Genomic DNA, 71335 nt, shown 5'->3' with positions numbered 1-71335 from the left:
ATGAGGTTGTCGTCCTTGCCCTCTATTAGATGGTCCCATTGATTGAAGTCTTTATCCATACCTGCAAAACAAAGGCAAACACAATTGACACAAGGAAATTACTTTGCTTCCTCTGTTTTATCAAATGAAAAAACATTCAGAAGGAAATAATCTCCCGCACACAGAATGACATTTGAACATGTCTGATGCACCTGTTGAAGTTGCCTGGAAACCCGAAATAGAATTGTCGGGCAGAAATGAGCGTTTGAATCAGGAAAGGACCAACCGGTAAAGTACGTTAAAATACAATTTGATTAAACATTCTAGCTTGTAGAGGTTGTGAGAGGAAACTTTCCTGATTCAAATGCTCATTTCTGCCCAACGTAGAATGCAATTCAACATTGGGTTTCCAGGCAACTGTTGAAGCAACCCTTGTTTACAAATCAAATGTACACCATACAGATCCTTACCTAGATGTCGCTGTAGGAACGCTAGCGATGCTTTAGTACAGAGATCGATGGCGACCTGAGGGTCAATCTCTCCTTTCAGCTTCAGGATCTTCCCGATCCAGTTGCCTGTCAGGAAGGTGAAGTCTGGGAAGCTCTGGTGAACGGTTCCCCTGTGGGGGGAGAAGAGAACAGAAGAAGAATACTTGAGTGTCCATTATAATTTTCACATCACAGAAATATATTTATTTTCGATTAACCCAACTTCCTGAGAAACACATGCACGCACACACACACACACAGACCCTGCGGAGTCCAAAGCCAGGGTCAGCCACAGAAGCAAAAAGGACAACACAAATGTCATGATGTGCTTCTCACATACAGTGCATTCGGAAAGTATTCTGACGCATTGACTTTTTCCACATTTTTTGTTACGTTAGTTTTCTTCTAAAATTGATTAAAGAAAAAAATATCCTCATCAATCTACACACAATTCCCCATAATGACAAAGTGAAAACAGATTTTTAGAAATTTTTTGTAATCTATTAAAAATAAAAAACATACCTTATTTACATAAGTATTCAGACCCTTTGCTATGAGACACAAAATTGAGCTCAGGTGCATCCTGTTTCCATTGATAATCCTTGAGATGTTTCTACAACTTGATTTGAGTGCACATGTGGCAAATTCAAATGATTGGACATGATTTGGAAAGGCACACACCTGTCTATATAAGGTCCCACTGTTGACAGTGCATGTCAGAGCAGAAACCAAGCCATGACGTCAAAGGAATTGTCCATAGAGCTCGGAGACAGGATTGTGTCGAGGCAGAGATCTGGGGAAGGGTACCAAAACATTTCTGCAGCATTGAAGGTACCCAAGAACACAGTGGCCTCCATCATTCTTAAATTGAAGAAGTTTGGAACCACCAAGACGCATCCTAGAGCTGGCCGCCCAGCCAAACTGAGCAATCGGGGGAGAAGGGCCATGGTCAGGGAGGTGACCAAGAACCCGATGGTCACTCTGACAGAGCTCCAGAGTTCCTCTGTGGAGATGGAAGAAACTTCCAGAAGGACAACCATCTCTGCAGCACTCCACCAATCAGGCCTTTATGGTAGAGGGGCCAGACGAAAGCCACTCCTTAGTAAAAGGCACATGACAGCCCGCTTGGAGTTTGCCAAAAGGCACCTAAAGACTCTCAGACCATGCGAAACAAGATTCTCTGGTCTGATGAAACCAAGATTGAACTCTTTGGCCAAGTGTCACGTCTGGAGGAAACCTGGCACCATCCCTACGGTGAAGCATGGTGGTGGCAGCATCATGCTATGGTTATCTCAGTAATGGCACCGGAGGGGATGGCTGCCGTTTTATGGACTCTTAACCAACCGTGCTCTTTTGTGTGTTTTTTCGCATTGTTTTTAACTTATTTTGTACACAATGTTGCTTCTACCGTCTCTTATGACCGAAAATAGCTTCTGGACATCAGAACAGCGATTACTCACCTTGAACTGGACGAATCATTTTTATTTTGAGTCGGACAATTTGCTCCAGACACCCGACAGGGCCCTCATCCCCGTCATTCGGAGTAGAAAGAAAAGGAGATATCGCGGAAGGAGATCGGGGTGCTTGGTAAGGAGCCGGCGACAAATTGCTAATCTGCCTTTGCCATTGATACTACTGGCCAACTTACAATCGCTTGATAATAAAATGGACGAACATCCTACCAACGGGACATTAAAAACTGTAATATCCTATGTTTCACAGAGTTGTGGCTGAACGATGACATGAATAACATATAGATGGCGGGTTATACACTGTATCGGCAGAATAGAACGGCAGCCTCTGGTAAGACAAGGGGTGGCGGTTAGGGGTGTAACGATTCGTTTTAACAACGATTCGATTTGTATCACGATTCGTGGTTGTCGATACGATTCAAGGACGATATTGGTTCATTTAGAACGATACGATCCGAAACGATTCAGTGACTTGAAATCGATTCAGTAACCTTTTAGCCAAAAATTCAACCAGTGTGACTGAAATAAATACCTGGTAACCAGTTGCATTTTAATGGCTGGCAATAGTCTTGATATTTTTAACAGTGTTTCATGCCTCCATGCAGACCATCTGGTATTATGAAACTTACCCAGTTCCACAAAGGAGATCCCATTTTCTTCACATAGCTTTATTCAGTGCAGCAGTTTTTTTTGCTCCACCTTTTTGTAAATAAAACTGCAGCAGCTTGACCACAGAGCGATGAAATGTCTCACAGTAAGGAACGTTGCGATCAGCTGATTTCGCGCAATTCTCCAGTGTGTGTGCGGTGCACAGAATGTGCACAAGGGAGTCTCCAACCGCAGCATGTTGCCGGAGTATGGAAAGAGAAAAATATTAAACAGAGCTTGCCGCTGTTCTTCATTCAGCTTGTCTCGCCATCTGGCAAGTGGGCGACTGGACATTTATTCTCGGCTAGCTTTTAGCAATGGCTTGCGCCACATTCGTGTGCTCCTTGCTCTTTTCATGTTTGTCAAATAAAGGATGGTTGAAATTCTTTGAGCCTTTATAAAATGCACCTGTTTTGTCTGCTAGATGTGGATTTGAGCGGCAAATCTTGCACCACATTTCAGTGCGCTCATCGTTAGCTTCAAGCCACTGCACATCTTGGAGCCACTTTTCCGAAAAAAGTATTTTCTTCGGCTCTGGCTCCAGTTGGCGTTTCTTTGTAGGTGGCGAAACGCCAAAGAAGCTGCTTAATGTCTGTTGCTTTTTGGACATCCCTGACAGTAGTTGACAAGCAACATGTCATGTGTAAGGTTAGATGAGAAGATCGGTCAAGTACGCAAAGGCGCGTAGTAACACAAGTGGCATTACGCATTCCTGATTTTTGTCGCGCTTGCGTATCTGCGTACCAGTTATGTGCACCCCTGCATATAAAGTCTGACGTGCTTAAATCCAATGGGTTATTTCCTAGTATCGATACAATCGATTTATTACATTTTAAAACGATGTTAGATCGATATATGTTGTCCAAAAGGCCAACTCGCCGAGCACAGATCGATGTAGTTGGATCATATGAATATAAATCGATACATCGATGTAGTAGATGGATCGTTACACCCCTAGTGGCGGTCTATGTATATTTGTAAACAACAGCTGGTGCACGATATCTAAGGAAGTCTCAAGGTTTTGCTCGCCTGAGGTAGTATCTTATGATAAGCTGTAGACCACACTACCTACCAAGAGAGTTTATCTATATTTTCTTAACTGTCTATTTACCACCACAAACCGATGCTGGCACTAAGACCGCACTCAATGAACTGTAAACGGCCATAAGCAAACAGGAAAACGCTAATCCAGAGGCAGCGCTCCTAGTGGCCGGGGACTTTAATGCAGGGAAACTTAAATCCGTTTTAACTCATTTCTACCAGCATGTTAAATGTGCAAGCAGAGGGAAAAAAACTCTAGACCACCTTTACTCCACACACAGAGACACGTACAAATCTCCCTCGCCCTAAATTTGGAAGATCTGACCATAATTCTATCCTCATGATTCCTGCTTACAAGCAAAAACTAAAGCAGGAAGCACCAGTGTCTCGGTCAATAAAAAAGTGGTCAGATGAAGCAGATGCTAAGCTACAGAACTTTTTTGCTAGCAAAGACTGGAATATGTTCCGGGATTCTTCCGATGGCATTGAGGAGTACACCACATCAGTGCATCGATGATGTCGTCCCCACAGTGACTGTACGTACATACCCCAACCAGAAGCCATGGATAACAGGCAACATCCGCACTGAGCTAAAGGGTAGAGCTGCCGCTTTCAAGGAGCGGGACTCTAACCCGGAAGCTTATAAGAAATCCCTCTATGCCCTCCGACGAACCATCAAACAGGCAAAGCGTCAATACAGGACTAAGATCGAATCGTACAACACCGGCTCCGAAGCTCGCTGGATGTGGCAGGGCTTGCAAACTACTACAGACTACAAAGGGAAGCACAGCCGAGAGCTGCCCAGTGACACGAGCCTACCAGACGAGCTAAACCACTTCTATTCTCGCTTCGAGGCAAGTAACACTGAAACATGCATGAGAGCATCAGCTGTTCCGGACGACTGTGTGATCACGCTCTTCGTAGCCGATGTGAGTAAGACCTTTAAACAGGTCAACATTCACAAGGCCGCAGGGCCAGACGGATTACCAGGACGTGTACTCCGAGCATGTGCTGACCAACTGGCAAGAGTCTTCACTGACATTTTCAACCTCTCCCTGTCTGAGTCTGTAATACCAACATGTTTCAAGCAGACCACCATAGTCCATGTGCCCAAGAACACTAGGGTAACCTGCCTAAATGACTACCGACCCGTAGCACTCTCGTCTGTAGCCATGAAGTGCTTTGAAAGGCTGGTCATGGCTCACATCAACACCATTATCACAGAAACCCTAGACCCACTCCAATTTGCATATCGCCCAACAGATCCACAGATGATGCAATCTCTATTGCGCTCCACACTGCCCTTTCACACCTGGACAAAAGGAACACCTATGTGAGAATGCTATTCATTGTCGACAGCTCAGCGTTCAACACCATAGTGCCCTCAAAGCTCATCACTAAGCTAAGGACCCTGGGACTAAACACCTCCCTCTGCAACTGGATCCTGGACTTCCTGATGGGCCGCCCCCAAGTGGTAAGGGTAGGTAACAACACATCCGCCACGCTGATCCTCAACACGGGTGCCCCTCAGGGGTGCATGCTCAGTCCCCTCCTGTACTCCCTGTTCACTCATGACTGCATGGCCAGGCACAACTCCAACACCATCATTAAGTTTGCCGATGACACAACAGTGGTAGGCATGATCACCGACAACGATGAGACAGCCTATAGGGAGGAGGTCAGAGACCTGGCTGTGTGGTGCCAGAACAACAACCTCTCCCTCAACGTGATCAAGACAAAGGAGATGATTGTGGACTACAGGAAAAATAAGAGGACCGAGCAGGAACAGGTTGAGAGCTTCAAGTCCACATCACCAACAAACTAACATGGTCCAAGCACACCAAGACAGTCGTGAAGAGGGCACAACAAAACCTATTCCCCCTAAGGAGACTGAAAATATTTGGCATGGGTCCTCAGATCCTCAAAAGGTTCTACAGCTGCACCATCGAGAGCATCCTGACTGGTTGCATCACTGCCTGGTATGGCAACTGCTCGGCCTCCGACCGCAAGGTACTACAGAGGGTAGTGCGTACGGCCCAGTACATCACTGGGGCCAAGCTTCCTGCCATCCAGGACCTCTACCAGGTGGTGTCAGAGGAAGGCCCTAAAAATTGTCAAAGACTCCAGATACCCTAGTCATAGACTGTTCTCTCTGCTACCGCACGGCAAGCGGTCCCGGAGCGCCAAGTCTAGGTCCAAGAGGCTTTTAAACAGCTTCTACCCCCAAGCCATAAGACTCCTGAACATCTAATCAAATGGCTACCCAGACTATTTGCATTGCCCCCACCCCTCTTTTACGCTGCTGCTACTCTGTTTATTATCTATGCATAGTCACTTTAATAACTCTACCTACATGTACATATTACCCCAAATACCTCGACTAACCGGTGCACCCGCACACTGACTCTGTACCGGTACCCCCTGTATATAGCCTCGCTATTGTTGTTTTTACTGCTGCTCTTTAATTATTTGTTACTTTTATTTCATATTATTTTATATTGTATTATTTTATTTTGTTATTCTTTCCGCATTGTTGGTTAAGGGCTTTTAAGCATTTCCCTGTAAGGTCTAGACCTGTTGTATTCGGAGCATGTGACAAATAAAATTTGATTTGATGTTTTTCAGCGGCAGGGACTGGGAGACCAGTCAGGATCGAGGGAAAGATTAACGGAGCAAAGTACAGAGAGATATTTGATGAAAACCTGCTCTAGCACTCTCAGGACCTCAGACTGGGGCGAAGGTTCACCTTCCAACAGGACAACAATCCTAAGCACACAGCCAAGACAATGCAGTAGTGGCTTCGGGACAAGTGACTGACTGAATGTCCTTGAGTGGCCCAGCCAGAGCCCGGAATTGAACCCGATTGAACATCTCTAGAGAGACCTGAAAATAGCTGTGCAGCAACGCTCCCCATCCAACCTGACAGAGCTTGAGAGGATCTGCAGAGAAGAATGAGAGAAACTCCCCAAATACAGGTGTGCCAAGCATGTAGCATAATACCCAAGAAGACTCAAGGCTGTAATTGCTGCCAAAGGTGCTTCGACAAAGTACTGAGTAAAGGCTCTGAATACTTATGTAAAATGTCATATTTCAGTTTAAATTTTTTAATAAATGAGCACAAATTTCTAAAAACCTGTTTTTGCATTGTCATTGTCATGATGAGGAAAAACAACAATTTAATCAATTTTAGCATAAGGCTGTAAATTAACAAAATGTTGAAGTCAAGGGGTCAGAATATTTTCCGAATGCACTGTAAAAATTGAGGTAAATGTGTGTTCTTTGGATTGTGAATTGTAACATTGGACTGTGAAAATAAGTTCCTCCTTTGAGAACAACACACAACTCTGAGGTTTTTCTTGCACTGATAGACTGGTTTCAAATCAGGAAGTGGTTTTGTAAGTGCCAGACACGAGATAAACGACAGCAGACCAGAGTGGATTCAGAGAAAGTGTTTGTTTTGTTTGGTCTTTTGTGCACAGATCAACTAAACCAAATAGGTGTGGAAAACTAATCGAATCTATCGTCTTTCACATGTCATCTCAGTCACAATGAATGTATACTCTTTCCGTACTTAATGGTGACCATTTTCCTCTGCGTGGAGGTGGAGTCAGGTGGTACCAGTTTCCTCATGGGCATGATGTTCCCGGCCCACTGGAACTTCTCAGAGTTGATGAAGAAGATGGGCTGCTTTACCCTGACGTTGATCTCCTCATCCAGGGGGAGCATCCACGAGTCCAGGGCAATGCCACACCTGAGGAGATCAACAGCATATACACTGAACAAAAATATAAACGCAACATGTAAAGTGTTGGATTCATGAGCAGAAATAAAAAGATCCCAGAAATATTCCACACGAACAAAAAGCTTATTTCTCTCAGATTGCGCACAAATTTGTTTACATCCCTGTTAGTATTTCTCCTTTGCCAAGATAATCCATCCACCAGACAGGCGTGGTAGATCAAGAAGCTGATTAAACAGCATGATCATTACACAGGTGCACCTTGTGCTGGAGACAAAAGGCCACTCTAAAACGTGCTGTTGTGTCACACAACACAATGCCACAAGTTGAGGGAGCGTGCAATTGGTATGCTGACTATAGGAATGTCCACCAAAGCTGTTGCCAGAGAATTGAATGTTAATTTCTCTACCACAAGCCGTCTCCAACCTAATGTTAGAGAACCGCAGAGGACGTGTAACCACACCAGCCCAGGACCTCCACATCTGGCTTCTTTACCTGCGGGATCGTCTGAGACCAGCCATCCGGACAGCTGATGAAACTGTGGATTTGCACAACGAAGAATTTCTGCACAAACTGTCATAAACCTTCTTAGGGAAGCTCATCTGCATGCTTGTCGTCCTCACTAGGGTCTTCACCTGATTGCAGTTTGGCGTCGTAACCAACTTTTGTGGGAAAATGCTCACCTTCGATGGCCACTGACATCCTGGAGAAGTGTGCTCTTCACTGATCAATCCCGGTTTCATCTGTACCGGGCAGATGGCAGACGGCGTGTATGGTGTCGTGTGGGCGAGAGGTTTGCCGATGTCAACGTTGTGAACAGAGTGCCCCATGGTGGCGGTGGGGTTATGTATGGGCCGGCATAAGCTACGGACAATGAACACAATTGCATTTTATCGATGGCAATTTTGAATGCACAGAGATACCATGACGAGATTGAGGCCGACTGTTGTGCCATTTATCCGTCGCCATCACCTCATGTTTCAGCATGATAATGCACGGCCCCATGTCGCAAGGATCTATACAATTCCTGGAAGCTGAAAATGTCCCAGTTCTTCAGACGTGTACGACAGCATGTTCCAGTTCCCGCCAATATCCAGCAAATTCGCACAGCCATTGAAAAGGAGTGGGACAACATTCCACAGGCCACAATCAACAGCCTGATCAACTCTATGCGAAGGAGATGTGTCGCACTGCATGAGGCAAATGGTGGTCACACCAGATACTGACTGAATTTATGATCCACACCCTACTTTTTTTTTTTAAGGTATCTGTGACCAACAGATGCATTTCTGTATTCCCAGTCATGTGAAATCCATATATTAGAGCCTAATTAAATTTTTTCAATTGACTGATTTCCTTATATGAACTGTAACTCAGTAAAATCTTTGAAATTGTTGCATGTTGTGTTTATATTTTTGTTCATTGTACAACTAATATTATTGTGAGTTTGAGGGGTAGCCAAGAGATCCAAACCTCTTGACAAGTTATGTTAAAGGTCCAATGCAGCTGTTTTTATCTCAACATCAAATCATTTCTGGGTAACAATTAAGTACCTTACTGTGATTGTTTTCAATTAAATGGTAAAAAAAGAAACTAAAATTGCTTCTTAGCAAAGACTAATTTCTCAAGCAAGAATTTAACAACGACTGTGAGTGGGGAGGGGGAAACTGAAAACTAGCTGTTATTGGCAGAAAGGGTTGGAACTCTTTCTTTCTTATTGGTCATTAGTCAGCAGGCCAAAACTCCATCCCACCAAACAGCTCTGACACTAAAAGGGCATTATCATCATTTCACAATTTCACAGTATTATTCCAACCTCATAGTGTGGAATTTTTAATAAAACACAGGGAAATCTTTGTTTTGTACTGCACTGGGCCTTAAAAACTGCACCATTTTCTCTCAGCCTCATGACAAAATGTGTAGAATAGCATTATTATTGATATAATATGGTAACTTAGCAAGAGAGCTAGGGACTTGTGGGTCCTCTCTAGCACTTGAAAAACGGACTTATTGGTGTAAGCCAAACATCTAAAGGACTGGTCTGCGACATCACATTGAGGGTTGAGAAACACTGATTTAGTATACATTTTTATCCAAAGTGACACTGTACAATATATTTTCAGTATACAATATGGGACCATGGGGAATCAAACTCACAACTCTGGTGTTCAAGCACCACGTTCCAACCAACCATCGAAACCACATCTTAATGTGCCATTTAATTACTTTTGATTAAACTTTTGTCGAGAGAGAAATGTAATCTACATTTGAAAACTGAAACGACTGTTTAAATGTGACTAAATTGAGAGGGATAGCTCTTACTTGAAGTTGACCTCTTTGCAGAGGGCTTCGATCACTGTTGCTCCACCGAAAGAATGGCCCATCACTGCTATCCGGCACAAGTCCATAGAGTTCTGGGAAAGAGGAGATACAGGGTGATGTCATTCATTACCAGCATCATAGGATATGATTTGAAATGCCAGGGTATGATTCAAACAGAAGACAAGTAATCGTACTACAGGTTCATACACAAGTTAACTGAATACTAATCAATTGTTCACGCACAACTCTTAGGGCCTGTTTTATTATCCAATGTGGAGGAATATGTAAAAACAGTTATCAAAAACTGTCAGGTGGAAGAATATCCCTTTAAAATCTGTCATTTAACTGATGAAAAACAGGTGGCCTTGGTTATTTTGTTTCCTCTACAAAAAAGGGGTTAAAGTGAGGGAAAAAAGTATTTGATCCCCTGCTGATTTTGTACGTTTGCCCACTGACAAAGACATGATCAGTCTATAATTGTAATGGTAGGTTTATTTGAACAGTGAGAGACAGAATAACAACAAAAAAATCCAGAAAAACACATGTCAAAAATGTTATAAATTGATTTGCATTTTAATGAGGGAAATAAGTATTTGACCCCTCTGCAAAACATGACTTAGTACTTGGTGGCAAAACCCTTGTTGGCAATCACAGAGGTCAGACGTTTCTTGTAGTTGGCCACCAGGTTTGCACAGATCTCAGGAGGGATTTTGTCCTACTCCTCTTTGCAGATCTTCTCCAAGTCATTAAGGTTTCGAGGCTGACGTTTGGCAACTCGAACCTTCAGCTCCCTCCACAGATTTTCTATGGGATTAAGGTCTGGAGACTGGCTAGGCCACTCCAGGACCTTAATGTGCTTCTTCTTGAGCCACTCCTTTGTTGCCTTGACTGTGTGTTTTGGGTCATTGTCATGCTGGAATACCCATCCACGACCCATTTTCCATGCCCTGGCTGAGGGAAGGAGGTTCTCACCCAAGATTTGACGGTACATGGCCCCGTCCATCGTCCCTTTGATGCGGTGAAGTTGTCCTGTCCCCTTAGCAGAAAAACACCCTCCAAAGCATCATATTTCCACCTCCATGTTTGACGGTGGGGATGGTGTTCATAGGCAGCATTCCTCCTCCTCCAAACACGGCGAGTTGAGTTGATGGCAAAGAGCTCGATTTTGGTCTCATCTGACCACAACACTTTCACCCAGTTCTCCTCTGAATCATTCAGATGTTCATTGGCAAACTTCAGACGGGCCTGTATATGTGCTTTCTTGAGCAGGGGGACCTTCTGGGCGCTGCAGGATTTCAGTCCTTCACAGCGTAGTGTGTTAACAATTGTTTTCTTGGTGACTATGGTCCCAGCTCCCTTGAGATCATTGACAAGATCCTCCCGCGTAGTTCTGGGCTGATTCCTCACCGTTCTCATGATCATTGCAACTCCACAAGCTGAGATTTGGAGCACTCCCTTTAAGAGTGTGCTCCTAATCTCAGCTCGTTACCTGTATAAAAGACACCTGGGAGCCAGAAATCTTTCTGATTGAGGGGGTTAAATACTTATTTCCCTCATTAAAATGCAAATCAATTTATAACATTTTTGACATGCGTTTTTATGGATTTTTTTGTTGTTATTCTGTCTCTCACTGTTCAAATAAACCTACCATTAAAATTATAGACTGATCATTTCTTTGTCAGTGGGCAAACGTACAAAATCAGCAGGGGATCAAATACTTTTTTCCCTCACTGTATAAAGGGTTTAAATTGGTGTGTTGTGAATAGGTTGAGCATTGTCTAAATGCAGTGTATTCAGCCATTTGCAACAGCAGAGAACACAAAAGTGTTAAAGAGCTGCTGATTGTTCCATTTCAGACATAAAAAGTCACCGCCAAAGTCATCCAGTCAAACTCTGTCCCAAGCACGTTCTCCATCTTCTTTCCTGAGTTGATTTGGATCAGTGTATCCAAAGCCTTTATGCATTCATCGGCTCTCTGTTTCACCTAGAAAGACAGTTAAATTACATGTAGAAAATTGAAATTGTCTTCCTAACAGAAGGCAATGCAAATGTGGAGAAATACAATATTCCACAATGTTATGGCAGTAGTGGTATTACATTCATGTCAAATGTATTACTCAAATGTAGGGTCCTGAGGAATGGATCAAACAAGCAGATAAAGAAATCTACACATTACATTGTATGTGACATATTCAATTCTGTATATTACTATGTGTACCTGTTTATTCCTGAGGGGGAATTCACTCTCGCCTGGTTTCAGAGATCTGTAGTACATCCATTCCTCTACCAGGTTCTCTGGGGCCTCAGGGTTGGGTTTAGTCGCCGACGCCTCTTCTTTCTCGTCAGGCTCTTCAGTCTTTCCATGGTAGAAGAATGTGGCAGCGGCAGATTCATCCCTAGAGTAAAACAACAAATAAGAAATATCTTTCAGCGGCACAAATACTGACATTCTATTATTTTGGTTGTTGTAAAATGCTGACAGACGCGCACAATTACACCGAAGTCCACAGCAGAAAGCTTAACCCCATGACAGGACAGGCGGGGTTAGGCCATAGAACAGCCATTCTGTTATCCATATAGTCCCAGCACTCCATACTGATAGAAATGTGATAACCTAGTTCGTACCATTGTCTGCACACCCTTCCCACTCCCACCCTCCCTGAGATAAACAGGCAGGCCGCTCACGCCTGCTGCCTATGTGGGGGAGACTGTCTGTGTATTTATGGAGAGTCCTTTGTCATTGTTAGCTTAAGTAAATGTAATGTCGACTGGAACATCCCTTCCTCTGTCCACTGGATTAGGGAGCGCTTTTCAAAGTCTCTTTTCATGAATGAAGTGGACAGAGACTGTGTGTAGAGAATGGGAGAGAGAGTGTGTAGAGAGCATGTGGAGTACCTGTGTTCCACTGCTGCCACTATGAAGCCCTGTGAGGCCAGTTCTGCGCATATGGCTGAATATAAAGTTCTGGGGGGAAAAGACGTAAGGCATAAAATAATGTCCATATCATATCATGTGGAGAATGTACAGTGCCTTTAGGAAGTATTCACACCCCTTTTTCCACATTTTGTTGTGTTACACGTGGGATTAAACTGGACAAATCGGTAACAAAGGAGTTGAATACTTATTGACTCAACATTTTTCAGCTTTCATTTTTAATTAATTTGTAAAAGTGTCAAAAAACATAAGTCCACTTTGACATTATGGAGTATTGTGTGTAGTAACCTCCCGAGTGGTTGGTAGAGCATTTGCAACGCCAGGGTTGTGGGTTCGATTCCCACGGGGGGCCAGTATGAAAAAATAAAAACAAATAATTTATGCACTCACTAACTGTAAGTCACTCTCGGATAAGAGCGTCTGCTAAATGACTAAAATGTAAATGTAGACCAGTGACACAAAATCTCAATTTAATCCATTTTAAATTCAGGCTGTAACATAATAAAATGTGGAAAAAGTCAAGGGGTCTGAATACTTTCTGAAGGCACTGTACATGTAATGTGAACAATAAATGATCACTTCTGTTTGTACCTGAAAGCACCAAGTCCATGAGAGAACACAACAACTGGACACTTCCCATTCTGTTTATACGGGGCATTCATGGCAGCAGGTATCTTAAAAGATCCTTTACAAAAAAACAGAAACAACATGTTATAACAACTCATACAGTTTGTGAGTAATTGAATAACATATACTGTACACTGCATAGAACATGGTACATCTAGCCTACCTGAGTTCCAGGATCACTATAGCTAAAAGAAACTAAATGTTAATGTATATCATAGAATAAACATATTTACCAAAGAGGTAATCAAAAATCTTTTCACTCAGGCCTCTGTTGATTTTCATGAAGTCTGCAAGCCCATTGAAATATTCTCTGCTTGGGATCCAGTCTGGTTTTTCAGCATCCTCGTATGCTACACATGGATAGTATAGCCGAAAGAAGGTGCCCTAGTGACAGACAGTTTCAGCATGGTCTCAGAGCATTTCCTCTTATTCTATAGGTGAATCCGAGACACTCCATTTAGTATGATCAATCATTTGGTATGATATGTTATGTTTCATATACTATGTATTAATTTGTGGATTTTCATAATCCATTTCGTATGATATATTACGAATTTGCAATTTGTACAATATGTTATGAATTACAATTCTTATAATGTTAGGAAATACCAAAATGTACAATAAGTTATGAATGTACAAAACCTATGATATGTTACAAATTCCAATTTGTTGCAGCTCACGTTAGCTAGGTGGCTAACGTTTGCTAGCTCTAGGCGTTAAGTTTAGGAGTAAGGTTAAAGGGTTAAGGTTAGCTAAAAGGGTTAATGTTAGGGGAAGGGTTAGCAAAAATAGTTAAGGTTAGGGGGAGGGTAAGCGTTACATGCTAAGTAGTTGCAAATTAGCTTAAAATTAGTAGCTATGTAGTTGCACAGTTGCTAATTAACTAAAATGCTAAAGTTGTCCATGATGAGATTAGAAAAAGCAATCTTTGCGTTATACGTTTTTGCCTTAATGCCTTAAGTAACCTATCTTATGTAACCATACCAAAGGTAACATGTCATACTAATTTCAGTCTCCCAGATTTACGTTTACTATGTTACGTCTAGTCTATGAGACCAGTCTGACAGTTTCAATAGTTGTTACCAGTTAGTTTCGTATTTAAGATGACAACAACAACACTGTTTACCTCTACAGTGTGATCCATCATGAAATCTGAACATCCCACGGCATTGGGCCCTTTTGCTGGGGGGATCCCCAGATTGTTACAACAGGAGTTTGAATTTCCCATTGCTGCGAAGAGACTCAACTTGCACCTCAGATCTGTCAAAGGAAGTAAACACATTCAGAATGTCACTGAGTCAGCTATCTTCGATGCAACCAAGAGAGTTAGCACAATGTAAAAACTATTGGTTGCATCGAAGCTATATGAGTCCACCATTAGCAAACATCGACCTCAGTAGCTAGGTTGGTAAGTAACTAATAAAGTTAGTTAGATATAGCTACCGATGCAGCAGTTTCTCGTGGGGTTCTAGGTCAACATTATCATCAGTTGAAAGCTAGCTATGTTTACTCTGTGAAAAAAAAAAAAGGATGTCTCGTGACTGGCTTCCTGTGTGCAATCACTGTCTGTGGACACACATTTTGCACGAGTTGGGGACAAGTCCGGACCATTGCGGACAATTAAGTCAAAGATTTGATAAGTAAACCAAGATAGACCACTGCCTGTCGTTTCCAATGTAAACAAATTAGTCATAGTGGGCAGAACAAGCAAGAAGGTGGGCAGAGCCAAGCACGAGCTAGCGAGATCCTATTGGCGTGTTGTAGCAAACATCTGCATATGTCCGTTAGGGAACGCCTACTCTGTGAAGTGCGCAATAACTCAATTCACCTTCTAAACAACGCGATTTTTTAAAACTTTTGCAAAGTCTACAAATCTTACTCCATTCTTTTCATAACAGATTTTAGTTTGGGAACAGAAAACTGTATTGAGATCAAATGTTTCATCGATGAGAGAATTTCCAGAATGTCGGCCAAAATCCATCTTCTCCAACTGCCCGCCATCGGGCTTCCTCTCCCTACCATATTTGGTAGTGAGTGGAAACGCCAAGCGGATGCTTCACATTTATACATCCAGTTAAATATCTGTCTCATTGTTCTATCTGTGATTGTGGTCCACCAACTGACGTAGCTAGCTGGTTAGTTTAGTGTTAGCATTTGCTATCTACAGACTGACAGCAACATGGCACTGGCTCGTGCGTCTCTCTCTGCATGGCTTCTGTGTAGTAATATATGTGTGTGTGTGTGTGTAAAGGTAGACAATCTGTTTGATTATTTGCGTTCCATCATGGAATTAATGTAACGTTAGCTAATTACATTTTGCGTGAATCCAAAGATTATGGATATACTGACAAGATACATGTCTCTCCCCTAACAATGGGAGTCCGTTGTCCACAAAGCGGCTCGGCGGGCTGTCTAACTTCCGCCTATTCTTTGTTTGGATTGGTGGATACATCTCATTATTGTAAAAAAATATATAGAATATTGAATGAGGGTTGTTGATGTCAACCGCCTGTATTCAATGGAGAGAGATGCTACGCTACTAGCCTCATGACATGAATATGCATAGCCATCTCGAGACAACTCTTTTTTTCTCAAATTTGCCAGGATGTCACGTGTCCTAATATATCAGTACACTCGTAACAACTTAGGCATTACAAAACTTATATTCGATAAAATAAACCTCACGTAGAAAATAAGCCATTGATTTTTTGTTGTTGACCAAATTCGACACTCTCATTGAACTCTCTACCAAAACGTATTGCTTTGTGGGCGAAAAAACGCGTCCTGCTGGAGGGAGACAGATTTTCCGCCGAGTTGGGCATCTCTCTTACTCTTCCTCTTTGGCGTATCTCCCAATAGTGTACAGGCAATGATACACTCTTTCATGCAAGGACACTTGGTACTCCACGACTGTAGGGGGTGGTAAATGCAACAATTTATGTTTTTAACAAAGCGGTAGTCCAAAAGTAAGACTTGTCCACAATGCTGAAGATAGACTGGATTTGTCTACATTAAAATCGATAAAGATGAAATTGGTGAGTTGATCCAACATGAGGAGAATTTACCATTGACTGATACGCTATTCTTTGGTATGCTCATGTAGTTGATATGGCTGCTTGGCTAGGCTAGCCAATTACCGGTAGCTCTTTTTGTTTGCAATTACTAGCATGTTAACGTTAGCTTGCTACAGTTATCACACTACATTTGCACGTTTTTGAACAATAACAAGCCAGCAACCAATTATTGACAAGACCGTTTTTCTGTTGCATTTGCTATGTAAGTTGCTATTGTTGTTGTTCTAGCTAACTTCTTAGCTAGCATGCCTGTTGAGAGATAACAGTGACTAAAATGTAAATGTAGGATCTCTTCCTTTCAGTACTGTCTGTCAGGTCACCCCACCCTGCCATGCAATGTCCTCAAATTCAAATCCACCACCATCATGTTGGACTGTGGGCTGGACACTACCTCTGTCCTGCAGTTTCTACCACTGCCTCTGGTGCACAGGTGAGACTAAAGTGATGTTCACAACACAGGAGGTTGGTGGCACCTTAATTCGGGAGGATAGGCTCGCGCTAATGGCTGGAGAGGAATGAGTGGAATGGATATCAAATACAGACATCAAACATCAAACCATTTGTTTTGATGCCATTCCATTTGCGCCGTTCCGGACATTATTATGAGCCGTACTCCTCTCAGCAGCCTCCTGTGGTTCACAACAGTGCTGCTGTACATCGGCCACAAAGCAGTAAGCATTGGGGTAGTCTCGCGTTGCATACCTCCAAAACCACGTCATTGTCACGCCTCCCGTGAACGGAAGCCTGGTTCTCGACGAGGCTAGCATTGAGGCTATACCTTCCCAAAAAATTCCTTAGGTTAACATTGCAAAGACATTTACCATGAATAGAGATATTTGCCCCAACAAGTGCCATGCCATGATGATAGAGTACCCTCTCTCATTTCCAGCCCAAGGCTTTCCAAGCTCCCTGGATGGGTGTCTAAAGATGGCACGATAAACCTTGAGAAGGTATGCGGTCACATTTCTGTTTCATGTCTATTTAATCTAATATGGATTTATTCATAATTTTAGCTGACCATTCCCCCACACATGTCTACCTTCAGGAGCTGAAAGAGTGTGCAGGTCGCGTCTTTGTAGACTCACAGCCAGAGTTCTGTCTCCCTGAGGTAATGTAAACCTGGATATAATTCAAACCTTCAACCTGTACATGAAATTAACCTGGGCACTTCAGAAGTCACTGTGGGTAACATCATCCCATGTTAATGTGGTTGTCTTGCTTATCGCGTACTTGTCCATCTTCCTCACTCAGAAAGAGCTGCTGGACCTGTCCACCATAGACGTCATTCTAATCTCCAACTACCACTGTATGATGGCCCTGCCTTACATCACAGAGCACACAGGCTTCACTGGGACCGTGTACGCCACAGAGCCAACGCTGCAGATCGGCAGGTTAGGGAGGGTGACTGCCGTGACTAGAATCATCTGTCACAATCTAGAATCACATTCTAGAATCACATTCTAGAATCACATTCTAGAATCAGCAGAATTGGCAACAATTTCAGAAAAATTGCAATTCACATTCTAGAATCACATTCTAGAATCACTAGGATTGGCAACACAAGGAATGTAAAGACTTGTTGGCAACATTGCAGAAAAATGTAATGATTCTAGAATGTAATTCTAGCACTTCACTTTCAAGAATCACATTCTAGAATCATTAGAATGGTAACATTCCAGAAAAAATGGCAAGGGGATCTTGGATATCACCAGCTGATTCTACCCATCTGCCCTCAGACTTCTGATGGAGGAGCTGGTAAACTTCATGGAGAGAGTTCCCAAGGCCCAGTCTGCCACCTGCTGGAAGTATAAGGAAATACAAAGGTATGGCTTGGTGACAGTCCTGACCAATGCCCTCCATGTATTAGTTTAGGATATGTCAATTTATGATATACATGTAATTCATAAACTGAGAGCACACTATTTTCATGAGAAAGAGCATCATATAGAGCAGGGGTATTCAATCAGGGGTCTGACAAGTAATCATGATTACCCAAAATTACATAATCTTCACAGCCCTAGTTAGGTGTGCTTGCTGAAGGCAAAGCACAACTCTAGAGTTCTTACACACTCTTATTAATATTATTATTATTATTATTCTATTCGCTCTAGCGCTTAAACGATTTTAAGCTATAAACATTAAACCAACTTTCAAATGTGCAGATTGCCCCAGCTTAGATTGTTTGAGAAAAACGTTTTGATGCCATTTTGTACTACAACCATATTTAAATGAGCTCCCAATGCATTTCAATAGCAATAAAAGGGCCATAGACTTCCATGGGGAACATTTTGAAATTTGGGGCGAGCATCTCCTACACCATTTAAGCTAGCAACACCAAATCAATGTTGAGATGTTCAGACTGACTCTACTTAGATTGCTTGTCAAAGGCTTTTTGATACTATTTATACTTTTTAAACTATAACCATTTAAAATATGCATAAATTAACATGGGTTGGATTGAGAATCATAGAAATACAGTGGTAGCTATTCAAAATGCTCCTACTCCTTAACCAATTAAGCTACAAGACCAACTTTAAAACATTCAGGCTATCCTAACTTCAAATTCGTATAAACTTTGATCAACTATAACAGTATAAATTCACATAAATTAGGATAAAATAACTCAACAGTAAAGTGAAAAACTCACCAGAAGCGGGCAGAGCGAGGCAGGTGGAAAGGATGGGACAGACAGAGCAGTGACTGTCTGCTAGCAGGATAGGCCATATCAGTAATCATCCCGTGTAGCTCAGTTGGTAGAGCATGGCGCTTGCAACGGCAGGGTTGTGGGTTCGATTCCCACGGGGGGGCCAGTATGAAAAAAAAAAATATATGCACTCACTAACTGTAAGTCGCTCTGGATAAGAGCGTCTGCTAAATTACAAAAATGTAAATGTAAATCTTTGCTGATAGCGATGTTGTGGTTCCATAAGTGGATGAATTGGTCTAATTTAGCATGTATGGTAAAGCCTCAACCCTTAGCTACCTCTTCCAATTCAAATGAGGTCGAAAGATGTGAATAATGACCTTTTTGTTTTGTGTGACTACAGCGGCTGCGATAAAACACAAAAATAGAGACACGTTCTAATTGGGCGAGGTGTCAAAGCAGACAACACGCTCGCCCGCCTGGCTTCGGTTGAGTCATTATAATTCAAAACAATGCATTCTAAAATAAATTACACACTCTCATTTGATGAGTTTAGCCCTTACATTTTTAACCGTTCAAGCTAGACACCAAACCAACTTTCACATGTTCAGGCTATCCTATCCAATCAATCAGCCAATCAATCAATCCATTTTTCCATCTAACTACTTTTCCAACTATAACCAGTCCCTACCATTACTTAAGCAGTCACTACCACTACTGTAACTTATTTCAATATCATAAATACTTTTTAAAAAGCTAGCAAGCTAAAATTTTCTTCAGGAAATGTACTTCTCTAGTTTGGAGTTAGCCTGTTAGCTAGAAAGGTATGTTAGAGTTTACATTTCTTCTAATTATAATGTGGGGAGGTCAAAATAATGAAAAACGATCTACCAAATCTATTCATTTTTAAATGTTGATTATTTGTCCTTATTTTCTAACATGATGGGGGTCCCTGGGCAAGAAAATATTAAAGACCCCTGATATAGAGACATGAATGTCTGTTTAGGCTGCTCCCCGGCCCGCTTAAGGATGCTGTAGAAGTGTCGACTTGGAAGAGATGCTACAGTATGCAGGATGTCAACTCTGCTCTCAGCAAGGTGCAACTCGTGGGCTACTCGCAGAAAGTGGTAAGAGATCCGTCTTGTGCACTATAATTCAAACACACACGCAAACACACACACTAATTCACCTAATAACTTAAGCTAACTTTTATAATTTCTCTCTCCAGGAGCTGTTTGGCGCCGTGCAGGTCACACCCCTGAGCTCTGGTTACTCATTGGGTAGCTCTAACTGGATTATCCAATCACATTATGAGAAGGTTTCGTATGTCTCTGGCTCCTCCCTCCTCACCACACATCCACAGCCCATGGATCAGAGCTCCCTAAAGAACAGTGACGTTCTGATTCTGACGGGCCTCACACAGATGCCAACCGCCAACCCAGATGGCATGCTAGGGGACTTCTGCAGTAACCTAGGTATGTGGTGTCCTGTTCCCAGATCTGTTTGTGCTGTCTTGCCAACTCCTATGGCCATTGGCTTTCATCAATGTCCATTGCTCCATCAACAGTACAATTACCTAATCTTTGGAATCTTGTATAGTACCCATAAAAACACAGTACATTCAAATTTGTATTTACATGTAAGATAGAAGTGGAGACCAAAAATGTATAGAAACAGGTTTGAGGTGTAACTAAATGTAATGTCTTTAGACAGGTACTCAGAAAGCTAACTACAGGTTGACCTATGATGTTGTGTCGGACCAAACTGTCTGTTGTGCTTGTAGCCATGACGATCCGTGCTGGGGGCAACGTGCTGGTACCATGCTATTCCTCAGGGGTGATCTATGATCTCCTGGAGTGCCTCTACCAATTCATAGAGAACGCCAATCTAGGCTCCACCCCCTTCTACTTCATCTCGCCTGTCGCCAACAGCTCTCTGGAGTTCTCACAGATCTTCGCAGAGTGGTGAGTTCCAGAGCCATAGAATTACAATTCTTCTAGCACATTCTTTCTATGACCAGTGCTTTTTGAGCTGTCTGTAGATTTTACTTTGCCATCTCGAACATGTCTCTCTTGTAAAATAGATTTTTTTTAAATCTCAATAAGACAAACCTGTAAAAAAAGGTTAACCTGTTTTAAATAAAAAATGACTGTTGGTAGCAAACCTGCCCCTGGAGATGAGTCTTTTCCCCTCTCCCTACACGTCCAACAGGCTTTGTCACAATAAGCAGTCCAAGGTCTACCTTCCAGAACCACCTTTCCCTCACGCTGAGGTAAGGCTCTGTCTTTAAATTGATTTGTTTTAAAGAGAGTTGCTGCTTTATGAAATTACATTGCACCATACATTTAATTTGTATCTTTGACTTACTCAATCTATAAGAATTTTGGTTAAGACAGTTTTCTTTATAATTTAGCTATAGCTGTATGTTGTCCTATCTCTGACACTTGTCTATGTATGTTTCAGCTGATTCAGACGAACAAGTTGAAGCACTACCCCAGTATCCATGGCGACTTCAGCAGTGAGTTCCGGCAACCGTGTGTGGTGTTCACCGGACACCCGTCTCTTCGCTTCGGGGACGTGGTGCACTTCATGGAACTGTGGGGCAAATCCAGCCTCAACACTATAATCTTCACTGGTGAGCACAACTGTACCAGAACATGGCAAGTTGCCAGCCATGGTACCCTGTCCCTAATCCTGCGCTAGCTAGCTAGTCTGTCGCAAGAGACTTGACCTGTCCCTAAAACTTTGTGGTCCATAAAAAATATCATTAGTAGGCTATATAAAACAGAACGGCTATATAAAACAGAACGCCAGATCCCATGGTCCCAAGGTGCCTTTCATTAGTCTGTGCCTAAAATATGTGGTCTAATAAATTAACTGTTGAAATGGTTCTATCTTACTCCCATAGAACCAGACTTCTCCTACCTGGATGCGTTAGCCCCGTACCAGCCCCTAGCCATGAAGTGTGTGTACTGCCCCATTGACACTCGCCTCAACTTCCACCAGGTCTCCAAGCTGCTCAAGGAGGTCCAGGTACTCAATTCACTCAATATGTGGAACCTTTTTTAAAGTGTATGAATCTATGTTGAGTTCAACATGAAAGTGAAGAGATACTGAGTTTGTTCAAATCAACCATAATTATACATTTATAATGCACTTCTCTCTCCCCTTCATTTTGTCATATCTTTCCTGTTTTCACCTTGGACACATTATTCTTCTCCCTTTTTGCACATAACCTCCCCTCCCAGCCTCTCCATGTGGTGTGTCCAGAGCAGTACACCCAGCCACCGCCAGCCCAGTCCCACCGCTCAGACTTGATGCTGGAGCTGCAGCCCCCTCCCATGCCCTATCGCCGCTGCTCTGTGCTGGGTCTGCCCTTCAGACGCCGCTACGAACGCATCCAGCTGCTGCCAGAGGTAGGGCCTGTTGCAACACTCTTGTCTGGCATTTCCATACTCCTAAGTCTCGTTTATCACTCTGCTGTTTTGAGGAAGCCTGGAAATCGAGGCTAGCAATATATAAACCCCTTCTGGCCAAAAGGAGTGTGCACTATATGGAACATTAGGGTGTTGTTGAGGTTTTTCCTAACAGTCTCCAAACCCCTACCTGTCGTCCCTCTGTAGCTGGCCAAATCCCTAGTGCCCTCTGAGATCAAACCTGGCATCTCTATAGCAACTGTGTCCGCAGTTCTGCAGTCCAAGGATAACAAGCATACGCTGCAGGTCAGTGTGAGTGTAGGTTGTGTGTGTGTGTGTGTGTGTGTGAATACGTATGTGTTGAATAAATAAATTGCCCAGAAAGGAAAATTCACTAGTATCAGCAGCAAAGGTGTGATGTATACACCACTAACTATCTTGTCTGTGTGCTACCAGCCAGTTCCCAAGCCCCCTCCGCTGCCCCCCAGTAAGAAGAGGAAGCGTGTAGTAGAGGAGCCCCCAGAAGTGCTGGCCCCCAAACCACTGCTTAGTGGAGCTGTACCCCTGGAAGCCTTCTTAGCCATGCTACACAAGGTGAGAACAGGGGAGAATGACTGCCCCCTCTTATTGAAACCATGGAGGCTCAAGGCCGACCACGGTACTGCAGGCATTGGTTGCAGACAACAGGGTCCCCCATTATAGTGAATGGGAAAATGGCAATTTTCGTGGTCAATCTTTGTGTAAATAAACACATTTTTCAAAGACAATCATGGTACCAATAGTTGCTTCTAATACACCAGATGTATGTCTTTTAACTGATTATTTTAAAATCGCATACAGAAGTTAAGGATAATTTAGTTGCTGATGGCAGCCTGCAGTACCCTGGTCAGCCTTCAACTTGAGTTACTCAATGAGGGGGCAGCACTGAGCTAGCCTGCAACGTCACTTCATGGAATAGCTCAAACTGCGCATGTTATGTCTCCATGAGACGCCATCTTAACCGACTTCATTTGGCTTCAATGCGCTATTGAGTCTTCACATAGGAATAAATGATGTCACATGATCAATGGCTGTGTCCATTCATATGCAGTACCAGTCAAAAGTTTGGACACCTACTTGTTCAAGGGTTGTTCTTTATTTGTACAATTTTCTACATTGTAGAATAATAGTGAAGACATCAAAACTATGAAATAACACATGTGGGAACTCCTTCAAGACTGTTGAAAAAGTATTCCAGGTGAAGCTGGTTGAGAGAATGCCAAGAGTGTGCAAAGCTGTCATCAAGGCAAAGAGTGGCTATTTGAAGAATCTCAAATATAAAATATATTTTGATTTGTTTAACACTTTTTTGGTTACTATATGATTCCATATGTGTTATTTCATAGTTTACGTCTTCACTATTATTCTACAATGTAAAAAATAATAAAAATAAAGAAAAACCCTTGAATGAGTAGGTGTGTCCAAACTTTTGACTGGTAGTGTATATAGTCATTGGTTGAGAGGGATACCTTCAAAGTGTTGAACACTGAATACATATGTGTATGCCTTTCCCCTATCTGAAGAGACGGGGTTCATGTAAACAGTATGGTGATTGCTCTCCTTCCAAGCTTCCAATTGGCTTAGGAGAGCTTCTGCCTTATAATTCGGTCTCTTCATATATGCACAAATTAAGGCTCAGCTGTGTTTTTGGACACATTCTCTTCCCTCCCAGCACGGTATCACGGAGGTCAAGGTAGAGGAGACGGCAGACGGCCACATTCTGCACCTGCAGGCCGAGGACACTCTGATCCAGCTGGAGGAGGACGGGACACACATCGTGTGTGACGACAACGAGCCACTCCGCACCGCTCTCAGGGACCTGGTGCTGCGCTTCCTCATGAAACTCTAACCTTTATCCCCTGACCTAAATTCCACCGCTTTTCCTCAATGTGCGTGTTTGATTGTTACATTGCAGTTGGCAACTGCAGACTGACTGTTCTACAAATCTGGCATTCTGAATGGCTACTTATTATGATTGTTAGATCAGTCCGTTTAGTCACCAACTGCAATGTAGTCAATCTCAAACATGCACTTTTTCTATCCCAATAGCTGGAAGTGGCTTTCTCGGCTTGTCTCCTCATCTGTTGAGCTGGTGATGTCATTTTTGTTTGTCTTGAATGTAAGAGGGTAGTGCTTTTATAAAATTGTCTTGTAATAAACGACATTAAAGAAAAAGGAATTTCCAGGACACTGACCATGTGTTGTGAAATATTTAAATAGATCAAATAAATGTTATCCTTTTAATGTACAATATCTTAAATATACAGTGTACTACATGAGCATTAGATAAAACAAATGTATGTATGCAGCAGGTGGAAATGTTGACGTATTGATTGTCAGGAAGTAGGGCCCTGTTGGATGGATGACACGACTACAGACTTGACAAATTAGACAGACAACCGCACGCTACCCATCACATTACTTTCCCCGTATCTAATTAAACTGGATACCGGTAAGTGAACATCTTGAAGAAGAACGGAGGAAGTGGATTGTTGCGTTTGAGCTGACCTACAAATGCTTTAGTGAAAATATGCATTTAATACCGCACTTGAAAAGTAAACATATACAGTGCCTTCAAAGTATTAATAATAATATGCCATTTAGCAGACGCTTTTATCCAAAGCGACTTACAGTCATGCGTGCATACATTTTTGTGTATGGGTGGTCCCGGGGATCGAACCCACTACCTTGGCGTTACAAGCACCATGCTCTACCAGCTGAGCTACAGAGGACCACTCATACCCCTAGATAAATAGTTTTTTTTCTTAACCATCTACACACAATACCCCATAATGACAAAGTGAAAACATGTTTTTAGAAATTGTAGCAAATTTATTGAATATGAAATGTAAATTAGGTATTTCTGTATAAGTATTCACACCCCTGAGTCAATAGGTCTTAGTATAACCTTTGGCAGAGATTACAGCTGTGAGTCTTTCTGTGGAAATCTATTTGCACACCTGGATTGTACAATATTTTTAAAATTCTTCAAGCTCTGTCAAGTTGGTTGTTGATCATTGCTAGACAGCCATTTTCAAGTCTTGCCATAGATTTAAGCTGATTTAAGTCAAACCTAACTAGGCCACAGGAACATTCAATGTTGTCTTGGTAAGCAACTCCAGTGTATATTTGGCCTTGTGTTTTAGGTTATTGTCCTGCTGAAAGGTGAATTTGTCTTCCAGTGTCAGTTGGAAAGCAGACTAAACCAGATTTTCCTCTCGAATTTTGCCTGTGCTTAGCTCTACTCCATTTTATTTTTTACCTTTAAAAAGGATGACAAGCATACCCATAACATGATGCAGACACCACAATGCTTGAAAATAAGAAGAGTGGTACTCAGTGATGTGTTGTGCTTGCCCGAAACACTTTGCATTCAGGACATTTCTTTGCCAGTTTTTGCAGTTTTACTTTAGTGCCTTATTGCAAACAGAATGTTTGGAATATTTGTATTCTGTACAGGCTTCCTTCTTTTTACCCTGTCATTTAGGTTAGTATTGTGGAGTAACTACAATGTTGTTGATCCATCCTCAGTAACTGAGTTAGGAAGGACCCTGTATGTTTGTAGTGACTGGGTGTATTGATACACCATCCAAAGTGTAATTAATAACTTCACCATACTCAAAGGAATATTCAATGTCTGCAGTGACATTTTTTTTACCCATCTACCAATAGGTGCCCTTCTTTGCGAGGCATTGGAAAACCTCCTTGGCCTTTGTGGTTGAATTTGTGTTTGACTGAGGGACCTTACATATAATTGTGTGTTAGAAGTACAGAGATTAGGTAGTCATTCAAAGATCATGTTAAACACATTGCACACAGTAAGTCAATGCAACTTATGTGACTTAAGAAATGTTTTACTCCTGAACGTATTTAGGCTTAGTATAACAAAGGGGTTGAATACTTACTGACTCAAGACGTTTCAGCTTTTCATTTTTAATTAATTTGTAAAAATGTCTAAAAACATAATTCCACTTTGACATTATGGGGTATTGTGTGTAATCCTGTGACATAAAATCTCAAATTTAATCAATTTTAAATTCAGGCTGTAACATAATAAAATGTAGAAAAAGTCAAGGGGTCTGAATACTTTCTGAAGGCACTGTACAGGCAGTGGGTTTTGGAGAGATAATCTGGGTGGTGGTTTGACATCTCATATCCTAGTCACCTGAGGGCAGTTTGGTCTTCAGCAGGTTCTATAGTATCACACACCTTATAGGGCTTGTGGAAGGGACACTGGGGCTCAGCCACCACTTCATATGCCCAATCAACCCTTCGCCCCTATCCCCCTGTGTAGATCTGAAATGGTTGGATATGTACACACAACAGGTAGCTTAGCGGTTAAGAGCGTTGGACCAGTAACCGAAAAGTCGCTTGTTTGAATCCCCGATCCAACTAGCTGATCTGTTGATGTGCCCTTGAGCAAGGCACTTAGCCCTAATTGCTCCTGTAAGTCGCTCTGGATAAGAGTGTCTGCTAAATGACTAAAATGTATGTAACAACATTCTAGTAGCTCCACCTTGCACGTGTCTTTTGAATGACCTCTTCTGAGAACTTTCACTATGAGGGTTACAAGGTAGAGCTTCCCCTATATGGCTTACAAGTACATCTAACCAATCTTTTCAGATCTACACCAGTATAGAGCCTAAAAGTCGACCAGAGTCTGGCCAATACAGTCAACCTCTAGCTTTCTCTGGACTGGACACCGACCGACTGGTTTGTCTACTTGGATTCATTTTCAGAGTCCAGCAGTGCAGAGCGGATCCCCAGCTTCTGGAGCTCCTCTACCAGGTCTCCGTTCTGGTGCATCTGTAGGAGGATGTCACAGCCGCCCACAAACTCGCCATTTAAGAAAATCTGTGGGATTGTGGGCCAGTTGGAGAAGTCCTTCACTCCTGTAAGAGAGACAAAGAGTTAACAAGTGTAACTATTACCAATATCCATCATGTTTAAAGTTGTCACGTGCACAAGTACACCGAAAAGCCTTTTTTTTCTTCTAAACCCAACAATGCAGTAATCAATAATACTAAAAATAATAAAAAAGGTAGAACAAGAACACACAAGAAATACAAATAAAAACACGAGAACCAAGTAAGCTATATACAGGGTCAGTTCTAATACAATATTTACAATGTGCAGGGATACTAGAGTGATAGAGGTAGATATTGTATGTATGGGGGTAAGGTGACTAGGCATCAGGATATATGACAAACAGAGTAGCAGCAGCGTAGATGATGATTGTATGTGAGTGCATAGAGTTAGTATTTGCCCCCTTTCTAATTTTCTCTACTTTTGCATATTTGTGATACTGAATGTTATCAGATCTTCAACCAAAACCGAATATTAGATAAAGGGAACATAAGTGAACAAATAACAACAATTACATATTTATTTCATAAACAAAGTTATGCAACACCCAATTCCCCTGTGTGAAAAAGTAATTTCCCCCTTACACTCAATAACTGGTTGTGCCACCTTTAGCTGCAATGACTCCAACCAAATGCTTCCTGTAGTTGTTGATCAGTCTCTCACGTCGCTGTGGAGGAATTTTGGCCCACTCTTCCATGCAGAACTGCTTTAACTCAGTGACGTGTGTGTATTCAAGCATGAACTGCTCGTTTCAAGTCTTGCATACCACAGTAAGAACATCATACCAAAGGTCAAGCATGGTGGTGTGATGGTTTGGGGATGCTTTGCTGCCTCAGGGCCTGGACGACTTGCCTTAATAGAAGGAACCATGAATTCTGCTCTGTATCAGAGAATTCTACAGGAGAATGTCAGACCATCCGTCTGTGAGCTGAAGCGCAGCTGGGTCATGCAGCAAGACAATGATCCCTTTTTTGCCCCCTTTATCTAATATTAGGTTTTGGTTGAAGATCTGATAACATTTAGTATCACAAATATGCAAAAGTAGAGAAAATTAGAAAGGGGGCAAATACTTTTTCATAGCACTGTAAATGTCTGTGCATGTTCTGTGTGAGCAAATGGAGTGTCAGTGTGCGTGCGTGTGTAGAGTTCTGTGAGTATGTATCGAGACAGTGCAAAAATTAAAATACAAGTGTCAACAGATTTTGATAGATATTTAGCAGTCTTGTGGCTTGGGGAATGAAGCTGTTCAAGAGCCTGTTGGTGTCAGACTTGATGCACTGGTACCTCTTGCCTTGCGGAAGCAGAGAGAATAGTCTATTGGGTGGCTGTAGTCTAACGATTTCCCGGGTCTTCCTTTCACACTGCCTGATTTAGAGGTCCTAGATGGCAGGGAGCTTGGCCCCAGTGATGTACTGGGCTGTCCGCACCACCCTCTGTAGGGCCATGCGATCGAGGGCGGTGCTGTTGCCATACCAAGCAGTGATGCAGCCAGTCAATATGCTCTCAATGGTGCAGCTGTAGAACTTTGAGGATTTGAGGGCCCATGCCAAACCTTTTCAACCTCCTGAGGCGGAAGAGGCGCTGTCATGCCTTATTCACGACTGTGCACGTGTGTGGACCCCTTTAAGACCTTAGTGACTCCTTGGTCTTACTGACGTTGAGGGAGAGGTTGTGGTTGATGTGTGCCATAATCAGCCTTTTAAAGCACTTCATGATTACAGATTCCAGTGCTACAGGGCAGTAGTCATTGTGGCATGAAGCCTTAGTGTTCTTGGGAACAGGAATGATTGTGGTTAGCTTAAGATGTGGCGATTACAGACTGGGACAAGGAGAGGTTGAAAATTACTGTAAATATCCCTGACAGCTATTCTGCGCATGCTCTGAGAACACGCCCTGGAATACCGTCCGGCCCCGAGGCCTTGCGAGTGTTGACATGATTTAAGACCTTTCTCACGTCGGCCTCTGAGAGTGAGATCATACTCTGGGTTGGTGGGGACCTTCACGCACAGCACAGTGTTATTGTCGATGCGTGAATAAAATGCATTGAGTTCGTCTGGTAGAGGCATCGTTGGGCAGATCACGCCTGGGTCTTCCTTTGTAATCCGTAATAGACTGTAGACGTGCCACATGCGGCGGAGCCTGTGCAATACGATTCCACTTTATTCATATATTGTTCTTTTACTCGTTTGATGACTCTGCAGAGGTCGTAGTGGGACGTCTTGTACTTGTTCCTGTCCTCAGCCGTAGCCTCAGGGTTGTTGTCTGTGATAGCCCTGTGTGCGGCAGCGCTGTCCTTTATTTTAGCGACAACCTCAGTGTTAACAACCTCAGTGTTAATCCAGGGCTTTTGATTGGGAAAGCAGCGAACCTTCACTGTGGGGACAACGTCGCTGATGCATTTCCTAATGAAGCCGGTGACAGAGGTGATTAGCTCGTCGATGTTATCGGCAGAGTCTCGGAACATATTCCAATCAGCGCTAGCAAAGCAGTCCTGTAGCATAATGTCTAATTCTGATGACCATTTCTCAACGGAGCGAATGATGGGTACTTCCTGTTTGAGCGCCTGCTTGTAAAACAGGAAGCAGGAGTACGGAGTCATGATCTGATTTGCCGAATGGAAGACCTTGTATGCTTGCTTGTGGGTAGAGTAACAGTGGACTTTATTGCCCCTAGTGGCGAAGGAGACTTGTTGATGGAAGTTGGGCATCATGTGTCTTAATGACGCAGAACTAAAATTGCTGGCAACAAGGAAGGCAGCCTCCGGGTGGAAGGAAGAAAATGGCAGAAGCGGATGTTGTGTTTGAATTAGCTGACGTGTCGAGCGGAGATGAGAGTGGGAAGAATTAGAATGCAAAAGGAGATAAGAGAAGTAAAGTGAGTGGAAACTAGTAAATCCAAACCTAGTTCTGAGTCTTTTTTGGTTGGAATAAGGGTTTTGGATCGATATTGTTACCTGGGAGATCCGTTTCAAGTCTCTATTAAAAATGTAGATGCGTTGGATAAGGTGGCATTGATGAGAATAAAAAGGGCTTATTTAGTTTTTTTGCATTTCTATGGAATAGAAGGAGCGTGCTTTGCGCCTCAAGAAGATGTCGGATTGGAATGTGTCGTGTGCGGATCTTCGAAGCAGGGCGCCTATCAAGGGTGTTATCTCTGGGGTGGCGCTAGAAGTAAATGCAAAGGATATACGTGAAGAATGGGATCAAGGGGTTGGTGCACAACGACTGACCCGCATGGTAGATGGAGTACGGAAGCCCACTCCATCCATTCTATTGTTTTTTGATGAAGAGTCTCTCCCTTCTCATGTGTATTTGGGTTATATGACATTCCCTGTGAGAGCCTTCGTGCCAAAACCCATGCAGTGTGATAAATGTAAATTATTTGGTCATGTGTATGTAGACAGGAGGAATATTATATGCCAGCTGAGCCTAAATGCTGCAACTGTGGTGGTGAACGTGCACCCACATTTCTGAAGTGTCCTCTGTTAGGGTGAAGGAGACAAAGGTGGCAAGAATAAGGACTGTCCAGAATGTCTCCTATCTGGAGGTATTGAGAAGAGTGGAAGAAAGGAGTGAAGTTGAAGAAGTAATGGTAGTAGGAATAGACACAGGATGTTTCTTGTCAACAGAGGGATCCTGACATGTTGCATGTTAATAAGGTGGACATTGTTGCTTTTATTACTTTGGTTATTTACATTACATTTACGTCATTTAGCAGACGCTCTTATCCAGAGCGACTTACAGGAGCAATTAGGGTTAAGTGCCTTGCTCAAGGGCACGTCGACAGATTTTTCACCTAGTCGGCTCGGGGATTAGAACCAGCGACCTTTCGGTTACTGGCACAACGCTCTTAACCACTAAGCTACCTGCCGTTATCAACTGCACAGCGCAAACGGAGAGGGAATCTGAAAAAAATAGGCATTGTGGGTGCGGCTGAGCGTTTTTTGGGACTCAGGGACTTTTCTGCAGAGGCATTACAAGGAATCCTGTCGATGAATGCTCGGTCCTCACAGGCAGCCTGTGTAAGGATGTGATTTGAATGTGACTGAAGGAGTGGGATGGTTGTTTGATTTATTTGTGTATTATCTCACCCCCCCCCCTCCCACAATGGAGTATATTATTTTTGTTTTGTTTCAATACCCCCTACAGAAAGGTGGCGGCAATACACCAAATCAATCTAATTTTATTTGCCACATGCGCCGAATACAACAGGTGTAGACATTACAGTGAAATGCTTACTCACAAGCCCTTAACCAACAATGCAGTTTAAGAAAAGAAAAAGTGTTAAGTAAAAAATAGATTAAATTAAAATAGGTGTAGTCTGCCATAAAACATTAAAGAAGAAGAAGAAGGTAGCCTCCGGGTGCAAGCTTTCCTGCTTGTTTATAGCCTCATACAGTTTGTTAAGTGCCAGCTTGTTATTTGTCTTGTCCTGAGGTGGAATGTGTACAACAGTCACGATAACAGCTGAAAACTCCCTTGGTAGGTAGAAGGGTCGGCATTTGACCATCAGGTATTCCAAGATGGGTGAACATTGGGTCAAGACATAGACTCCGCTCGAGTCAGCACACCATTTGTTGTTGATGAAAAGGCAAACCCCTCCCCATGGGGTTTATCTTGTTTCACAATGTCTCTCCTAGACCCATTGAATAGCAACAGCCATGGTAAAAATTAAGGAGACTACCTAGTCACAGAAATTGCTATAACAAGCATAGTAAATGTCAGTGCATAAGTAGCCTTACACTTTTGACATGAACCACACCCTCTTGGTCCTGCTGATAAAACTTTGTGAACCTAGCATTTTAAAAGGAGTACAACTACTTTTGGACAGGGTGATGTACCATACATACAGCCAACCACATATAGAGATGAATTATTGTCATCTTACTGAAACCATTTATATTAAAAGGTTCAAATCTAAGCTAGTACTGTAGGATAGGAAGTAAAAAAGTGACAGTAGTTACAGCTAACGTTATAGCTGTAACGGTAGCTAGCTGTACTGACCTTGTCTGAGATCCTGGTCATCCAACACGTTATATGCAGCATATTCAGTCACACCATGCATCCTCAAGATCTGAACCACGGCATTACTGAAGCCACACATGGGCTGGGCAGGGGTCCCTTTCATAAACACCACCACCTTATCTTTCTTCACCATATCGCCAAGGTCTTTCTGTAAGGGCGCCGAACACATGAGCCGGGCCGAGGACTGCAATGTTGACAACGACACATTTCGTCCATCAACTTGCCTCGGTGGATAGACCGACGAACTCAACCGAAGACAGCGAACAGTTGACCGAATTAGGTTGTTCATGGTCTTCGTTAGACTTTAGCAAAATACTGTGTTAAGTTATAGACAGACAACTACACTTCTGAGCAACACAGTTTAGGCAAAGGCAGTACAAACACTATGGTTTAGCTACAGTTCAGATGCAAACATCCACCTCGATATGTTAAAATGGAAGCAACTACATCTGAACGTTGATTGGACAGGATAAATTCCGGTACGCGTGCCATTGGTTCACGTAAATGGCAATAACATTGGTTACACAAGTGAGGGTGAATAAATAATTTACGAAAACATTTTATTTGATAATACTTATAGTCCTAGATAACATATATATGTATTATAAAACAGAATCGTCTGACAATTTGTAATTCTTAAACGTTTTAACGTAAAAACGTAATATGTGAAAATAAGCTTCCGGTAATGCGACGTCATTAGTGGCTTCCGCTTCTGGTAAAAACAACAAAGTTTAACCGAAGATCGAAAAGGGAAACAATGCATTCATTAAACACAGGTTTGTAACATATTATGAGTAGCGCTATACTAATTGTATTGCAATGAAAACTGTGCTTTATATATTTTCACAACAAAAGTTGATGAGAAAGTTTGGGGTTTGTTTGTGTGTGAGTAGCTCACTATAGGTAAGTCTTGGGGGATTGTCATTATGCCGATTCTGTTGCAAAACATTTCTTAATCGGAAGCAAACGGAACGAAACGGGGAGGGACCTACCTGAATTTGTCCACTAGAAACTCTCGTTTTAGTTTGGACTAATACTTACTCCCCAGGGCATGTGGCTGTGTCGTGCTGGTCGTGTAACATTCAAAAGATGCACAGTCACCCTATTGCTTTGTTAGCCATTTGCAACCTTGTGATAGACTCTTGCAAGGACAATTGCTTGTGGCGAAACAGGGTTGCACAAAGTAAAACAAGGAAGCTAAGGCGTGACTTCTGGAGGTTCAGGAGTTCCACGTGCGATGTTCCTTGGACAGATTCTCTACGGAGAACCCTGCTTTCCACGGTGGTGACGGACCCACATGTACCCTCACCTTTCTTGAAACAGGAAGAAAAAGCCATGTGCGGTAACCAGACATTGTTTGAAAGGGGAAGATTTCCCTGTCATACACTGTCGAGTTGCCACATTCTATCATTAGTATCTGTATCTCTAAAGCAGGGATCCAGTCTTTGGCCCTCACCAGCTGTTGGCTGACCCTGCTTTGGAATTCAATGACCTCCTTTGTCATACTTTTTATAAACCCTGTTGTCCTCTCTCTCTCTCTCTCTCTCTCTCTCTCTCTCTCTCTGTCAGTGTAGAGCATGGTGGGTGTCAGAGAGCGATCTCTCCTGTCATGTGTCTCGTTATCCTCTTGTGTAGTCACAGCGTGTGTAACGCCTGTCTGCAGGAATACTGGAGACATAAGGGATCTCGGGAATGTCTAGTGTGCCGGAAAAGTAGTGCTATCCTCCCTGTAACCTGGCCATAAAGAACCTGTGCAAGGCCTTCCTTCAGGAGAGAAGTCAGAAAGCTGAAGTCATTGCTGGGTCTGGTGTGTTCTGCAGTCTGCACAGGGAGGAGAAACTCACATTCTTCTGACTGGAAGATAAACAGCTCTGAATTGTTAGATATACTGCACTGTTGGAGCTAGAAACACAAGCATTTCACTATAACCGCAATAACATCTGCTAAAAATCTGTATGTGACAAATAAAATGTGATTTGGTGTGTCAGACCTCGAACAAAAATCAAGATCACAACTGCTGCCTGACAGATTAAGCTGCACTGGATTGTAAGGAGACAGTCAAGACTGCACTGGAGCCCCTAAAGAAGAAGCTGAAGGCCTTTGTGGAAGTGAAACAGACCTGCGATAAAACAGCCGTGCATATTAAGACCCAGACCCAGCAGACGGAGAAGCAGATTAAGGAGGAGTTTGAGAAGCTTCACCAGTTCCTTTGAGATGAGGTGAGGGCCAAGCTAGTTGGAATGCAGGGGGAAGAGGACGGGAAGAGCTGGTTGTTGAATAGATTGAAAGGATGAAAAGAGAGATGTCATCACTTTCAGATACAATCAGAGCCATAGAGGAGGAAACTGAAAACATCTCTTCCCTGCACACCTACAAGGGCATGGTGAAAATAACTGCACACTGCCGGACTCAATGCAGGACTCAGGAATGCTAAAAGTATGAAAAATGTATGAACTCACTAACTGTAAGTCGCTCTGGATAAGAGCGTCTGCTAAATGACTAAAATGTAAATGTAATAGACATGTCCAAACACCTGGACAATCTGTCCTTCAGTGTCTGGGAAAAGATGCATGAAATAGCAGAATACACTCCTGTGATTCTGGACCCCCAACACGCTATCTCACCCTGTCTGGTAATCTGACCACCTTGAGGTACAACAATAGTGATGACAAAATCCCTGCCAACCCAGAGAGGATTTATGACCATGGGATGGTGCTGGACTCTGTGTGTTTTGACTCAGGGACACACTGCTGGGACGTTGAGGTTGGGGACTGCCTGGACTGGGACATGTGGGTGATCAGTCGTCCATCAAGGGAAATTATGAGTTGTTTAAGGAAATATGGGGTGTTGCTGCGTGTGACTGGTTTTAGAGCATATTCACCATCACAGAAACCCATTTTCCTCAAAGTGAAGCATGATGTCCAGAGGACTGTGAGAGTGGAAGTCTGTCTTTATCCTACCCAGTCAACAGCAAACACCTTCACACGTTTACATACATCTTTGGAAAAGTCTTCCCATACTTCTATAATCTGAGTGATGTATTGTTGTCTCTACCTTCTTGCCCTTTGTGCTGTTGTCTGTGCCCAATAATGTTTGTAGCATGTCTTGTGCTGCTGCAATGTTGTTGCTACCAAATACATTTAAACTCAGTTTTTCACAATTCCTGACATTTAATCCTAGTAAAAACTCCCTGTCTTAGGTCAGTTAGGATCACCACTTTATTTTAAGAATGTGAAATGTCAGAATAATACTTATTTCCCTCATTAAAATGCAAATCAATTTATAACATTTTTGACATGTGTTCTTCTGGATTTCTTTGTTGTTATTCTGTCTCTCACTGTTCAAATAAACCTACCATTAAAATTATAGACTGATCATTTCTTTGTCAGTGGGCAAACGTACAAAATCAGCAGGGGATCAAATACTTTTTTCCCTCACTGTACGTTCATCTCTAGGAGACAGAACGCGTCTCCTTCCTAAGCGGTATTACAGCTGTGTGGTCCCATGGTGTTTATACTTGCGTACTATTGTTTGTACAGATTAACGTGGTACCTTCAGACGTTTGGAAATTGCTCCCAAGGATGAACCAGACTTGTGGAGGTCTACAAATATTTTTCTGAGGTCTTGGCTGATTTCTTTTGATTTTCTCATGATGTCAAGCAAAGAGGCACTGAGTTTGAAGGTAGGCCTTGAAATACATCCACAGGTACACCTCCAATTGACTCAAATTATGTCAGTTAGCCTATCAGAAGCTTTTAAAGCCATGACATCATTTTTTGGAATTTTCCAAGCTGTTTAAAGTCACAGTCAACTTAGTGTATTTAAACTTCTGACCCACTGGAATTGTGATACAGTGAATTGTAAGTGAAATGATCTGTCCGTAAACAATTGTTGGAAAAATTACTTGTGTCATGCACAAAGTAGATGACCTAACCGACTTGCCAAAACTATAGTTTGTTAACAAGACATTTGTGGAGTGGTTGAAAAACGAGTTTGAATGACTCCAACCTAAGTGTATGTAAACTTCCGACTTCAACTATACCTCAACCGAGCTACACTCATCTCACATGAAACAATCACCCACAAGGATTTATTCCAAAATCATGGGCATTAATATGGAGTTGGTCACCCCTTTGCTGCTATAACAACCTCCACTCTTCTGGGAAGGCTTTCCACTAGATGTTGAAACATTGCTGCGGGGACTTGCTTCCATTCAGCCACAAGTATTAGTGAGGTCGGGAACTGATGTTGGGCGTTTTGGCCAGGCTTGCAGTCGGCGTTCCAATTCATCCCAAAGGTGTTCGATGGGGTTACGGTCAGGGCTCTATGCAGGCCAGTCAGGTTCTTCCACACTGATCTAGACAAACCATTTCTGTATGGACCTCGCTTTGTGTACAGGGGCATTGTCGTGCTGAAAGGGCCTTCCCCAAACTGTTGCCACAAAGTTGGAAGCACAGAATTGTCTAGAATGTCAACATTGTATGCTGTAGCATTAAGATTTCCCTTCACTGGAACTAAGGGGCCTAGCCCGAACCATGAACAACAGCCACAGACCATTATTCCTCCTCCATGAAACTTTACAGAAGACGCTATGCATTGGGGCAGGTAGTGTTCGCCTGGCATCCGCCAAACCCAGATTTGTCCATCGGACTACCAGATGGTGAAGCGTGATTCATTACTCCAGAAAACACGTTTCCAATGGTGGAGAGCTTTACACCACTCCAGCCAACGCTTGGCATTGCACATGGTGATCTTAGGCTTGTGTGCGGCTGCTCTGCCATGGAAACCCATTTCTTGAAGCTCCCAACAAATAGTTATTCTGCAGACGTTGTTTCCAGAGGCAGTTTGGTAGTGAGTGTTGCAACCGAGGACAGACTGTTTTTACACGCTTCAGCACTCAGCGGTCCCGTTCTGTGAGCTTGTGTGGCATACCACTTCGCGGCTGAGCCGTTGTTGCTCTTAGACGTTTCCACTTCACAATAACAACACTTACAGTTGACCTGGGCAACTGTAGCAGGGCAGAAATTTGACGAACTGTCTTGTTGGAAAAGTGGCATCCTATGACGGTGTCACATTGAAAGTCACTGAGCTCTTCAGTAAGGCCATTCTACTGCCAATGTTTGTCTATGGAGATACACCTGTCAGCAACGGGTGTGGCTGAAATAGCGAAATCCACTAATTTGAAGGGGTGTCCACATACTTTTGTGTGTGTGTGTGTATATATAGTGTATATGACAGGCCTACATTACCAGGTTCAGGTTAATTCAGATTACGCACTAGGAGGAGTTCTAACGTGGAGGAGTTCTAGCGTGTTCAGGCAATATATTTGATATTGATGAGCTGAGTAGTGTGTCACTCAGGACCACTGTAGTGGAATAAAGTGATATCAGATGTGGATCAACATGTTTTTTCCAGTGTGACCTTCCTCTGGAGATCGAGGACCTGTTCACAGACATTGAGGGTGGCAGGGTTCTCATGGCTTTACTGGAGGAACTGACAGGGTGTAGACTGGTAAGGATCCATCAGCCCTACTGTGTTGTGGGTCTGATATTGGCCATGTTTCGCTGGAGGTGTTCTGATATAGGCCTACTGTACATTGTTTGTTTTGCTGCTACAGTAGCCCATGTTGTGTGTTCCCCACAGTAAATGAATGACATTTTCGAGTATAGTTGTCTGGGTAATGAGTTATTTGTGACTGCTTTTATTGCACTCCCTGATGGTCTATCCCTTATTTATTGTGCTGGGTTTGTGGTGGAGGTGCGTGACTTTGGGCAGAGCTGAAGCAGTGGTCTGTCCTTCCTGGCTCTAGTTAAGTCTATAGATCCAGGCCTAGTGGACATGAGTGACACTCTGTCCAGAGAGCCCAGGGAGAATGTAGAGGAAGCCTTCAGGATAGCACATCATGGCCTGGGGATCCCACCACTACTGGAGCCTGATGATGGTACAGACACCCTACAGAGTGAACTCCCTCCATGTTAATACACAGTGGAAACAAAGCATCTAGATGAATACAATGGCTTTTACTGCACAATGATGTACTGTGTATCATCAGTACATACAAGTCTCTGCTTTGTAATATCATGTTTCTTTTTGCTAATAGATGACACACACAGTACTCCAGATGAGCAGTCCATCATAACCTATGTGTCCCAGTTCCTAGAACACTACCCTGGACTTGATGAAGTGAAATTTATGTCGTCTAATTGTTCCACACTACGGTATTCTTTCAATGTTGCTTTACCCACCATTTACATATATAGGGTAATATTTTTTACAAGCCTTTGACAAGACATTGTGGCTCTTAATAAAATACAATGATAAAAGGTCTTCTTTCATTTGTTTTTCAATAGGACAGTGCATCTGACTTTGACATGAGCTCAATCCTGTTCAGAGACAATACTAACCAACCAGCACCAGAGACCTTCACCCCAGCAGAGATCACTGTCCCCAACCCTGACCAGACCTCTGCCTCCACCCCTCCACCAGAGGCTAAAACCTGGGCTCTGTCTCTGGGTCAGGAGAGGATCAGGGAGCAACCTTCAAAAGGTTATCAATCAACCTACCAGTGTAGTTACAAACAGTACAGGAATGAAATCATCAACATGTATTGATCATATCTTTACTAATGCTGCAGAGATTTGTTTGAAAGCAGTATCCAAATCCATCGGATGTAGTGATCACAATATAGTAGCCATATCTAGGAAAATCAAAATTCCAAAGGCTGGGCCAAATATTGTGTATAAGAGGTCATACAATACGTTTTGTAGTGATTCCTATGTTGTTGGTCTGTGGTGTGTAATGAGGAGCAAACAGACACTGCACTTGACACATTTATGAAATTGCTTATTCCAGTTACTAATAAGCATGCACCCATTAAGAAAAGGACTGTAAAAAATGTTAAATACCCGTGGATTGATGAGGAATTGAAAAATAGTATGGTTGAGAGGGATGAGGCAAAAGGAATGGCAAATAAGTCTGGCTGCACAACCGATTGGCAAATGTATTGAGAAATCATGTGACTAAACTGAATAAAAAGAATAAAAAAACACACTATGAAACAAAGATAAATGACATAAAGAATGATAGTAAAAAGCTTTGGAGCACCTTAAATGAAATTTTGGGAAAAAAGAAACTCTGCTCCGTCATTCATTGAATCAGATGGCTCATTCATCACAAAACCAACTGATATTGCCAACTACTTTAATTATTTTTTCATTGGCAAGATTAGCAAACTTAGGCATGACATGCCAGCAACAAACGCTGACACTACACATCCAAGTATATCTGACCAAATTATGAAAGACAAGCATTGTAATTTTTTGAATTCCGTAAAGTGAGTGTGGAAGAGGTGAAAAAATATAGTTGTCTATCAACAATGACAAGCCACCGGGGTCTGACAACTTGGATGGATAATTACTGAGGATAATAGTGGACGATATTGCCACTCCTATTTGCCATATTTTAAATGTAAGCCTACTAGAATGTGTGTGCCCCCAGACTTGGAGGGAAGCAAAAGTCATTCCGCTACCTAAGAATAGCAAAGCCCCCTTTACTGGCTCAAATAGCCGACCAATCAGCTTGTTACCAACCCTTAGTAAACTTTTGGAAAAAATGGTGTTTGACCAGATACAATGCTATTTTACAGTAAACAAATTGACAAACTTTCAACATGCTTATAGGGAAGGATATTCAACAATCATAGCACTTACACAAATGACTGATGATTGTCTTAGAGAAATTGATGATAAAAAGATTGTGGGGGCTGTTTTGTTAGACTTCAGTGTGGATTTTGACATTATTGATCATAGTCTGCTGCTGGAAAAACTTATGTGTTATGGCTTTAAACCCCCTGCTATATTGTGGATAAAGAGTTACCTGTCCAACAGAACACAGAGGGTGTTCCTTAATGGAAGCCTCTCCAACATAATCCAGGTAGAATCATGAATTCCCCAGGGCAGCTGTCTAGGCCCATTACTTTTTTCAATCTTTACTAATGACATGCCACTGGCTTTGAGTAAAGCCAGAGTCCATGTATGCAGATGACTCAACTCTATACATGTCAGCTACTACAGCGACTGAAATGACTGCAACACTTAACAAAGAGTTGCAGTTAGTTTCAGAGTGGGTGGCAAGGAATAAGTTAGTCCTAAATATTTCTAAAACTAAAAGCATTGTATTTGGGACAAATAATTCACTAAACCCCAAACCTCAAAAAAATCTTGTAATAAATCATGTGGAAATTGAGCATGTTGAGGTGACTGAACTGCTTGGAGTAACCCTGGATTGTAGACTGTCATGGTCAAAGCATATTGATACAACAGTAGCAAAGATGGGGAGAAGTATGTCCATAATAAAGCTTTGCTCTACCTTCTTAACAGCACTATCAACAAGGCAGGCCCTAGTTTTGTCACACCTGGACTACTGTTCAGTCGTGTGGTCAGGTGCCACAAAAAAGGACTTAGGAACATTGCAATTATCTCAGGGCAGCACGGCTGGCCCTTGGATATACAAAGAGAGCTAATATTAATAATATGCATGTCAATCTCTCCTGGCTCAAAGTGGAGGAGAGATTGACTTCATCACTACTTGTATTTATGAGAGGTGTTGACATGTTGAATGCACCGAGCTGTCTGTTTGAACGACTGGCGCACAGTTCGGACACCCATGCATACCCCACAAGACATGCCACAAGAGGTCTCTTCACAGTCCCCAAGTACAGAACAGACTATGGGAGGCGCACAGTACTACATAGAGCCATGACTACATGGAACTCAATTTCACATCAAATAACTGATGCAAGCAGTAAAATTAGATTTAAAAAACAGATCAAAATACACTTTATGGAACAGCGCGGACTGTGAAGCAACACAAACATAGGCACAGACACATGCATACACACACGATAGCATACGCACTATACACACGTACACATGGATTTTGTGCTGTAGATATGTAGTAGTGGAGTAGGGGCCTGAGGGCACACAGTGTGTTGTGAAATCTGTGAATGTATTCTAATGTTTTTAAAATTGTATAAACTGTCTTAATTTTGCTGGACCCCAGGAATAGTTGCTGCTGCCTTGTTCTGCAAACAGTGGCAATCCCCAGGCATCAGGGTATGTTCATTCATACAGTGGATATTCTCTACTATGAACATTACACCAACACTGCAATTGTCTCAAGGAATTGCCTTCAGTCAATTCAAGGTCAATTCAACGCTCTGGTTGTCTCCAGGTTTCAATCATTTATGTTGGCTATGTTTCTCTCTGGTCTTTCAGTGATGGAGGTGTTATTTCCGGGAATGTGGTGGCCCCTTGTGGTGTGACGATGTCGGAGCTGCTGCTGGTTCTGTGGATTCTTCTTTACTGTCTCTTCATCCTTGCTATCTGAACTTCTGCCGTCTGTTCTACAGACACCTCAGACTCAAGAGAATCATGGTTACACTTGTGAATGTAAACTCTAAAATCGAAAGAGTTACCAGTTTAAGGTACATGCATATGAACTAAAAATTTTTAGAGAGCTGTCAGTTTAGGACCTCATTTAGGGATGCAGGATGTCTGGCTTGTCTGTCTCTAATCTAGACCTCTTAATAAAATTAGTCCAACAAAGTAACCGCAGTCCAACCAAACTAAGTTTATTACACCAGTGTATTCTTAGCCACAAGATGTCAACATAAGGCCAGGTAAGTAGTGTGTCTCCAGTGCTGTACGCCTGGTAACAAACAGACTGCCAGGTAGTTAATTAGCATGGGTATCGTTGTGAGTTCAAGCAAGCAGTGATTAATAAGCACATTGGCATTTGAACAGACGGACTAGCATTAACAAGCTAATGTCACAAACTGCAAACACATTCAAATAATGAGCTGAACATTGGGGGTTAATTAAAAAGAAAAATTTGATCATATTTGATGTGTAAAATCAAGTGTAATTTTGATTATTACATTACATATTCTGAGAACATAATAAATGTTGAATGTATTTAAAAAAAACTGGGTAAATGCTCCATTGTCCACAGTCAAAATACAGTAAATGGTCCATGACAGATGTCTTTATACTTTGGATAAACACACAATTATTTGGCTGAGAGTTTGTGTATGAACTCAGTGCAGCAGAGGGTCTACCACTAAAGTGAATGTTACATTAAACAATGTTAAAAAATATATAGTTTCTCAGCTCATCTCTGTGTGTAAACAGCAAACACACAGCAGACTGAAATTTGGACAGAGTTACGTATATAAATGAGAGCTCATGCTGACCGATAGCTAGATTAGAAGATAGATGGGAAGTGTTAATAATGAATAGCATAACATGGCTTACAGTGTTAGCTGGGCTCTTAGGCATACTTTTCAGTGCCTTGGCAGCACTGCTAGAGAACCCTCCCAGAGGACCAACAGGAAAGGAGAAGAGAGAGGAGGGCCAGGGCCCCCAGCAGCAGCAGCTGGACACCTCAGCCCTCAATACTGCCCTGGCCTTCAGCCCCTACCATGACCTTGCCAGCAGCCGGCCTGGCCACAGCCTCCTATTTTCCCCCCTGGGCCTGGCCTCGGCCCTGGGTCTTCTCTCCAGGGTCTCTGGCCCTGGCACTTTCACCCGGACCGAGCTGCTCACCACCCTGAGCCAGGGGCACGTGACCGAGGAGCAGGTGGAGGCTACCCTGTCTGCCCTCATGCCGCTGGAGGGAGGTGGGTGGGGTAGGGCTCAGCTGGGGGTGTGGACTGGCCTGCACGTGGACGGGAAGCCCAAGCCAGACTACCAGAAGTTACTCAATAATCTTATTGCCCAACTCCAGAAGGCCATGCCCAGTGTAAACAACAACACAGCACTAGAGACACTGGTCAGAGACCTGAAGCTCTCTAGTCACGATGGCTCAGACAAACTCATTCTGATGAACCTTATACATTTTAAAGGTACAATGTTCCCTTTTAAGATAAATATATAATTACTAGTTCTCTGATGCAAGTTAAAGGAATATATTTGTTTAACTCAGTAGTTAATTATTCTGTTAGTCAAATTAGTCCTGAGCACAATAAGTAATTTAATCTTTATCTTTAGTGGTTCCCAACCTTTTTTGGTTACTGTACCACCAACTGAATTTTGCTCTGCCCAGAGTACCCCTGAAATACCCCCTTGTGCATTTTACAAGTAACCTTTTGGACTCATTAGTATTTTCAAGTACCCCCTGTGGATAGGTCCTAGTACCCCTGGTTGGGAACCACTGGTGTAGCCTACAGTATACCACATAAACCTATCAAGATATAATGAAAGTACTATGTTTGTAATTGAATGACAGGGTAATTGAATGACAGTGTCGGCTACAGTGCATTTGATATTTGCAATCCCCTACAGGTACATAAGTGGGAGCATCCATTCGAGAGGCGTCACACAGTCAACGGGCGTTTCCACGTGAACGGGTCGTCGAGCGTGGAGGTTCCCATGATGTTCCGTGATGACTCTGCAGAGCTGAGGATGCTGTATGATACTAACTGTTCCACCACGGTGCTGAGGCTGCCCTACTCCTCTTCCTCCCCTGACCCCCTCCACCAGGCCTCCCCCAGGCTGGCCTCCCTCCTCCTGCTACCCCAAGGGAGAAGTTCTGCTTCTGGAGGTGTCTCTCCACAGCCAGGATGGACTTCTGGCTCTCCAACCTGAAGCCTGGGTACATTGGCCTCGACTCTCCTCAAGGGAGGGAGCGAGTGTGTCTGTGTTTGTGTGGGCAGGTGGATGGATGTGTATGTGTTTCCCTGTGTGTGCATGCGCATGTGCATACTTGCATGCATGGGTTTGAATTGTGGGTGTGTGTTTGTTTGTGGGTGTATATTGATTGATGGTGTGCTGTGTTGAGGGACCTTTTCTACAGGGCCACTCATGTCACATGGTGCGTGTTGTTTAGCAGAATGATTAATTGTGCTGAGCTGATCCCGAGTCAGCAATAATTACTTATTTCTGCTTCAGTAAACGTCAAGTCGCCTACTACATGGACTCATGCAATAACAAGACAGCATCCTAAACACAATCCATTAACACATTGATTGGTATTTTCACACAGGCAGCCAGAAATCCTACTGAAAGTCTACTGAAAGCGTCTTGGGTCTCAGCCGACTTCCCCGGGTTTCTTTAAAGAATACCCTGAAACTCATTCAGGTAGGAGGACAACTGGAAAGCTTTAAGACGTGACAATACATAAAGATTGTTATGGTTGGAAAAATCATAGCTTATTTGCTATTCTGCTCAGGATAAGGAATTCTTACAACTAACAAAGTGCTACTTAATACATTTTTGGGTCAAAATGTGTATCAGAACGTATTTGGGGCCAAGATTAGGCATTCCATCAGTTGACCTCTTGCACCAAATCTTCTCAACACATCTCTCTCTCCCCCCTCTCTCTGTAGGCTCTCCATGAGGGGCGGCAGGTAGCTTAGTGGTTAAGAGCATTGTGCCAGTAACCGAAAGGTCGCTGGTTCTAATCCCCGAGCCGACTAGGTGAAAAATCTGTCGATGTGCCCTTGAGCAAGGCACTTAACCCGAATTGCTCCTGTAAGTCGCTCTGGATAAGAGCGTCTGCTAAATGACTAAAATGTAAATGTAATGAGGTCATGCTAGAGGTGGATGAGACCAAGTCAGAGAAGGGGGGGGTGTTCGGACATCGCCCTGGACTTCTCTGTCCCTCCCAGGATTACCTTCGACAGGCCATTCATGCTTATAATGTATGATGAGCTCACAGGCCTCATCCTGCTCATAGGGAAAATCATCAACCTGACAGAAATGTAATAGCCTCAGTCTTTTTTGGGGGGCGGGGTTGTCAATCTCTATCACTCATACCTCTGTTTGTGTCCCCCCTTTGGTGAGGATTAGAAGAATGAGAAGAGTTGTTATTTTCAGATCGTCTTTTTGCTTATTAATATGTACCCTATGATATAAACTTAGGAAATGTTACATCGGAAACTGTATTTGTGGACTGTCTGTGCCTTTGAAATGGATACTTTGAAATGGATGTTTTGATAATTAAAATCGGTTTCAGAAACCACCTGCTTGTTTGCGTTTTGTAGATTTCCATAATGATGGCATGAAAGGGCATTTGTTAAAGAAAACTCGTAAGAATGTACTTGTTCTGCTCTAGTTTCTGTTTTACTTTAATATTTTAGATAAAACACTTTCTTCTAGTTATAAAATACAGTGGGGGAAAAGAAGTATTTAGTCAGCCACCAATTGTGCATGTTCTCCCAATTAAAAAGATGAGAGAGGCCTGTAATTTTCATCATAGGTACACGTCAACTCTGACAGACAAAATGAGAAAAATAAATCCAGAAAATCACATTGTAGGATTTTTTATGAATTTATTTGCAAATTATGGTGGAAAATAAGTATTTGGTCACCTACAAACAAGCAAGATTTCTGGCTCTCACAGACCTGTAACTTCTTCTTTAAGAGGCTCCTCTGTCCTCCACTCGTTACCTGTATTAATGGCACCTGTTTGAACTTGTTATCAGTATAAAAGACACCTGTCCACAACCTCAAACAGTCACACTCCAAACTCCACTATGGCCAAGACCAAAGAGCTGTCAAAGGACACCAGAAACAAAATTGTAGACCTGCAGCAGGCTGGGAAGACTGAATCTGCAATAGGTAAGCAGCTTGGTTTGAAGAAATCAACTGTGGGAGCAATTATTAGGAAATGGAAGACATACAAGACCACTGATAATCTCCCTCGATCTGGGGCTTGACACAAGATCTCACCCCGTGGGGTCAAAATGATCACAAGAATGGTGAGCAAAAATTCCAGAACCACACGGGGGGACCTAGTGAATGACCTGCAGAGAGCTGGGACCAAAGTAACAAAGTCTACCATCAGTAACACACTACGCCGCCAGGGACTCAAATCCTGCAGTGCCAGACGTGTCCCCCTGCTTAAGCCAGTACATGTCCAGGCCCGTCTGAAGTTTGCTAGAGTGCATTTGGATGATCCAGAAGAGGATTGGGAGAATGTCATATGGTCAGATGAAACCAAAATATAACTTTTTGGTAAAAACTAAACTTGTCGTGTTTGGAGGACAAAGAATGCTGATTTGCATCCAAAGAACACCATACCTACTGTGAAACATGGGGGTGGAAACATCATGCTTTGGGGCTGTTTTTCTTCAAAGGGACCAGGACGACTGATCCGTGAAAAGGAAATAATGAATGGGGCCATGAATCGTGAGATTTTGAGTGAAAACCTCGTTCCATCAGCAAGGGCATTGAAGATGAAACGTGGCTGGGTCTTTCAGCATGACAATGATCCCAAACACACCGCCCGGGCAACGAAGGAGTGGCTTCGTAATAAGCATTTCAAGGTCCTGGAGTGGCCTAGCCAGTCTCCAGATCTCAACCCCATAGAAAATCTTTGGAGGGAGTTGAAAGTCCGTGTTGCCCAGCGACAGCCCCAAAACATCACTGCTCTAGAGGAGATCTGCATGGAGGAATGGGCCAAAATACCATCAACAGTGTGTGAAAACCTTGTGAAGACTTACAGAAAACGTTTGACCTGTGTCATTGCCAACAAAGGGTATATAGCAAAGTATTGAGAAACTTTTGTTATTGACCAAATACTTATTTTCCACCATAATTTGCAAATAAATTCATAAAAAATTCTACAATATGATTTTCTGGATTTATTTTTCTAATTTTGTCTGTCATAGTTGATGTGTACCTATGATGAAAATTACAGGCCTCTCTCATCTTTTTAAGTGGGAGAACTTGCACAATTGGTGGCTGACTAAATACTTTTTTCCCCCACTGTAGTTAAATGTTATACAGGTTAGGGCTGACTTTTATTACATTACAATTTCACAATTAAATCGTTTTACAATTAGGATGAAAGAACACTATACAAACTCAATCATCCGTCAATATCAGAATCAATCATTTCATTGATTGACAATCATTTCAGAGACAGCATAGCTTTGAACGTCATCTTATCCTTAGGCTACACTCTTAGATGCTATATACACTGAGTGCACAAATCATTAAGAACATGTTTGACAGACTGACCAGGTGAATCCAGGTGAAGGCTTTGATCCCTTATGGAAAGATTGAATTTGTTAAATCCACACCTGTGGAACGCTTTCGACACCTTGTAGAGTCCATGCCCCGACGAATTGAGGCTGTTCTGAGGACAAAAGGGTCCTACATGGAACCCAAAAGGGTTCTACCTGAAACCAAAAAGGATTATACCTGGAACAAAATAGGGTTTTCCTATGGGGACAGCCGAAGCACCCTTTTGGAACCCTTTTTTTCTGAGTGTACATTACAAGCTGGAGTTCAGTTTCAGAATGAAACATTTCACAATGACACACAGAGAGCAAAGCTCCGAGTTAGAATGAAATTCAATCTTTCCATGCTGGAGTTCTAAAGATTCCATTGTGATATTTCAAACTCTGGGAGATGAAAATGATGAATAGAATAGAGCAAGATGACTCAGACAGCAGATCAGTCATGAATGGCAGGAATATGTCAGCTCAATAATCTGTTCCTAGCTTTCAACAGTGACAGATCACCATCGTAAGCCAATCGGTGGTTCCAATACGGAGTGTAATTGGACAGCTACTGGTCCCACGGGGGGCCAGTATAAAAATATATGTATTCACTAACTGTAAGTCGCTCTGGATAAGAGCGTCTGCTAAATGACGTAAATGTAAATGTAAATGTCTACAGTAGGGTTCTGGAATGTCATAAAACATTGTGGAGATTGTAAAGTATTTATGGTACTTCTGCTTTCTGAAATGACAGGCCTTCTAAAAACAAAGAACGGCCTAGAATATTTAAGTAATTCTGTGACAAACGTATTCATGTTGCACCGTTTCAATTGTTTGAGTTATTTTGAAGGCACTAAGAATACAATAGTCTGGAACATCCATAAAATCCTACAGTGATTTTCTCAAGAGTGCTGAGCCATGTCACATCATGATGTAAGCTAGTCAGCCTGGCCAGATTAATCTCCTGTTCAGCCAGGTCAGTGAAAGGGCGCGGGTCCTGGTAAATCATTTATTAAATGTGATCAGCTGATCTTCTCAGGACCATAAATTGACAGAGTTGCTGCCAAACTGTCTCTGGCAAAGAAGACATTGAAGGGAACTCGTTGTCACTGCATTTTTTTAAGTTTTGAAAATGTTTGATTATATCATTGTTTAGTTATGATAGCTAGCAGTACCTAGTTATGATAGGGATTAACTGCTAAATCTGGGAGAGTGAGTAGGTGTTTGCAAGGTCAAATGGTAATACAAGTGTATTTAATTCTATGCCCAGGAAATGTTCCTATGTGAGGCTAAAATTAGCATATGCAGTACTGTATATCTTATCAGTGCTGAGTTCCTTCACACTTTTAGTTTCAAAATGACCAAGGTGATAAAATACCCATTTTATATTGTTGTATACAGTGCCTTCGGAAAGTATTCAGACCCCTTCCCTTTTTCCATATGTTGTTACATTACAGCCTTATTCTAAAATGGATTAAATAAAAACATGTCCTCAGCAATATGCACACAATACCCCATAATGACAAAGCAAAAACAGGTTTTTAGAAATTTTAGCAAATGTATAAAAAAACAAAAACTGAAATACCTTATTTACATAAGTATTCAGACCGTTTGCTATAAGACTCTAAATTGAGCTCAGGTGCATCCTGTTTCCATTGATAATCCTTGAGATGTTTCTACAACTTGATTGGAGTGCACATGTGGTAAATTCAAATGATTGGACATGATTTGGAAAGGCACACACCTGTCTATAAAAGGTCCCACAGTTGACAGTGCATGTCAGAGCAAAAACCAAGCCATGAGGTCGAAGGAATTGTCCGTAGAGCTCCAAGACAGGATTGTGTCGGCACAGATCTGGGGAAGGTTACCAAAAAATGTCTGCAACATTGAAGGTCCCCGAAAACAAAGTGGCCTCCATCATTCTGAAATGGAAGAAGTTTGGAACGACCAAGACTCTTCCTAGAGCTGGCCGCCCGGCCAAACTGAGCAATCGGGGGAGAACGGCCTTGGTCAGGGAGGTGACCAAGAACCCGATGGTCACTCTGAAATAGCTCCAGAGTTCCTCTGTGGAGATGGGAGAACCTTCCAGAAGGACAACCATCTCTGCAGCACTCTACCAATCAGGCCTTTATGGTAGAGAGGCCAGACGGAAGCCACTCAGTAAAAGGCACATGACAGCCCGCTTGGAGTTTGCCAAAAGGCACCTAAATACTCTCAGACCATGAGAAACAAGATTCTCTGGTCTGATGAAACCAACATTGAACTCTTTGGCCTGAATGTCAAGTGTCACGTCTGGAGGAAACCTGGCACCATCCCTACGGTGAAGCAGGGTGGTGGCGAAATATACTTCTCCCATGGGCAAAGAACCTCAAAAGTGGTCATGATATTAGTTAACAATAACTTTGATCCGAAAGTGCAAATTATCCAAACAGATCCGTAAGGTAGATGGATAATTTGAAATATGTTAATGGTCCATAAATAGATATGTGTGACGAGTACTGAGGATACGAAGATGCAGGACGCAGACGCAGGAATCAACAAGGTAAAGGTTTACTTAACAATGAGAAAGAGAATAACAAGGAGCGAGTAAATGACACAACGCTAACAATTACACACAACAACGACTGAACAGTCCAGGGCTATATAGTGGTGGTGATGAGATGAGGTGCAGGTGCGCTGGAGGTGATTAGGGTGCGTTGGGTTTCTATTCCTGTGTTGCTGAGGTGGTGTGCTCAGACCAGTGGCTCAGTAGACCGGTGAATCAGAGCACCGGAGGGGAGCAACAGGAGAAGATGTGACAGTACCCCCCCCCCCCCCGGAGGCAGGAGGTGCGGGGCACGCGTAGACAAGATGGCGTATTGAATAGAAAGCGTACAAAACACCTCAAGATAAAAACATAATATTCAAAATCAGTAAGTTAGACTAAATATTAGCATTTCATATATTCGCAGTTAATATAATTCAATCTGGATAATAACACAAAACAGATCATAAGGCTAGAGAAATATATCGACAAATATTACAACAACACGCAACACCCAAACATGACTGAAGATAAGCGTGGAGAGCCGATCCCCAAAAGGAAACGCGACTCATCGACTGATACAGATGATATATGCTTTTCACCACTGGGTATGGTAAGTGTGGAAAGCGACCTGTTGAAGTCGATAAATGACAAATTGGGCATACTAGAATTGGTCAGTAAAGACGTAAAAGAGTTGAAAGCGAGTCTTCAAATGAGTGACGAAAAAGCTTTGGTAATGGAGAAAGAAACCAAAAAATTAAAAGTGACAGTCTCTAAGATGGAAACGGACGTTAGGGAACTAAAAAAGGAGAACAACCTTCTGAGAGAAGCCTTACTAGACATCCAAACTAGATCAATGAGAGAAAATCTAGTACTTACGGGTATTCAGGAAAAGGAGGGAGAAATAACAGAGAATATTATGAAGGACTTCCTGCATACAGCGCTACAAATCCCACTCGAGGCTGTCGATAAAATCCAACTCGAACGTGTACACCGTTTCGGAAAAAGAGGACAGAAATGTGAGCGCCCAATCGTTGCCAAATTTGATTTTTTTTAAGATAAAGCTATGCTTAAAAGCCTAGGGAAAATAGGCATGAATGATCAGTTCCCGAGCGAGATTGCAGAAAGGCGCAAAGTTCTGTATCCAATCTTCAAGGAAAACAGATTAAAAGGGAAACGTGTTGCACTCGTGGTGGATAAACTGTATATCGACAACCAAATGTTCAGAGACACAAAGACTATTCCATGGCTATTCTAAAAGTTGTAATAGAGGAGTCGAATAATGGAGCACCCGATACTAGCAATGATAGGGATTGTAATATTAACCTCCTAGGGCTTAGTGGTCACATACGTGGACAGCACTTTTTAGCTCTTATGTCCACAATTGTGTAGAAGTTCTGTCATATTTCATGGCTTATTCTGATTTAGATATTTATAAAAGCCTTGTATATTTGTCATGACATGCAAATTTGAAAAAAAAAGTGTAAAACTAGCAACTTTGTAGGTCGCTAAACATGAAGTACATGTAAGTGTACTTATGGACTGAGGCTCCTCGAAACAGCTAATATGCTTGTAAACATGCACACACGTAAAATGGGAAAAAAGCTAGCTCTGATGCAGCTAAAAAGCTGTACATGGTCCCAATGAAATAAATAACAATTAAATCACTAAATACATACATACATACTTAAATTAGTTGTGTTGAAAATGTTAGCCTAATGCAAGAGTGACCATGAATCCACATATGTGGACATCATTTTTCTCTAAAAGTACATCATATCAAAAGATGATACTTAGTTTTTATTCTAATTAGGTTCCAATAAGCCCAAATAGCAAAGAGAAATAAAAAATGCATGTAAAAAAACAGCTTGGGCCTTAAGAGGTTAAATAACATTTATAGTAAGTATAGTATTTTATAAAAGGATAAAATGATATAACAAGAAAAGATAATAAGCAGAATAATACATCTTTAAATACAAATAATTAGAACATGGCTTTTTTGGCGGGAGGTTGTTGTTTTGGCGGATGGTTGTTGTGGTTGGTCCTGTGTTCTCTCTGGTGTCCTTTCCCCCTTGCGGCAGATGTGGATGCGGATGCGTTTGCACGCTCGGCCCATTGCTTCCGCAGTCAACCATGTGGTGTGCATTTCTGTGTTTGAAAAGGTGCGGCGTTAAGTGAGTGAGAGGGGAAATGGTTGCATATCCCAGAGCCGACGGGGGTCTATGAGCAGGGGTAGTGAGAGAGAGCTTTCAATTTTGTGTAGATGAGGGATGTACATTTTTAAATATAGTATACATCTAATCTAATTTTGTATTGTCCTATCATGATGGAAAGATCCCTAACCCTATAACCTGGACACCCACCTGAGCGACCCATACACCAAAGAGAAGTTCCCATCTCTTTTATGGACCTGCTGTGAGTATGCAGCCTAAACAGAGAAATAAATGCGGTCAGAGACCTACTTGAGCAGCAACGCCCCCTCAAGATTCTGAGCCTGCCTGGCAGGGTTGGTCCTACAAAGCCAGAGCCCCCTGATGGGAGAGCATAATATACAAGGAAATTCTCAAAGATGCTAATGAGAACCTTGACGACCTTTTACCTAGCCGGTGGGGATTCCGGTGGGGTACGCCCACCCAGGTAGTGGCAGTGCTGGCAACACTGGCTGCAGTAACCCATGGGGAGGGGGTCACACTCGGACAATCAGAGAGGGGGTTTATCATTGTGGCCCAGGTGGCACAAAATAATCAAAGGTCTGACCGCTTTTGTATGGGACACCTTTAAATGTGCCTTTAGAGGCCATGCAATTCAGTACTCATCTCGAAAACAAAAGCAATTTAGGTCAAAAGAGTTTATACTAACAAAGGAAATAGAAAGTCTAACAGAACAGATAGATGGCAATAAAAACTGTAACATAGAGGCTCAGAATAAATTAGAGGAAAAACAAAAAGAAATGGAGAAACTTATTCAAGAAAGATCAAGTGTAATATATTATAAAAAATAAAGCAAACTGAATGGAATATGGGGAAAAATGCACAAAATTCTTTTTTAATCTTCAACATAGGAATGCTACCAAAAATAACTTAATGAAACTGGTTACAATTGACGGAGTCACCCATGATTCACCAAATTATATTTTGAAGGAGGAAACAAAGTACTTTAAGCATATGTTTTCTTTTCAGTCGCCTCCATCTCCTCTAACTGAAGCTAATTGTAGAGATTTTTTTTCTATTGATAATGTCAAATTAACAGCCATACAGAAAGACTCATGTGAAGGTGAAATTACAGAGGAGGAACTTCTGGATGCAATTAAAGACTTTAAGTCTGGGAAAACTCCAGGGTTGGATGGCATACCAGTCGAGGTATACCAAACCTTTTTTGATATACTAAGAGGACCGTTATTAGCATGTTTTAACCACTTCTATGTAAATGGTAGATTATCTGACACTCAAGAAGAAGATCTCATTATTACGGAAACAGGATACAAGTGGAAAAAAATATATCCAGTCCATTTAAAAAATTGGAGGCCCCTTACACTTCAGTGTTGTGATGCAAAAATTCTAGCAAAATGTATAGCGCATAGAATTAAAAAGGTATTGTCGGATATTATTCATTCTAATCAGACAGGTTTTTTACATGGAAGATACATTGGAGATAATATAAGGCAAGTATTGGAAACAATAGAACACTATGGAAAACATGGGAAACCAGGCCTGCTATTCATAGCAGACTTCGAAAAGGCATTTGATAAAGTACGATTGTGGTTTATATATAAATGCCTGGAGCATTTCAATTTTGGAGAATCTCTTATAAAATGGGTCAAAATCATGTATAGTAACCCTAGGTGTAAAATTGTAAATAATGGCTATTTCTCAGAAAGTTTTAAACTGTCAAGAGGAGTGAAACAAGGTTGTCCACTATCGGCATATCTATTTATTGTGGCCATCGAGATGTTAGCTATTAAAATCAGATCCAATAATAATATCAGAGGATTAGAAATCCAGGGCTTAAAAACAAAGATGTCATTGTACGCTGATGATTCATGTTTTCTTTTAAATCCACAACTAGAATCCCTCCACAGCCTCATAGAGGATCTAGATACATTTTCTAACCTCTCTGGATTACAACCAAATTATGACAAATGTACTATATTACGTATTGGATCACTAAAAAATACAATTTTTACATTACCATGTAGTTTACCAATAAAATGGTCTGATGGTGATGTGGATATACTCGGAATACATATCACAAAGGAAATAAATGATCTCACTTCAATACATTTTAATAGAAAGTTAGCAAAAATAGATAAGATCTTACTACCATGGAAAGAAACATTTGTGGAAAAATCACCCTGATTAACTCTTTAGTATTATCCCAGTTTACCTATTTGCTTATGGTCTTGCCTACGCCTAGCGAACAGTTTTTTAAATTATATGAAGAAAAAAAAAATCAATTTTATTTGGAACGGCAAGCCAGACAAAATTAAAAGGGCCTATTTATATAATGAATATGAATTCGGAGGACATAAATTATTAAATATTAAAGCATTAGACCTATCACTAAAAGCTTCTGTCACACCCTGGCTCTGGGACTCTATATGTTGAGCCAGGGTGTGTTCATTCTATGTGTTGTATTTCTTTGTTGGGAGTTCTAGTTTGTTTATTTCTTTGTTGGCCTGAGTGACTCCCAATCAGAGGCAACGAGTGTCAGCTGTGGCTGGTTGTCTCTGATTGGGAGCCATATTTAAACTGTCGGTTTTCCCTTAGTGTTTGTGGGATCTTGTTTCGAGTTGGTTTGTGTTAGACCGTGAACTGTCACGTTATCGTTTTGTTGTTTTGTTGTGCTTATTATCACTGAAGATAATAAAGTTCAGTATGTTCGTCTGCAACGCTGCGCCTTGGTCCTCCTCTGTATACGACGATCCTGACAGCTTCAGTCATACAAAAGTTATACTTAAATCCGAACTGGTTCTCAAGCAAATTAGTAAGATTGTCTCACCCAATGTTCAAGAAAGGCCTTTTTCCCTTTATTCAGATTACGACAACTCATTTTCAGTTATTTGAAAAGGAAATCATCTCCCAAATGTCACTATTTCTAAAACAAGCCATAGAAAGTTGGTTGCAATTTCAATTTAATCCTCCAGAAACGACAGAACAAATAATGCAACAAATATTGTGGTTAAATTCAAATATACTAACTGACAAAAAACCTTTCTTTTTGACAGAATGTTTAAAAAAGGTATAATCTTCGTAAATGATATCATCGGTAGGACTGGTGGAGTTATGTTGCACATGCAGCTAACAAAAACATATGGACATGTCTGCTCTACCCAAAATTACAACCAAATAATTGCAGCCTTACCGCAAAAGTGGAAGAGGAAAGTGGAAGGGGGAGAAAGTAAAGAACTTGTCTGTCGGCCTTGCATTAAAGAACATAATTGGTTAAGGAAAACTGTGATAAATAAAAAAGTATATCAGTTTCACTTAAGGACCAAAGGATTGACAGCCGTGCCATATACAGTGGGGGAAAAAAGTATTTAGTCAGCCACCAATTGTGCAAGTTCTCCCACTTAAAAAGATGAGAGAGGCCTGTAATTTTCATCATAGGTACAAGTCAACTATGACAGACAAAATGAGAAAAGAAAATCCAGAAAATCACTTTGTAGGATTTTTAATGAATTTATTTGCAAATTATGGTGGAAAATAAGTATTTGGTCAATAACAAAAGTTTCTCAATACTTTGTTATATACCCTTTGTTGGCAATGACACAGGTCAAACGTTTTCTGTAAATCTTCACAAGGTTTTCACACACTGTTGCTAGTATTTTGGCCCATTCCTCCATGCAGATCTCCTCTAGAGCAGTGATGTTTTGGGGCTGTCGCTGGGCAACACAGACTTTCAACTCCCTCCAAAGATTTTCTATGGGGTTGAGATCTGGAGACTGGCTAGGCCACTCCAGGACCTTGAAATGCTTCTTACGAAGCCACTCCTTCGTTGCCCGGGCGGTGTGTTTGGGATCATTGTCATGCTGAAAGACCCAGCCACGTTTCATCTTCAATGCCCTTGCTGATGGAAGGAGGTTTTCACTCAAAATCTCACGATACATGGCCCCATCATTCTTTCCTTTACACGGATCAGTCGTCCTGGTCCCTTTGCAGAAAAATAGCCCCAAAGCATGATGTTTCCACCCCCATGCTTCACAGTAGGTATGGTGTTCTTTGGATGCAACTCAGCATTCTTTGTCCTCCAAACACGACGAGTTGAGTTTTTACCAAAAAGTTCTATTTTGGTTTCATCTGACCATATGACATTCTCCCAATCCTCTTCTGGATCATCCAAATGCACTCTAGCAAACTTCAGACGGGCCTGGACATGTACTGGCTTAAGCAGGGGGACACGTCTGGCACTGCAGGATTTGAGTCCCTGGCGGCATAGTGTGTTACTGATGGTAGGCTTTGTTACTTTGGTCCCAGCTCTCTGCAGGTCATTCACTAGGTCCCCCCGTGTGGTTCTGGGATTTTTGCTCTCCTTTCTTGTGATCATTTTGACCCCACGGGGTGAGATCTTGCGTGGAGCCCCAGATCGAGGGAGATTATCAGTGGTCTTGTATGTCTTCCATTTCCTAATAATTGCTCCCACAGTTGATTTCTTCAAACCAAGCTGCTTACCTATTGCAGATTAAGTCTTCCCAGCCTGGTGCAGGTCTACAATTTTGTTTCTGGTGTCCTTTGACAGCTCTTTGGTCTTGGCCATAGTGGAGTTTGGAGTGTGACTGTTTGAGGTTGTGGACAGGTGTCTTTTATACTGATAACAACTTCAAACAGGTGCCATTAATACAGGTAACAAGTGGAGGACAGAGGAGCCTCTTAAAGAAGAAGTTACAGGTCTGTGAGAGCCAGATATCTTGCTTGTTTGTAGGTGACCAAATACTTATTTTCCACCATAATTTGCAAATAAATTCATAAAAAATCCTACAATGTGATTTTCTGGAATTTTTTTCTCAATTTGTCTGTCATAGTTGACGTGTACCTATGATGAAAATTACTGGCCTCTCTCATCTTTTTAAGTGGGAGAACTTGCACAATTGGTGGCTGACTAAATACTTTTTTTCCCCACTGTAGATTGCAAAATAGTTGGGAAGAGATTTTTGACGTACCGATCCCATGGCATAGTGTTTATGAACTGACACGCAAAACGACACCGGATTCAAAAATTAGAATCTTTCAATTTAAATTATTATATAAAATTCTTGCTACCAATAGAATGTTATTTATATGGGGGATACAATCTTCCCAGCTCTGCAGATTTTGCTGTGAAGAGACAGAATCATTAGATCATTTGTTTTGGTTCTGTCCATTTGTAGCTTGTTTTTGGACACAGGTCCAGGAATGGCTAAAGGATTGCAATATTTACCTGCATTACTGGGTGATCTGAAAAGTCATAGTTAATCGATCAATAACATTATAATACTTTTAGCAAAAATGTTTATTTTTAATTCACAATCTGTAGAAGCAATGAGAATAGAAAGGTTCAGAACTTTTGTAAAACATCACAGTATGGTTGAATTATATATGGCAAATAGAAATCCTATATGGATGGTGTTAAGAGATAGATGGGAGGTATTGAATGGAGTTGAAGGATGGGACTAATAACAAATAACAACAAATAATAACAAGATAACTAATAATGTAAGCATACTGTGTCCATAATAAGTATATAGGTTGTATGTTGGGAGCTTTTGGGAAAGAGCACAGTTAGAAAGATATGGCATATAGAAGCAAACCAGATGGACATCCTGAAAATGATCGGAGAGGTTGAGAGTAGAAGAAGTTCAGGAGCAAAAACTAATAAAATAGAATTATTGTAAAATTGACTGTGTCCATAAGGTGTAGATAGTAAGTATAGGCTGGAAGTAGAGGCCTGGGCATTGTTGTTCATTAATTTACCCCAAGTAAGGAAAGGATGGCGGGGTTGAAAAGTAATAAAGGGGAGTATATATATATAAAACATGGGGGATTGGAAGTGATGCAGACAATTACATTGATAGAAGTTACAATCTATCTGCAATATTAAGCTGATCTACCCCCCCCCCCCAAAAAAAAAATTACACACAACAATGACTGAACAGTCCAGGGCTATATAGTGGTGGTGATGAGATGAGGTGCAGGTGCGCTGGAGGTGATTAGGGTGCGTTGGGTTTCCATTCCTGTGTTGCTGAGGTGGTGTGCTCAGACCAGTGGCTCAGTAGACCGGTGAATCAGAGCGCCGGAGGGGAGCAACAGGAGAAGATGTGACAGTACCCCCCCCCCCGGACGCGCGGCTCCCGCCGCAGGACGTCCCAGTCCATGAGGACGACCCCGTGGACGAGGAGCGGGCCGGTCAGGGTGGCGACGTTGGAAGTCCCAAATTAGGTTGGGGCCCAGAACGTCCTCAGCCGGAACCCAGCTCCTCCCCTCAGGGACATACCCCTCCCAGTCCACCAGGTAACGGAGCCGTCCCCCACGGAACCTGGAGTCCAGCAGGTCCATCACAGCATACAGTACGCCGGACTCCCGTCAATGTCCAGCGGCGGAGGGGGCGTACCCCGGGGGATGGCATCCGCCAGAGTACCAGGAACCACCGGACACATGAAAAGTAGGTGAGACACGGTAGTGAGGGGGAAGGAGCAGCTGGTACGACACCTCATTAATCCGCCAGAGGACCATTAACGGCCCCACAAACTGGGGGCACAGTTTCTTGTAGGGCAGGTGGAGAGGGAGGTTTCGAGTGGACAGCCAAACGTGATCACCAGGCTGGAATATGGGAGCCTCACTGCGGTGGCGGTCAGCTTGGTACTTCTTCTGATGAATGGCCCTCTGGAGACGGACATGGGCGGCGTCCCAGACATGTCCGGCCCTGCGGAACCACTCGTCGTTAGTGGGTGCATCGGTCTGGCTGGATGTCCAAGGGGCCAGGGCCGGCTGGTACCCCAGGACGCACTGGAAATGAGTGAGCCCCGTGGAGGAGTGAACGAGGGAGTTCTGGGCATATTCTGCCCAGGGAAGAAACCTTGCCCACTCACCCTGTCGGTCCTGACAGTGTCAACGAAGAAACCTATCCAGCTCCTGGTTCATGCGCTCCACCTGCCCATTTGACTGAGGCCTATAGCTGGAAGTGAGGCCGTGGCCCCGATCTTCTCCAGGAAAGCCTTCCACACTCGGGAGGTGAATTGGGGGCCAAGGTCCGAGACAACGTCCTTCGGAAGTCCATAGTGCCAGAAGACCTGTTGGAACAGGACCTCAGCAACCTGGAGAGCAGAAGGAAGACCAGTTAGTGGCAAAAAACTGCATGATTTTGAGAACCGATCTTCGACCACCATGACTGTGGTGAAGCCGTCAGAACGTGGGAGGTCGGTGACAAAGTCTATGGACAGGTGTGACCAAGGTCGCTGAGGCATTGGGAGAGGAAGTAGTTTGCCTGCCGGGGCATTCCGAGGTGTCTTTGTTTGGGCACATACGGAACAGGAGTTGACATAGCGACAGACATCAGTAGCCAAGGTGGGCCACCAGTATTTTTGTGATAGAGAATGCAGGGTGCGCGTAATACCGGAGTGCCCGGCCGTAAGGGTGGTGTGCTACCAGATCAGCAGGCGGTCACGGACACTGGTGGGTACATACACACGCCCCGGAGGGGCGTTGGCAGACGCTGGGTCCTCTTGAGCCGCCAGGCGGATGTCTTCGTCCACATCCCAAATGACAGGTGCAACGATGAAAGACGGGGGCAGGATAGGACCCCCAGATCCTTCCTTTCTACGGTATGGTGCATCCTGGAGAGTGCGTCGGCTGTCACATTCTGGGATCCTGGGCGGTATGAAAGAATAAATTGAAAGCTAGTAAGAAATTGGGCCCACCTGGCTTGGCAAGAGTTCATCCGTTTTACTGCCCGTATGTGCTCCAAATTCCGGTGGTCAGTAAGAATCCGGAATGGATGGACTGCGCCCTCCAGCCAGTGTCTCCATTCCTCCAGAGCGAGGACCACCGTCAACAGCTCCCTGTCTCCAACTCCATAGTTCCTCTCTGTGGGGGTAAGCATTTTAGAGAAAAAGGCACATGGATACATTTTCTCTGGCTTACCTTTCCGCTGGGAGAGGACCGCACCCACGTCCTCCTCAGATGCGTCCACCTCCAGGATGAAAGGACAAGATGGATCTGGGTGTTTTAGAACGGGCGCTGTGGTGAACATCTCCTTCAGCCTCTTGAAGGCAGCGTCAGCCTCAGGGTTCCAGGCCAGCTTCTGAGGCCCACCCTTAAGGAGAAAGGTGAGCGGGGCGGCTATGGAGCTGAAGGACCTGATGAAACGCCGGTAGAAATTGGCGAAACCCAGGAAGCTCTGTAGGCCCTTGATGGTGACGTGACGATGTGGAATGACAGCTCCTCGTGGTGCTCCGGTAGTGTGGGAATGGTGATGGGGAGAGTGACGTGCGTAACGGTGCCTGATCCAAGTGGTTTATTGTCCCGCGAGGTGACGTGTAGTGGAGAGGCAATGGCATGGTGGGCAACCCCCATTCAGAGACCAGCTCCCTATCTATAAGGTTCCCCGCTGATCCGGAATCTATCATTGCAGTGGAAATGGAAGAGAAGTAATAACCAGTCATTGTCATGGGAACTAAAAACAATGGTTTTGTGATAGGAGATGACGTAACACTCATGGAGCGGCGACGGGAGTCATACTGCCTAGACTGGGAGCCACCAGGATATCTGTGGTCCGTGGAAGTGTAGGGGGTGCTGCCCACCTCCATGGGTGAGGACTTGGAGGCAGGGCGGCTTCCATAGCTCAGATGGGGTGAGCGTTTGAGGCTCCGGGAGGTTTTGGGAACTTCCGTCTGTCTCTCAACATGTCGTCAAGACGAATGGACGTGGCGATGAGGGTATCAAGGTCCATCTCGTCGTCCCGACATGCGAGTTCCATCTTGATGTCCTTCCGTAAGCCTCTCCTGAAGGCCGTGCTCAGAGCACACTCATTCCAGCCGGAAGACGCCGCCACCGTGCGAAAGCTCAGAGCATATGCGGACGCAGGACCCTCTCCCTGTTGTAGCTGGTGGAGACGCTCACCCCCGTCCTTTCCCTCCGTGGGATGATCAAACACCGCCCTGAACCGAGCGAGGAAGGTGGAGTAGGGAAGCGCCGCGGCCTCACCTCCTTCCCAGGCTGCCGTGGCCCAATCCAGCGCCTTTCCTTTAAGTAGCAAAATCACCAGTGCTATCCTGGCTTGTCAGATGGATATGCCCCAGGCTGATGCGCCAGATAAAGTGAAACCTGTAGAAAGTAGCCGCTACATTTAGTAGTTTTACCATCATAGCGCTCCGGTAGGGCGAGGGTTCCTCAGAAGTGGTGATAGCATGGGAACAGGTGGACTGGGTGCACTCGCCGCTCCCTGAGGTGGAACCGGAGCGCCGGGCAGGTTATGCAGAGTTTGGAGCACTTCCTGCATGGCGGTGTTCAACTGGGCAAGCTGCTGCTGGTGCTGGTCGAGGCGGTGGGAAACTCCAGGAGGATTACCTGCTGCATCCATTTTCGTGAGAGGTGTGTAGTTCTGTGATGAGTACTGAGGATATGAAGAGGCAGGACAAAGACGCAGGAATCAACAAGGTAAAGGTTTACTTAACAATGAGAAAGAGAATAACAAGGAGCGAGTAAATGACACGACGCTAAAAATTACACAGAACAATGACTGAACAGTCCAGGGCTATATAGTGGTGGTGATGAGATGATGAGGTGCAGGTGCGCTGGAGGTGATTAGGGTGCGTTGGGTTTCCATTCCTGTGTTGCAGAGGTGGTGCGCTCAGACCGGTGGCTCAGTAGACCGGCAAATCAGAACGCTGGAGGGGAGCAATGGGAGGAGACGTGACAATATGGCTCATTTATCTACAGTGGCTTGCGAAAGTATTCACCCCCCTTGGCATTTTTCGTATTTTGTTGCCTTACAACCTGGAATTAAAATAGATTTTTTGGGGGGCTTGTATCATTTGATTTACAAAACATGCCTACCACTTTGAAGATGCAAAATATTATTTGTTGTGAAACAAACAAGAAATAAGACAAAAAAACAGAAAACTTGAGCATGCAAAACTATTCACCCCCCCAAAGTCAATACTTTGTAGAGCCACCTTTTGCAGCAATTACAGCTGCAAGTCTCTTGGTTTATGTCTCTACAAGCTTGGCACATCTAGACACTGGGATTTTTGCCCATTCTTCAAGGCAAGGCAAAACTGCTCCAGCTCCTTCAAGTTGGATGGGTTCCGCTGGTGTACAACAATCTTTAAGTCATACCACATATTCTCAATTGGATTGAGGTCTGGGCTTTGACTTGGCCATTCCAAGACATTTAAATGTTTCCCCTTAAAGTACTCGAGTATTGATTTAGCAGTATGCTTAGGGTCATTGTCCTGCTGGAAGGTGAACCTCCATCCCAGTCTCAAATCTCTAGAAGACTGAAACAGGTTTTCCTCAAGATTTTCCCTGTATTTAGTGCCATCCATCATTCCTTCAATTCTGACCAGTTTCCCAGTCCCTGCCGATGAAAAATATCCACACAGCATGATGCTGCCACCACCATGCTTCACTGTGGGGATGGTGTTCTCGGGGTGATGAGAGGTGTTTGGTTTGCGCCAGACATAGAATTTTCCTTGATGGCAAAAAAGCTCAATTTTAGTCTCACTGACCAGAGTACCTTCCATACGTTTGGGGAGTCTCCCACATGGCTTTTGGCGAACACCAAACGTATTTGGCCACTCTTCCGTAAAGCCTAGCTCTGTGGAGTGTACGGCTTTAGGTGGTCCTATGGACAGATACTCCAATCTCCGCTGTGTAGCTTTGCAGCTCCTTCTGGGTTATCTTAGGTCTCTTTGTTGCCTCTCTGATTAATGCCCTCCTTGCCTGGTCCGTGAGTTTTGGTGGGCGGCCCTCTCTTGGCAGGTTTGTTGTGGTGACATATTCTTTCAATTTTTTAATAATGGATTTAATGGTGCTCCGTGGGATGTTCAAAGTTTCTGATATTTTTTTATAACCCAACCCTGATCTATACTTCTCCACAACTTTGTCCCTGACCTGTTTGGAGAGCTCCTTGGTCTTCATGGTACCGCTGCACCGGAGCAGGTGAACGAGGCCTACGAGCACCTGCAACACATGCTGGGCCATGCTGGGGAGGCCATGCAGCTGGACATGGGCAGTGCCGTGGGCCTGAGGGATGGCTTCAAGCCCTTGGCCAAGTTCCTGGAGGATGCCAAGCACTTCTATGCCAGCGAGGGCTTCACCGTTGACTTCAAGAACCCCGCAGAGGCCGCCACTGAGATCAACAAGTTCATCGCCATTAAGACCCAGGAAAAGATCACGGACCTGGTGAAGGATCTGGACCCTGATACGGCCATGGTGCTCATCAACTACGTCTTCTTCAGAGGTAGGAGGACACTGTAGTAGGACAGAACGGTCGTGCACTTATTGTTTGCTTTTAGAACAATGATAGAATAGACTTGACTGACTGACTGACTCATTGTCTGGTTTCCACACATGGTAAACAGAATATGTGTCAATAAAGAATTAAAAGAAAATGTATGTGCAGGACAAAATAACAAAAAAACAAAAAAGAATTAGGCTTGTAACATTTATTATTTTTCGACTTCCCCGTGTTAATTACCCCTTAGTAACAATTTCCTCTATCTCCCCAAGGAAGTTGGATAAGTTATTCAATGTCACGCAGACCCACAAGTCTGACTTCCAGGTGGACGAGAACACCAAGGTCAATGTTAACATGATGAAGAGGACGGGTCTTTATGAGTTGTACCAGGATAACTTCACCATCGTGGTCATGCTGCCTTACAAAGGCAACTCCTCCATGATGGTGGTCCTGCCCGACAAGGGCAAGATGGCGCATGTGGAGGCCTTCATTATCAACAAGGACTATCTGAAGCATGTGCATGAGAACCTGTGATATATTTGAAGACCAGCGTTCGACATATCTGTACATGCGCTGTATTAGAGGGAAAAAGTGAGAGAAGAAACTACGGTTGAGAACTCAAAGGGGGGACACCCCGCATCTCAATGGGGTGTCTAATCTACCTATGCTTTTCCGACCAGATCATAAACCAGGCACCATTAAAAAAATAAAAATAATGAACTAGCTTTGTTCATCATTAGCTTCTTCAAACCCCCTCTTCTTCTCAACCCCAACCGCAGTCATCTCTTATCTATATATCTTAAAGAGATCAAAGGGCATGATATGCACACAGTCAGGCAAGGAGATGGCTTGTGTGAAATGACCATCTATAATGGATAGTAAGGAAAGGAGCTCATCACATCAAGCCTGTAGTTTTAATCTGCGGCTTACGCATGGTTGCATAAGACCTACCTTATATTACTGCCGGATCAGAGAGACTGCAGAAACAGAAACAGATCCTTCGGAGAGGATTGTGAAGAGAGAGAGAAAAAAAGGTGAAGAAGAAGGCTGACTGAAGAGAACTTTGTCCTCTATCTACCTTCTTCTTCTTCTTCTTCTTCTTCTTCTTCTTCTTCTTCCGCAGCAGTCATTTGAAAGTCTGAAAAATTATAAAGAGACATTATGGTGGGGGCACAAATTGAATTAATGATAACTCGCTGTCACGACTTCCTCCGAAGCTGCCTCTCCTCCTTGTTCGGGCAGGCTTCGGCGTTCGTCGTCACCGGCCTTCTAGCCACTGCCGCTCCATATCTCATCATTCCATTTGTCTTGTCTTGTCAGTTACACACACCTGGTTCATATTCCCCTCATTAGTACATGTATAAGTGTTCCCTCTGCCCCCTTGTCCTTGTGGGTGATTGTTTCATGTGAGATGAGTGTAGCTCGGTTGAGGTATAGTTGAAGTCGGAAGTTTACATACACTTAGGTTGGAGTCATTCAAACTCGTTTTTCAACCACTCCACAAATGTCTTGTTAACAAACTATAGTTTTGGCAAGTCGGTTAGGTCATCTACTTTGTGCATGACACAAGTAATTTTTCCAACAATTGTTTACAGACAGATTATTTCACTTATCATTCACTGTGTCACAATTCCTGTGGGTCAGAAGTTTACATACACTAAGTTGACTGTGCCTTTAAACAGCTTGGAAAATTCCAGAAAATGAAAGCATGGCTTTAGAAGCTTCTGATAGGCTAATTTACATCATTTGAGTCAATTGGAGGTGTACCTGTGGATGTATTTCAAGTATCTATATCCACAGTAAAACGAGTCCTATATCGACATAACCTGAAAGGCCGCTCAGCAAGGAAGAAGCCACTGCTCCAAAACTGCCATAAAGAAGCCAGACTACGGTTTGCAACTGCACATGGGGACAAAGATCGTACTTTTTGGAGAAATATCCTCTGGTCTGATGAAACAAAAATAGAACTGTTTGGCCATAATGACCATCGTTGGAGGAAAAAGGGGATGACTTGCAAGCCGAAGAACACCATCCCAACCGTGAAACACGGGGGTGGCAGCATCATGCTGTGGGGGTGCTTTGCTGTAGGAGGGACTGGTGCACTTCACAAAATAGATGGCAACATGAGGAAGGGAAATTAAGTGGATATATTGAAGCAACATCTCAAGACATCAGTGAGGAAGTTAAAGCTTGGTCACAAATGGGTCTTCCAAATGGACAATGACCCCAAGCATACTTTCAAAGTTGTGGCAAAATGGCTGAAGGACAACAAAGTCAAGGTATTGGAGTTGCCATCACAAAGCCCTGACCTCAATCCTATAGAAAATGTGTGTGTCACGAATTCAGCCGAGGCTGCCTCTCCTCCTTGCTCGGGCAGGCTTCGGCGTTCATCGTCACCGGAGTACTAGCTGCTACCGATCCATGTTTCTATGTTCTACTTGTTTTGTCTGTATTGGTTTCACCTGTTTTCCATCATGTAATTATGTCTTTCCTATTTAACCCTCTGGCTCACACTGTGTGTTGTGCATGTTTGTTCATGTTTTGGTTGTCATATGTGAGCGGGTTTGTTCCTCCCTGCGTGGAGGTATGTTCATTAAGATACCTACGAGTAAAGTATGTTTTTCAATTAGCTCTGTGTCCTGCGCCTGACTTCGTCCTACCGCATTACCCTTGACAGAAACACGCACCAATAATGGAGTCAGCAGGTACAGCCATGCCAGCCGGATCGATGGAGGAATGTGTCCAACAACAAGCGACCATGAGCCAGGCTCTCGGCACCGCAATGGAACGCGTGGTGAATACTATGGAGCGATGGGAGAGAGGAGGTTTTCCTATACCTCCTCCAACTACACCACCACCCACACCGCTGTCCACCTTTTCACCACCTGGGTCCAGTGGGATTCGGCTCTCGCTCCCGAGGGCATACGACGGTACAGCTGCCGGGTGTCAGGGTTTTCTGCTCCAGGTAGAGCTATACCTGGCAACCATCCACCCGGCTCCCTCGGGATACGAGAGCGTGTCCGCCCTCATCTCCTGTCTGTCCGGGAAAGCGCTTGAGTGGGCCAACGCCGAGTGGGGAGGAATAGACGCAGCATCTGTTCGTTATGAGGAGTTTACCCGCCGCTTTCGGGCGGTATTCGATCATCCACCGGAGGGGAGAGCGGCGGGCGAACGTCTATTCCACCTCAGACAGGGGAAGAGGAGCGCACAGGATTTTGCACTGGACTTTAGGACTCTGGCTGCCAGCGTAGGATGGAATGAGAGGGCCCTTATCGACCACTACCGATGCAGCCTGAGGGAGGACATCTGTCGGGAACTGGCCTGCAGGGACACCAACCTTAACCTGGACCAACTGGTGGATATGTCAATCAGGCTGGATAACCTGTTGGCCACCCGTGGACATCCGGATCAGGGGCCGTCCATTCCATCCCCCAGCACCTCCGACCCTACCCCTCTGGAGCTCGGAGGTGCTGCTCTTAGGGAGACCGGTAGAGGGGCCGTCCCCTGCACCAACTGTGGCCGCAGAGGACACACTGCTGGTCGGTGCTGGGGAGGGTCTTTAAGGAGTTGAGGCAGTAGGCAGAGCACTGGTGGACCGTTTCAGGTGAGTAGGCACCCGACTCACACAGAGCTCCCTGTTGCGCATATGTGCATAGATGTTGTATTTCCAGAGTTTTCCCCTCATTCCCAGCATAAGGCGCTAGTAGATTCAGGCGCAGCTGGGAACTTTATTGATCGTCAGTTTTCCCGTATTTTAGGGATTCCTATTGTGCCTGTTGATGTGCCCTTCCCTGTACATGCCCTAGATAGTCGCCCTTTAGGGTCAGGTCTGATTAGGGAGGTCACAGCTCCACTCTGGATGAAGATGCAGGAGGGTCATGAGGAGAAAATTAGTCTCTATCTGATTTGATTCTCCTGCATTTCCAGTGGTGTTGGGGCTTCCCTGGTTAACCTCTCATGACCCCACTATTTCATGGCAACAGAGGGCTCTCAAGGGATGGTCAAGTCAGTGCTCGGGGAGGTGTGTAGGTGTTTCCGTAGGGGCAACTACGGTGGAAAGTCCAAACCAGGTTTCCACTATGCATATTCCGCCTGAATATGCCGATTTGGCTCTCGCCTTCTGTAAAAAGAAGGCAACTCAATTACCACCCCATCGACAGGGGGATTGTGCGATAAACCTCCAGGTAGGCACTGCACTTCCCCGGAGTCACGTGTATCCTCTGTCACAGGAGGAGACGGCGGCTATGGAAACATATGTCACCGAATCTCTGGGGCAGGAATACATTCGGCCTTCCACTTCCCCTGTCTCCTCGAGTTTCTTTTTTGTGAAGAAGAAGGATGGTGGCTTACGCCCGTGCATTGACTACCGTGGTCTTAATCAGATCACTGTGAAGTACAGCTATCCACTATCTCTGATTGCTAGTATGACGGAGTCATTGCACGGGGCGCGCTTCTTCACTAAATTGGATCTCAGGAGCGCGTACAACCTGGTGCGTATCCGGGAGGGAGATGAGTGGAAGACAGCATTCAGTACCACCTCTGGGCACTATGAGTACCTCGTCATGCCATACGGGTTGATGAATGCTCCATCAGTCTTCCAATCCTTTGTTGATGAGATTTTCAGGGACCTGCACGGACAGGGTGTAGTGGTGTATATTGATGACATTCTCATATACTCCGCTACACAGGCCGAGCATGTGTCCCTGGTGCGTCAGGTGCTTGGTCGACTGTTGGAGCATGACCTGTATGTGAAGGTGGAGAAATGTCTGTTCATCCAAGATTCCATCTCCTTCCTAGGGCACCGCCTGTCCACGTCAGGTGTGGAGATGGAGATTGACCGCATTTTGGCCGTGCGTAATTGGCCGACTCCAACCACGGTGAAGGAGGTGCAGCGATTCTTGGGTTTTGCCAACTACTACCGGAGGTTTATCCGGGGCTTTTGTCAGGTAGCGGCTCCCATTACCTCCTTGCTGAAGGGGGGACCGGTGCGACTGTAGTGGTCAGCTGAGGCGGACAGGGCTTTTGGTCACCTGGACCTGTTTACCTCGGCTCCAGTGCTGGCTCATCCGGATCCCTCCTTAGTATTCCAGGTTGAGGTGGACGCGTCCGAGGCTGGGATAGGAGCTGTACTGTTTCAGCGCTCGGGTACGCCACCAAAGCTCCGCCCCTGTGCTTTCTTTTTTGAAGAAGCTTAGCCCGGCAGAGCGCAACTATGATGTGGGGGACCGGGAGCTGTTAGCTGTAGTTAAAGCTCTGAAAGTGAGGAGGCATTGGCTTGAGGGGGCTAAACACCCATTTCTCATTTTGACTGACCACCGCAGTCTGGAGTACATCCGGGCGGCGAGGAGATTGAACCCTCGCCAGGCAAGGTGGGCCATGTTCTTCACTCATTTTGTGTTTACTCTTTCTTACAGACCAGGTTCCCAGAACGCTAAGGCAGACACCTGTCCCGACTGTATGACATAGAGGAGAGGTCCATTGAGCCCACCCCCATACTTCCGGCGTTGTGTCTGGTGGCACCGGTGGTGTGGGAGGTTGACGCAGACATCGAGCGGGCATTACGTACAGAGCCCACTCCCCCCCAGTGTCCAGACGGTCGTATGTACGTGCCGCTCGTGGTTCGCGATCGATTGATCTATTGGGCTCACACGTCACCCTCCTCTGGTCATCCTGGCATCGGTCGGACAGTGCACTGTCTTAGTGGGAAGTACTGGTGGCCCACTTTAGCCAAGGACGTTATGGTTTATGTTTCCTCCTGCTCGGTGTGCACCCAGTGTAAGGCACCTAGTTCCACAACGGCCGTGGTCCCACCTATCGGTGGATTTTGTTACGGACCTTCCCCCCTCACAAGGGAACACCACGATCCTGGTCGTTGTGGATCGGTTTTCTAAGTCCTGCCATCTCATTCCTATGCCAGGTCTCCCTACGGTCCTAAAAACCAAGCCGGAAGCTGGGTCGGTGGTTTGTGGGGCCATTTAAAGTCCTGAGGAGATTGAACAAGGTTTGTTATAGGTTACAGCTTCCTCTTAATTACCGTATTAACCCCTCGTTCCATGTGTCTCTCCTCAGGCCGGTAGTAGCTGGTCCACATCAGGAGTCTGAGGTACGGGAGGTTCCTCCGCCCCCACTTGACATCGAGGGGGCACCGGCGTACTCTGTCCATTCCATCTTGGATTCGAGGCGTCGGGTGGGGGGCCTGCAGTATCTCGTGGAGTGGGAGGGGTACGGTCCGGAGGAACGGTGCTGGGTCGCTAGGAGAGACATCCTCGATCCCTCCATGTTGAGGGATTTCCACCGTCATCATCCGACTCGCCCTGCTCCGCGTCCTCCTGGCCGTCCCCGAGGCCGGTGTCGGCGCACGGCTGGGGCCGCGCGTCAAGGGGGGGGGGGGGGGGGGGGGTACTGTCACGAATTCAGCCGAGGCTGCCCCTCCTCCTTGCTCGGGCAGGCTTCGGCGTTCGTCGTCACCGGAGTACTAGCTGCTACCGATCCATGTTTCTATGTTCTACTTGTTTTGTCTGTATTGGTCTCAACTGTTTTCCATTATGTAATTATGTCTTCCCTATTTAACCCTCTGGCTCACATTGTGTGTTGTGCGTGTTTGTTCATGTTTTGGTTGTCGTATGTGAGTGGGTTTGTTCCTCACTGCGTGGAGGTATTTTCATTAAGATACCTACGAGTAAAGTACGTTTTTCAATTAGCTCTGTGTCCTGCGCCTGACTTCATCCTACCGCATTACACTGTCGCTTTGACATTGTGGCAGAACTGAAAAAGCGTGTGTGAGCAAGGAGTCCTACAAACCTGACTCAGTTACACCAGCTCTGTCAGGAGGAATGGGCCAAAATTCAATCAACTTATTGTGGGAAGGTTGTGGAAGGCTACCCAAAACGTTTGACCCAAGTTAAACAATTTAAAGGCAATGCTACCAAATACTAATTGAGTGTATGTAAACTTCTGACCCAATGGGAATGTGATGAAAGTAATACAAGTTGAAATAAATAATTCTCTCTACTATTTTTCTGACATTTCACATTCTTAAAATAAAGTGGTGTTCCTAACTGACCTAAGACAGGGAATTCTTACTTGGATTAAATGTAAGGAGTTGTGAAAAATGGAGTTTACCTAATCACATGGTAGTTCCCCAGTGTAAGGCGCTAGTTGATTCAGGTGCAGCTGGGAACTTTATGGACAGGGCATTCTTACACAGTCTAGGCATTTCATTGGTTCCCCTATCCATTCCACTCCCCATCAGAGCACTTGATAGTCGACCATTTGGGTCCAGGTTTGTTAAGGAAGTTACAGCACCAATCACCATGATTATCCACGAGACTCATTGCGAGGAAGTCACTTTTTTTATTATTGAGTCTCCTGCTTTCCCCGTGGTATTAGGTATTCCTTGGTTAGCACTCCACAACCCCACCTTCTCATGGCCGCAGAGGGTTCTCAAGGGGTGGTCGCGAGAGTGTCAGGGTAGGTGTCTAGGTGTTTCCGTTGGTGCAACCACGGTGGAAAGTCCAGACAGTACCTCCACCGTGCGCATTCCCCCCGAATACCTCGATTTGGCGCACGCGTTTTCTAAAACGCAGGCGACCAAGTTACCACCTCATCGGTCGGGGGATTGCGCGATAAACCTCCGGGTAGACTCTGTGCCTCCCAGGAGTCATGTGTATCCCCTGTCACAGGCTGAAATGGAGGCTATGGAAACATACGTCACGAGTCCCTGAGCCAGGGGTATATATGTCCCTCCACTTCACCCGCCTCCTCAAGGTTATTTTTTGTGAAGAAGAAAGACGGCGTTCTGTGCCCTTGCATTGATTATCGACCACTGAATGAGGAGACGATAAGATTTAGTTATCCTCTCCCCCTCATTCCTTCAGTGACCAAGTCACCAAATTAGATCTCAGGAGTGCGTACAACCTGGTGCGTGTCCGAGAGGGGGATTAGTGGAAGACAGCATTCAGCACAACCCCGGGGCGTTATGAATACCTGGTGATGTCCTACGGTTTGATGAATGCTCCATCCGTCTTCCAGTCCTTTGTAAACGAGGTGTTTTGGGACAT

The 71335-nt window shown here is 43.7% G+C and overlaps 4 protein-coding genes and 1 pseudogene across 7 annotated transcripts in view; 3 read left to right on the top strand and 2 right to left on the bottom strand.

Moving 5' to 3' along the window:
* The window catches only part of LOC311108612 (platelet-activating factor acetylhydrolase-like), a 15940-nt gene extending 1063 nt beyond the window's left edge, over positions 1-14877 (bottom strand). For 2 of the 3 annotated variants that reach the window (XR_014610523.1, XM_084151277.1), the window contains exons 1-11: positions 14694-14877; positions 14377-14510; positions 13484-13634; positions 13215-13308; positions 12585-12653; positions 11908-12085; positions 11560-11673; positions 9690-9781; positions 7200-7379; positions 450-598; positions 1-61 (exon numbers count right to left, since the gene is read on the bottom strand). The exon at positions 1-61 is cut by the window's left edge. Coding sequence is in view for 2 of the 3 variants with exons in the window: in XM_084151277.1 (XP_084007403.1) it covers positions 1-61; positions 450-598; positions 7200-7379; positions 9690-9781; positions 11560-11673; positions 11908-12085; positions 12585-12653; positions 13215-13308; positions 13484-13634; positions 14377-14478 (1190 nt within the window). In the remaining variant the exon portion in view is untranslated. The remainder of the gene's footprint in view (positions 62-449; positions 599-7199; positions 7380-9689; positions 9782-11559; positions 11674-11907; positions 12086-12584; positions 12654-13214; positions 13309-13483; positions 13635-14376; positions 14511-14693) is intronic. The other variant, XM_084151278.1, reaches the window with a different exon arrangement.
* A 1328-nt stretch (positions 14878-16205) lies between these two features.
* Positions 16206-24617, top strand: LOC311108852 (integrator complex subunit 9-like). The gene is made up of 16 exons (XM_084151621.1): positions 16206-16285; positions 16627-16754; positions 17214-17274; positions 17370-17432; positions 17576-17715; positions 18061-18147; positions 19975-20095; positions 20197-20443; positions 20752-20932; positions 21180-21240; positions 21432-21603; positions 21877-22001; positions 22217-22384; positions 22592-22690; positions 22841-22978; positions 24096-24617. The coding sequence occupies exons 1-16, from the start codon at positions 16277-16279 to the stop codon at positions 24270-24272; spliced, it is 1977 nt and encodes a 658-aa protein (XP_084007747.1). The 5' UTR covers positions 16206-16276; the 3' UTR covers positions 24273-24617.
* Positions 24618-26336: 1719 nt separating this feature from the next.
* LOC311108851 (glutaredoxin-related protein 5, mitochondrial-like) lies at positions 26337-32757 on the bottom strand. The gene is made up of 2 exons (XM_084151620.1): positions 32293-32757; positions 26337-27315 (listed from the first exon to the last, which is right to left on the bottom strand). Exons 1-2 carry the CDS (start codon positions 32600-32602, stop codon positions 27143-27145), a joined length of 483 nt encoding a protein of 160 aa, XP_084007746.1. The 5' UTR covers positions 32603-32757; the 3' UTR covers positions 26337-27142.
* Positions 32758-33034: 277 nt separating this feature from the next.
* On the top strand, positions 33035-34607 carry LOC311108401 (E3 ubiquitin-protein ligase TRIM35-like; annotated as a pseudogene). The gene is made up of 3 exons: positions 33035-33089; positions 33888-34159; positions 34348-34607. The product of its transcript is annotated as an E3 ubiquitin-protein ligase TRIM35-like (transcript).
* Positions 34608-58402: 23795 nt separating this feature from the next.
* LOC311108400 (alpha-1-antitrypsin homolog) lies at positions 58403-63809 on the top strand (the record flags this gene model as incomplete). Its single annotated transcript, XM_084151029.1, has 3 exons — positions 58403-58478; positions 62940-63278; positions 63523-63809. The coding sequence occupies 3 exons, from the start codon at positions 58403-58405 to the stop codon at positions 63807-63809; spliced, it is 702 nt and encodes a 233-aa protein (XP_084007155.1).
* Between the last annotated feature and the right edge of the window lie 7526 nt (positions 63810-71335).

Source organism: Coregonus lavaretus (genome assembly GCF_964263955.1).
Source record: "Coregonus lavaretus genome assembly, chromosome: 33".
Taxonomy (NCBI): domain Eukaryota; kingdom Metazoa; phylum Chordata; class Actinopteri; order Salmoniformes; family Salmonidae; genus Coregonus; species Coregonus lavaretus.
Note: the sequence above shows the minus strand (reverse complement) of the source record. Positions and strands in the feature narration are given on the sequence as shown.

What these genes read in the sequence shown, in the direction of transcription:
- LOC311108852 (XM_084151621.1), top strand. An exon ending in CAGAGTTCTGTCTCCCTGAG is followed by an intron (nt 17,433 to 17,575) that starts GTAATGTAAACC and finishes TTCCTCACTCAG; the next exon opens with AAAGAGCTGCTGGACCTGTC. An exon ending in ATAACAAGCATACGCTGCAG is followed by an intron (nt 22,691 to 22,840) that starts GTCAGTGTGAGT and finishes GTGTGCTACCAG; the next exon opens with CCAGTTCCCAAGCCCCCTCC.
- LOC311108851 (XM_084151620.1), bottom strand. Translation starts at nt 32,602, where the DNA reads ATGAACAACCTAATTCGGTCAACTGTTCGCTGTCTTCGGTTGAGTTCG. An exon ending in TGACCAGGATCTCAGACAAG is followed by an intron (nt 27,316 to 32,292) that starts GTCAGTACAGCT and finishes TCTCTCTTACAG; the next exon opens with GAGTGAAGGACTTCTCCAAC.